Source organism: Polypterus senegalus, chromosome 3, assembly GCF_016835505.1.
Source record: "Polypterus senegalus isolate Bchr_013 chromosome 3, ASM1683550v1, whole genome shotgun sequence".
NCBI lineage: Eukaryota > Metazoa > Chordata > Cladistia > Polypteriformes > Polypteridae > Polypterus > Polypterus senegalus.
The window spans coordinates 20,259,872-20,318,360 of record NC_053156.1 but is presented as its reverse complement, the minus strand read 5'-3'; the positions used below and the strand labels follow the sequence as shown (position 1 = coordinate 20,318,360).

General features: G+C 40.2%; 1 protein-coding gene across 2 annotated transcripts; it reads left to right on the top strand.

Annotated features, from left to right (window-relative positions):
- The first annotated feature begins 22,515 nt into the window (after positions 1-22,515).
- znf740b (zinc finger protein 740b) lies at positions 22,516-57,354 on the top strand. Of its 2 annotated transcripts, XM_039746749.1 has the most exons (9): positions 22,516-22,652; positions 29,141-29,198; positions 31,570-31,720; positions 36,152-36,328; positions 38,944-39,060; positions 39,340-39,423; positions 39,816-39,939; positions 40,735-40,853; positions 55,735-57,354. In XM_039746749.1, exons 3-9 carry the CDS (start codon positions 31,676-31,678, stop codon positions 55,906-55,908), a joined length of 840 nt encoding a protein of 279 aa, XP_039602683.1. In that variant the 5' UTR covers positions 22,516-22,652; positions 29,141-29,198; positions 31,570-31,675; the 3' UTR covers positions 55,909-57,354. The 2 variants fall into 2 exon arrangements, with proteins under 2 accessions (XP_039602683.1, XP_039602684.1); XM_039746750.1 differs by lacking the exon at positions 39,340-39,423.
- Positions 57,355-58,489: the final 1,135 nt, after the last annotated feature.

Sequence of the window (58,489 nt, the reverse complement as noted above, 5' to 3'; positions counted from 1 at the left end):
TTTTCAGACATTTTACACAATCTGAGTAATAAAAAAGTTCTACATAAAATTAGCTTTTCTGAAAAAATTATACCTAGAAAGGATAATACCTACAGCAAGCTGATTTAAGATTTAGTGGCACAGTATCTTAAATTACATTTTAAGATATCTTCAAATGCATAATATGATACCTTAAAATGCATAACAGATACCTAAAATGTCTCTTCAGATATTTCAAATGCACTTCAGGTGATCATAAAAGCCATCCTGGTCCCTTTAAGATACTTGAAATGTATTTAAGCTATAATCTCAAATGCATTTTGCGATATCTTCACAAAGATTCCCGTGCATTTTGAGGTATTTCCAGAACATTCCAAAATCCATCCATTTTCCAACCCGATGAATCCGAACATAGGGTCACGGGGGTCTGCTGGAGCCAATCCTAGCCAACACAGGGCACAATCCAGGAACCAATCCTGGGCAGGATGCCAATCCACCACAGGACACACACAAATGGGCCAATGTAGAATCACCAATCCACCTAACCTGCAGGTCTTTGGGAGGAAACCCATGCAGACACGGGGAGAACATGCAAACTCCACGCAGGGAGGACCCGGAAGGCGAACCCAGGTCTAATAACTACGAGGCAACAGCGCTACCACTGCGCCACCGTGCCGCCCTTAGCCCAAAATCACACAAGAAATTCCTTCATGGGCTTTAACAGACCCTTTTCTTGACAGACCCCCATATTATTTCTTGTATAGCCCAAAAATCACACAAGGAATTCCTCAATGGGCTTTAATAGACCCTTTTCTTGACAGACCCCCATATTATTTCTTGTATAGCCCAAAATCACAAAAGGAATTACTCAATGGGCAGGGAGGACCCGGGAAGCGAACCCAGGTCTAATAACTACGAGGCAGCAGCGCTACCACTGCGCCACCGTGCTGCCCCCATTTCAAAATCTCTTAAAATAATTCAGTACATAGCTTGACATATCTGAAATGTAACTCAAGATATTTCAAAATGAACTCCTGTAAAATGTATTATGTTTTCAGTGGGATGGCCTATCATTTTAGATATCTTGAAATGAATTTGACATGTCTTGAATTGCACATGACATTTAGTGTTTTATAGAATATTACTGTCCCATATACAGGACTGTGCCACGGTGTTAGTGCTGCTACCTCACAGTAAGGTTACCAGGTATTACATCCCTGGGACCTCCCTGCATGGAGTCCACCTCTTCTCACCATGACTGCGTTGATTTCCTCTCACTGTTCAAAGACAGCCCTAATGTGTCTTTGATGTGTGTATGTGTGCCCTGCAAAGGACTGGCACCCTGGCCAGGGTTTGTTCTTGCCTTGTGACCTATATATGCCTAGCTGGGATAGGTTCCAGCTTAAACAGGTTAGAAAATGACATGACATGACTGTCCCATATACAGAGTATATTGAAATTGTTACTTGCATGTGGTAATCGGCTTATAACATGTTGCCACTCTCTGGCACCAAGATCTGTCTGTCAGTATTTCTCCTGTGACCAGACTGGGGGCACTCCAGCCACCCAAACCTGACACAAGCAGATGATAGGCACAAGTTTTGAAACACATCACACGTTTTATTTTGAGGAGAAATGCTTCCCAATTGTTCTCCGGCAGCACAATACAATAAAGCACCAAATAGCACCACAGTACTTTCTTTTCTTCTTTTTCTCTCTTCCTCTTTCCACCTCCACTCCTCCTGTGGCAAGCTTCATCTGTCTCTCTCTCCTAACTCTGGCTTCAGGAGTAATGGCAGCTGGCTCCTTTATTCTGCTCCAGGTAACTCGTTTGCCGGGTCTGGAATCACTCGCAGGTATGGTGAAAGCCCAGTGTAGTGGGACTCTACAACCTTCACAGCTCCTATGGAAAATAAAATTAGTAGATTCATGTATTAGCATAAATAACTAGAGAAAAATATATAAGCATTAACTTTATTGCAAATATTAATGCAAGCTAGGCCTGCTAATGGTTAAGTAAAGGCCCATGCCATATTTCTTTAATTGCAGCTTGGCTTTAGCTACCAATATAATCTAACGAGAGGACCCAGGAAGGGAGGAAAATGAGGTAATGGCAGCCCAAGGATGGAAGAAGGGAAAACACCTGCTGGCTCTGAGCCGACCTAAAAATGAGCAAAGCAGAAAAAAAAGGTAATTGACAGAAAATAAAAATACCGTGGTCATCATAAAAGAATTTGACAGGCCAGCTACAGGAAAGGGGAGTCACAATAAGCAGCGAATGAGCTGGTTTGAGCGAGGTCAGAATGATAAGAAATGAGATATAAACTGTGATTTTTGAACTGTTCGGGGCTCAGCCTGATTTGGCCGAATTGAGTTGAGTCCGTGTTGTTGTTTATTGCAATAAAACAATAAACTCTGTTTGCCCATCCTCTTGACTCCTGAGAGCCTTCATTCCGGGTGAAGACCTCTAGTGCGTCTTTGCGCCAACGTTTTTCTCTTCAACACTCCCTCCACGGAACCCAACAGGGCTGCAGTGAACTCCCATGAAGTCCTGCAGAAATCCATGGCACCACAGCAACCCAGGAGGACTGCCACCTAGCAACCCAGGGAAGAAAATGCCCTGACCACCAGTGGCGTAGCGTGGGTGTCAGCCGCCCGGGGCGGAGGAAAATTTTGCCGCCCCCTTATTTAGGTATTTCAATTTAAAAGACTAAAATATACAGTAATTCTAAAGAATTTTTCGGCAAGAACAATCATCATTTTTGTGTATTGTACAGGTTACAAATAAAAAAGTCATGTATATATGTTTTACTGTACTGAGTACAGACGGTGTTGCCAGTCGCTACAATGAGCAAGATGTCATTATTATAGACTAGCAAAATACCCATGCTTCGCAGCGGAGAAGTAGTGTGTTAAAGAAGCAATGAAAAGAAAAGGAAACATTTTGAAAATAACATAACCTGATTGTCAATGTAATTGTTTTGTCACTGTTGTGAGTGATGAGTGTTGTTGTCATATATATATATATATATATATATATATATATATATATATATATATATATATATATATATATATATATATATATATATATATATATTTACACACACACACATATACATACATATATATACATATACATACATATCTACATATATACACACACAGCTATTTCGTATCAGTGCAATACGCTGTTTGTTAAAACGGTTGACTCCGCTCTTACGTGCAATAACAAATCAAATCATTCAGTTGTCTTTGCTCATATGTCATTTTAGAGCTAGACGCCTGGCATCTTTTGGCCACAAGTTTGTTTCTGTTTGGTGTGAGGTTCTGTGTTGTGGAGATTCTCAGGATGGATTGCAGGTGCTCATCAGTGAGGCGACTCCTGTGTGCTGTTTTGTTAGTCTTTATCACTGAGAAGAGCTTCTCACACAGATATGTGCTACCAAACATGCACAAGGTTCGAGCCGCATGTAGACGGACTTTTTTTGTTCTTCAAAGTCACCAAAGCGCCGTGCAAACTCAGTGCGCAATAACTGTAGTAAGCGGTAAGTGTTGGCAAGGCAGCTGAAGCGCTGCATTATGGGATCTGTAGTTTATTGTGTTACCAGCGCTTCATATACCCGGCTTTAATAACAATAATACAGTATATAAAATGATCTCGGGCCTGATATAATTACACTGGCCGGATGTGGCCCGCGCCCTTGAGTTTGACACATATGGACTAAATAGAACTTGAAAAGATATATTTTTCAAATGTGATCGCAATTCAGATAGAGTTGACGCGCACTACAGCTTGCATGCCTCAATGAGTCATCCTCCCCTCGCTCTTACTTTTTACCGTTCATCTAATGAATACACTGTGTATGGCTTTACCAAAACAATCATTGATGGCGAATAAAGTATCCATTATTCGAGTATGTAGAGCGGGATATATATATATATATATATATATATATATATATATATATATTGTGAACGCTGGCCCCGGCACAGACAGACGGACAACATTGTTTCACCACACACCATTTATTTTCACCAATATTATTTACAAAATGGCTCACGTGCACCCCCAGTGCCTTCTCGCACCGAATTCCCCAAAGTCCAGGCCCACAGTCTCTTGTGCCTTCCTGGCGCCTCCAGTCCTTCCTCTTGCTCAGTCCACTTCCACCCGACTTCCACACCATGACTGGAGGGAGGCGGCCCCTTAAATAATGCCCCGGATGAGCCCCAGGTGCTTCCGCCATCTGTTCCTTGGCCACGCCCAGCGTGGCGGAAGTGTCGGCTGCCTTCCTGGCAGCTCTCCGGGCGCCACATAAAGTCTTCCCCCCGGCACTTCCTGGTGTGGCGGAAGTGTCGGGCTCCCGGGATAATTAGGCACTGGGGCGCCGCCTGGCGGTGGCCACGGGTCCCTGCAGGGCTGGGCTTCCATGCCCTGTACCCGAGGCCCCCTGAACCAGGACGGACGCCCCCACTCTGTCTGGAGGAGGCACTCGCCTCCTCACGTCCTCCAGGGTGTCCCGCCGGGGCTCCAGCTCCAGCCGCGGACCGTGCGGGATAAACCGGCATCGGAGCGCCGCCTGGCGGTGACCACGGGCCCCTACAGGGCTGGGCTTCCATGCCCTGTACCCGTGGTCCCCAACAGAACCAGGACGGACGCCTGGTGTGGAGGAGGCACAAGCCCTCCTCTCGTCCTCCAGCGTCCGGCCGGGCTCCAGCTCCGCCGGGCGACTGCATGGGATCAACCGGCATCGGGCGCCGCCTGGCGGTAACCACGGCCCCTACAGGGTAGGGCTTCCATGCCCTCAACCCGTGGCTCCCAACAAAACCAGGACGGACGCCCCCTTGCGGTGTGGAGGAGGCACAAGCCCTCCTCTCGTCCTCCTGCGCCCGCCGGGCCCCAGCCCGGCCGGGACCAGTATATATATATATATATATATATATATATATATATATATATATATATATATATATATATATATATATATATATATATATATACCCACGCATCGCAGCGAGAAGTAGTGTGTTAAAAAGGTAGAAAAGAAAAGGGAACATTTTAAAATAACGTAACATGACTGTCAATATACAGTATTTGTTTTGTGAGTGTTACTGAGTGTTGCTGTCATCAAGGATTTGATTATCATTATTTCTTTCAATCAGGTTCGTATTTGTAGGATGTGTTGTGTTCAAGTTACATTCCGTGTTTGTCAATCGTTGTAAAGATGACAGGTTTCATTCATCGATTCGTTTCTTACTGCATCAATAAACAGCTCGTCTTCTTCTTTATCTGAGACCTGACACACTGCATGCACGGGTTTTTACACTGTCTTCCTTTAGCGGGACATTGACTTTTCCACCGTGTGCTTTGTTTCCACAGTAGCTGCATTTATGAATATGCTTATCAGACGCTTCATATTTTTGCTGCCTTTTCAATTGTGTAATTCGGTTTTGTTCAGCTCTTTGGAACTGTTGCTTTTATCTGTGCACTGCGCCAGTTCACGTGAGCCACTCGGTGTACATGCATCGAAGGTTCCCAGCTGTGCTGGTGCCATCTCGTGCTATGTCCATGGCTGTATTTAATGTTACCTTAGTCCTGGCACTTAAAACTTTCTCTCGCAGTTTCGCTGAGTTTGTGTCAAACACCACCCTGACCATCTCATCTTCCTCTCCATAAGCACAGTCCTTCACCCGTGAATATTTACCCGTGGCAGTTTGCTATTGGATTGCCGCTGACGGACGGCCTTATATGGGCAGGCACTAAATTACAAACGCCAGCGACAGCCTGTCTATGAACTTAATTTAAAGTGTAGGTTTACATCGTGCTTTGTTTCCGAAGTAGCAGAACTCATGAATATGGTAGTATATGTCACTCGCTCGCTTCTTATTGTTTCGCTGCCTTCTCAATTATATAATGCATGTTTTCTTGAGCGCTTTTTTGAGGTCTTCCTGGTTTTCTATGTACTGCGTGATTACGTGGGAGGCGTGATGATGTCACACGAAACTCCGCCCCACGGCGTTAAAGCTCATCTCCATTACAGTAAATGGAGAAAAACTGCTTCCAGTTATGACCATTACGCGTACAATTTCGATATAAAACCTGCCCAACTTTTGTAAGGAAGCTGTAAGGAATGAACCTGCCAAATTTCAGCCTTCCACCCACACGGGAAGTTGGAGAATTAGTGATGAGTCAGTGAGTGAGTGAGTGAGTGAGTGAGTGAGTGAGTGAGTGAGTAAGGGCTTTGCCTTTTATTAGTATAGATTCATTTAAAGAAAGGGGATTCCCCTGTTTCGTCACAGAATAAATAATGAAAAATTCCGTGCTCATTTCAATCGGTCCGAATCGTAGGAGCGACAAAAATCTGAAATGAAAATGGTTCAAATTTTTACAAGATATTATAATTATTTATTGTGAAATGTTGCCGCCCCGTAAAAGTGCCGCCCAGAGCGGGCCGACCCTGCCGCCCCCACTACGCTACGCCACTGCTGACCACTCTCTCACTCCAGGTTCTTCCACAACATCAGCATCCTGTCCACGTAGGGACCCTGGCCATCCATGACACTGCCTTATTTAAAAACTCTTTACAACATATTTGTTATTAACAGGCCATCAGAAAAGGAAATGTATATTACACATATTGAGATGTATCTCCTTCTGAATCTGAGGCACAACAAAAGTTAACTCTAGTTGCGACATGTCAATCAATGGCTGTAAACAAAGAGAAACTTGTAAATAACTCATGAAAGAATAAAGTTACGTTAAAACCAAGCACACCATTGTTTTGCTTGTGAAATTCCCAATAAGTTTGATGTGTCACATGACCCTCTTCCTATTGAAAAAACAAAAGTTGGATCCAAAATGGCCGACTTCAAAATGGCCACCATGGTCACTACCCATCTTGAAAATTTTTCCCCCTCACATATACTAATGTGCCACAAACAGGAAGTTAATATCACCAACCATTCCCATTTTAATAAGGTGTATCCATATAAATGGCCCACCCTGTACATTGCCCTCCATAATCTTTGGAACAAAGACACATTTTTCCTTGATGGACCATTCTGCTTCACAGTTTACAATTACAAATCAAACAATTCAAACGTGATTAAAGTGCACATTGCAGACTTTAAATGAAGGGCATGTGCAGACATTTCAGTCTCACCGTGTAGAAATGAATACTCTTTTCTACATGGGCAGCCAGAATAACAGGAGGAGTTGTGTCTACCAGTCCATACATGCTGGAGTCTGCCAGTCAGGAAATCAAGATCCAGTTGCACAAGGAGACACTAAGACCCAAGGTGAAGGAGCTCGGTGATCAGTCTGGATGGAATTAACAGTCTTGAAGGCAGAGCTGGAATCCACAACTAACACTCTGCCATAAGAGCTCTTTTTATCCAGATGTTCCAAGGTGCTGTGAAATGCAAGGGCTACTGTGTCCCCTGTGGACCTGTTCTGTTTATGAGCAAACTGCAGCAGGTCTGGAATAATGAATGCTCTTAATGTGTCATAGCACCAGTCTCTCAAAGCACTTCATAATAATTGGATACATTGCTACTGGATGATTGTCATTATTGCATTCCATGTTGTTTGCCTTCAGTTGTGGAACTGATTGCTGCACTTTAAAAGCACACTTGTTGCTTTACTCAGGGAAAGGTTAAATATGCCCTAAACAAACAACATCTAACTGATCACTGCCTATTTTTAAAACTCTTCCATTGATTTGATTGGGACCAGCTGCCTTTCTAATGTTGATTTTACTGAAAGCCCTTCTCATGTTCTCTGCAATGACAGTGAAGGTACAGTTGTGTTGCTCTGTAGGAATTCAAAATTGTGGTAAGCAGCAGATTGTGTATAGTGGCCTCCGGGGAATGGGGGGGGGGTCACAACTATGCCCCAAACCCCTCAGACACCACACATCAGTTTCAGGTTAATGGCACAGTTTATTTTTCACAGATACTTGCACTCAAGTTTGTGCAGAACAACACAAATAGATCTCCTCATCTTCTACCTTCCCTTCTTTTGGGCCGTGGCACCAATGGCCACATTTGAGTACCGAGAAAAGAAACAGAATACTAACCCTCACCTATTCTGTTTCTTTTCTCGGTACCCAAATGTGGCCATTGGTGCCACGGCCCACCTGCCAAGTTGTTTGCCTGCCTGTGGTAAAGTCATCCCTGATGGAGGATCACAGGAATCATGGGAAAGAGGGGTCCTTTCATCGGAGCAACGTTTCAGCCGTGGCATGGCCAAATGGGGAGGCAGCTTGATGGAGGAGGTCTCCAGGACTCTAAAAATATCCAAACCTAATTATGTCATATCATCTACTGTTAAACCGTAATTCTAAAATTTTTATTATTATGCTGTCTTAAGGAATTGTTCTGTTCTGTGTATTGTATTGTATTGACCCCCTACTTTTGACACCCACTGCACGCCCAACCTACCTGGAAAGGGGTCTCTCTTTGAACTGCCTTTCCCGAGGTTTCTTCCATTTTCCCTACAAGGTTTTTATTGGGAGTTTTTCCTTGTCTTCTCAGAGAGTCAAGGCTGGGGGGCTGTCAAAAGGCAGGGCCTGTTAAAGCCCATTGCGGCACTTCCTGTATGATTTTGGGCTATACAAAAATAAACTGTATTGTATTGTATTGTATTTTGTTTTCCTGCTGCTTCACTTCTATTCCACTCTATTACTCCTCAGGTTCAGGCTCAGGCACATCCACCGGGTCTCACCAAACCTCTGAATAAAGTGGAGTGGCTCTTTTTACGGTAGACATGACTTATTCTGAGCTGTGCCTCCTGGTAGCACACATGGCATCTGTGGAATGGAAGTTAAAATCTATTGCTAGCTTCTGTATGAAAATCTGCATGTTCTCTGTATGGCTAGGTATTAACAGGTAAATAAGCGTGCTTACATAGAGTAGGGCTGCCAGTGTGGAATGCAGTTTTTGGCTACTTTATCGTCCAATTAAGATGCCAAACGTATGACAAGTTTTCTGATAAGCTTAATTAAAAATATAAGAAAAGACTAGAATTTCTGCTTTTCGTTGTAATCAACAAATTGTGTAAGAATGTTCTGTGACCTTTGGATGAAACTGAGCTCATTTTTTCTAACCGCTTCTTTTGAAGATCTCTGTTATAAAATGCAACTCACCCCCCCTATGAAGGGGCTTTTTTGCACTTAGTCTCTGAAAAGCAAAGACCCTCTACTCACCAAGAAAAGAAAGAATAAAAAGAATTCTGCTTGATTGAATAGGTGCCTGCCTGCTGTTGTCTCGACTTTGTCCACACATCCAGAAGGGTTGTGCTTCAGGACTACAATACCCAGGTTGCCCTACTGGTATGCACGAGCGCTTCTGCCCCAAGATACAGTCACCTGACAGCTTCAGGAAGTGTGACGTTCCGATAGCCATTCCCCCCTGTTCCTCCATTTTACTAGGGTTCATGTGCACATAACCCCCACCAATCTAGTCAGGAGGCCGGTTCCACCTGACTGTCCATTGCAGTGTGAAACAACCATTATTTTAAAGTATGTGAAAATGCATTTGACGTATCTTAAAATAGGCTGGGTGTTGTTTTAAGGTATCCCAATATCTAAACAAGATATCTTAAAATGCGTTTCATATTTCTGCATACTGATTCACATTTCAGATATGTCAAATTAACTTCCTGACATCTCAAAATAGGGTTCTGCTTCACTTAAGATTTCCTATAATGTATTTCAAGATATCTCAAATTTTATTTCATTTTCATTTTAAGATCCCTTTAAAAAGGTAACAAGTTATTTCAAACTATCCAAATGACATTTTCAGATATCTCAAATACAATCAATTATATCTCAATTGTGTCTCCATTTATCTTAAAATGCTGCAGCTTTCAGTCCATTTTCAGTTTTCTGAAATGCATTTGAAGATGTTTCAAAATGTCAATTGTAAGATATCTCAAAGGGCATTGGGAGTCCGACTGAAAGAACAGGACAGACATGATTTTCTGACAGTGGCTTTACTAAGATGTCATCCTGGGAAGGGCATTTAGATATGTAGTGACGTCAACTAAATGCCAAAATAAGTGAAAACTTTATTTATTCATATATACATTGATTTATTTTTTACTGATTTTCTCTGGGTGGGTACTAACCATCCACATCCAAGCCCCTGATTTCACTCATCTGCTCCAAAATCCTGCACGCAAAAATATTGGTGTATATAATAGATTTAGGTGTGCTGAATCCATTTCTGAAATTGGAATTTCTCTACCATAAACCATTTTTGCACGATATTGAATTCAGTGAAAAATGCTGCTTTGAACTTATTTTTTTAATAAGCTACATTTGTTTTATTTATCATGCTCAGAATATTATCTGACATATACTGAATTTTAAGTTAAAAAATGACAGTCCTTAACATTAGCTGAGGTGGAAACAACCCAGAATCAATTTGCTCTTAATGAGTATTTATTTTTTTCCTCTTCTTATTCCTTCAGAACAGCCAGAAACTAATATTTAGACGGTTAGATGCCTTTTTATCATCCAGAAGAGGGATGTTGCTGTGTAATTACTTTTTACAGACATACTCTATGTAAGGTTGAGCTGATCCGTCTCCATCTATTATCTTCACCATGTAACATGTAACCTAGCCTTTCTTTACTGTTTCCAACCTTCTCTATGCCCCTCATCCCTGGAAAATGTATGTTCGCACCCCCAGCAAAAGTAATAATAACACATTTCAAGATGAAGAAATCCAATTTAGAATTTTTGAACCACACATTGAACCACATGTAGTACTGCAGGTGAACAAATTGAACTGAAAAAATAAGTTTGCATAAAATTAAAAAAAGATCTATTTACCCTTATAAATCTCAATAATCTTGTAAATGCATCCTGCGTGAAGCTTAGATCCAGGGCTGTACCATGAAGAAACAAATGCTATGAGGAAATGACACATGGTCAACGATCAGTGACGTGCGGTGAGGTTCATGGCTGGTGAGGCACTGGCTCCTCCAGAGTCAGATTTACAAATATGTGAACGCAAAAGTGTAGCTTATTAACTGTGCAATTGGTACATTGACTACTGGTTATGTTTCATATCTCATAAGCATTCTTTACACACACACATTGGTAAGGTGCATATTGGTTGGCAAGAGAAAGTGAAGAGAGCGCATTTGCTCAGCTCCGTCCATGTGTTCTAAATTTGCCATTGCAATTCCACAATTCATACTCATTCAATTCAAATGAATGTATAGAGTGATGTACAAAAAAAAGAACAGATTTAAATTTTGACCTTAATGGAAAAATGTATTTGTTTTTAAAAGCTTTTAATTCTTATGCTTTAATCAATTTTAATACAGACTGTTCAACAAAAGGATAACAAGAAAAACAAAAGAATATTTAATTTAAGGTCAAAATGTAGTTTTTAAATATTGGATTGTTTTTGCTTAGTCTGATTCCATTTTTCATAAAATTGAAAACCGTTTATGGTCTTACCTTTATGTGTAAATGAAGTTCATGTGCCTATCTTCCCTATCCTTCTCCACAAACATCTTTCTCACTTTCTTGTAAAAGTCCTCCTTATTTTCCTTTAGTTTTAAAAGTCTTAATCTTCCATTTTGGCAGTCAGTCAGAACAAAAAAAATAAAAATAAACGAACCACTGCAGTGCACTTGACTTTCTGATATCGCTAACTTATTGGCGCCTCTGCGTAGAACAGCACAGTACTCTCTGCCTCACCTTGTGCCTTTTCACTGCGGTTTTATATATCCGATCAGTAAGACTAAATATGTCACACACATTAATTAAATATTCTGTATTAGCCAGACAGTGGAAAGTCAGGGTGTATAATAAACGTCTCTGCAAACATTAAATTGGCGACATACGAAGAGGCAGCAACAGGCACACGCCAATTGCATGCATCAACCCAGTGTGTGAGGGGCAGCTCAATCTGAGGTGAGGTGAGGCTTGTCGCTGCCACACCTCACATTTCTCCTCTGTATTTGAACAGGAACTGCTCAAATTCTGCGATTTTGACTATAAAATGATCAAAATTATTGGAATCATACAGAAAACAAATGTATAGTACAGACAAGTGGACAAATGTATTTTATGTTATCATTATTTTTTTACTTTTCATGGAGCCTCACCTACCTCCCCTGACTGCACGTACCTGGCACTAACTAATAAATGATCTACAAATGAAGGCACACTGCAAGACCCCGATTGCACCACGACAAAGTCAAACAACGCACCTAACTCAATTTTGGCGAACGATGACGCAGTTTTCCTGTTTGTCACACCCCCTGATATGCCACCTCGCACCTCCTGAGGGTGCGGCCACCCCAAGTTGGAAACCTCTGCTTTACTGTGTAAACATATGTGTGCCACAATTTTCTTGGGTATACAAAGTTAGAAAACGTATAAGGAACTTGGCAAGAATCTTTTCTCTTACTACCTTGAGCTTACATGCAAAGTGCCTTTAAATATCCATGCCCTACAATCTCCAGATTTGTTCTCTAAAAACTTGGGAGTGGTCTCTGATTGGGAGAGTTTCCAAAAGGGCATCACTAAGATGGACAGACATTAGAGCGGAAAGTGAACTAGGCTAGCAGACATCTATTGATCATTCCACTGTAAAACACCCAGATGATTATGAATGGAAAAATACTACCAAGTGACTACTTTTTTGTAAGTACTCACAGGTATACCCTGAAAAAAATGTTTTGATTATTTCATGTGATTTTTATATATTTTGGCTGTTGAACACAAAAATGAAAAACATTTTTCTCCGTAATTTATCATCCATCCATCCATTATCCACCGCTTATCCGAAGTCGGTTCGCGGGGGCAGCAGCCTAAGCAAGGAAGCCCAGACATCCCTCTCCCCGGCCACCTCCTCCAGCTCTTCTGGGAGGACCCCGAGACATTCTAAGGCCAGCCGGGACATATAATCCCTCCAGTGTGTCCTGGGTCTGTCCCATGGCCTTCCCCCAGTGGGACATGCCCGGAACACCCCCCCAGGGAGGCGTCCAGGGGGCATCCTGACCAGATACCCGAACCACCTCAACTGACTCCTCTCAAAACAGAGAATCAGCGACTCTACTCCGAGTCTCTCCTGGATAACTGAACTCCTCACCCTATCTCTAAGGGAAAGTCCAGCCACCCTGTGGAGAAAACTCATTTCGGCCGCTTGTATCCGTGATCTTGCTCTTTTGGTCACTACCCAAAGTTCGTGGCCATAGGTGAGGGTAAGAACATATGGAGGACTATTTTGGACAAAATTAAATAAATAAATAAATGCGCAAATAAATAAAAGTATTGTGAAATGTGAGCATAGATAAATAAATGTATCATGAAATGAAGCCTTAATAAATAAATTTGTCATGAAATGAGAGCATAAATAAATAAATGTGTCAAGAAATATGTTTTTTGCTGCTTATTTATTTATTTCATTTTGTCCGTAACATTCCTGCAACCCGTCATGAAATACGACTTGAAAAAAAACTGTCACTTTCACTCGTCAAAGTTGAGAGGGTGGGCTCTAACACGCCCTCTCGTTACTGATTGGTGAATCGATAGCACAAGAATTAATTAGAAAAATGCTTACTACTGCCGATGAAATGGATTCCTACATAATTAAATATGAATATTTTATTTGAATGATGTTTTGATTTAATATTTTAATATTAAAATCTATATTTAAAGTAAAACAATTATTTTATTGGATAACAAGGTAGGTCAAAATAGAGTTTAAATTGAACTCAGTGATGAGTCATAGCAGCAGGCCATTAAAGGTCTACACTCACCTAAAGGATTATTAGGAACACCTGTCCAATTTCTCATTAATGCAATTATCTAATCAACCAATCACATGGCAGTTGCTTCAATGCATTTTGGGGTGTGGTCCTGGTCAAGACAATCTCCTGAACTCCAAACTGAATGTCAGAATGGGAAAGAAAGGTGATTTAAGCAATTCTGAGCGTGGCATGGTTGTTGGTGCCAGACGGGCCGGTCTGAGTACTTCACAATCTGCTCAGTTACTGGGATTTTCACGCACAACCATTTCTAGGGTTTACAAAGAATGGTGTGAAAAGGGAAAAACGTCCAGTATGCGGCAGTCCTGTGGGCGAAAATGCCTTGTTGATGCTAGAGGTCAGAGGAGAATGGGCCGACTGATTCAAGCTGATAGAAGAGCAACTTTGACTGAAATAACCACTCGTTACAACCGAGGTATGCAGCAAAGCATTTGTGAAGCCACAACACGCACAACCTTGAGGCGGATGGGCTACAACAGCAGAAGACCCCACCGGGTACCACTCATCTCCACTACAAATAGGAAAAAGAGGCTACAATTTGCACAAGCTCACCAAAATTGGACAGTTGAAGACTGGAAAAATGTTGCCTGGTCTGATGAGTCTCGATTTCTGTTGAGACATTCAAATGGTAGAGTCAGAATTTGGCGTAAACAGAATGAGAACATGGATCCATCATGCCTTGTTACCACTGTGCAGGCTGGTGGTGGTGGTGTAATGGTGTGGGGGATGTTTTCTTGGCACACTTTTGGCCCCTTAGTGCCAATTGGGCATCGTTTAAATGCCACGGGCTACCTGAGCATTGTTTCTGACCATGTCCATCCCTTCATGACCACCATGTACCCATCCTCTGATGGCTACTTCCAGCAGGATAATGCACCATGTCACAAAGCTTGAATCATTTCAAATTGGTTTCTTGAACATGACAATGAGTTCACTGTGCTAAAATGGCCCCCACAATCACCAGATCTCAACCCAATAGAGCATCTTTGGGATGTGGTGGAATGGGAGCTTCGTGCCCTGGATGTGCATCCCACAAATCTCCATCAACTGCAAGATGCTATCCTATCAATATGGGCCAACATTTCTAAAGAATGCTTTCAGCACCTTGTTGAATCAATGCCACGTAGAATTAAGGCAGTTCTGAAGGTGAAAGGGGGTCAAACACCGTATTAGTATGGTGGTCCTAATAATCCTTTAGGTGAGTGTATCTGGACATTTGAGTGGGACAACTGAGTGAAGAACTGACATTGGACTCAGAAGGAATGGGCAGCTAGAAGAAAAAGCCACAGCTTGGTGCCATACACATCATCAGATCTAGTGTGGCGTATCCAGGTAAAGTGCTGCTACCAATGCTTCAAAATAAGCTTGGTTTAATGAAGCACTTTGTCAAAGCCCTATGAAAAGATTAATGTTGTTTTATAAGTATTTGTGCCAATGAGAAGCCAAGCAAAAGGAAACATTTTATTGACCAATTAAACAGATTACAATATTCAAGCTTTCAGGACAGCTCAAGCCCCTTCTTCAGGCAACTTGCTGTTGTACTTGTGTCAAAGTTTTCAGGGGTTTCTCTGAAACTAAAGTGAAAGAGGGCCTTTTTGCCAGACCTGATATAAGAAAATTGATATTTGATGGTGTAATAAATGTCATTTTTAAGTTTTTAGGTAACAATACATATTTTAATTGTAAGAAACAGTGAAAATGTATTAGTTAAGTATAAGGAATTGGGTTCTTACATGAGACTCAAAGCTCACTGTTTGAATTAGCATTTGGAATTTTCCCTGAGCAGCGAATGAGGAGCAGGATGAAAGATTCCATCAAGATATCAAAGACATGGAAAGAAGGTACACGAGACTTTGGGATCTCAGTATGATGGCAAACTACTGCCAGAAACTCACCAGAAAAAGGACAAATGACAGGTCAACAACTGAAGTTTTGGTTAAAAAAACTAAGAAGTAACAAAGACAAGTCAGGCTATATGTTAATCAATTAATACATATTGTTGTTTTGGCACTAATGGCTTGGAATTCTACACAATTATGGTTAACCACGAGACAGACTCAGGGTGACATATAATGATACACTTTACATTTTTAAGCCTGAATAATGCTCAGGACAGTGTTGTGCTGAAATCTAGTGGACAACACAATGCAGCAAAAAATTCAAAATATTTCTATGCATTTTGCCACTCTAAGGTAACTCATCAATTTTCATGAGTGGGACAGAGCCTCCAACCAAAAATACAAAGGCAAACGAAAAGCCGTAAGGCAGTTTTAGAATAAACTGAAACTGAACCAAATTGAGCAATAGTGATGTCAATGTGAATTGGTCATCAGACATTGACACAGAATGTGAAACTGATGCATGATATGATATTGTACAACCAAACTGCCATGATGTGCCTAGTGAATGTGGTCACATGAAGCTTCACCAGTGCGACAGTAGCTGCATGGCAAAAAGCAAAATAATTACAATCAAGTGGAAGGACAAGGAGGATGTTAGCCCCCTAAGCACTGTTCACAATGCAGCAGCTGTCAATGTTGGTGTCAGAGGAAATATGAAAGTCATTAAACTGTCGTAGCCTACGATAACAAAATGGGTGGAATCAATTGTGTAGATCTGCGCAAGCAACAGAAAAAATATTATAAGAAAAGTGTGCAAAGAAATGCGCTTGTACTGTCCTGATTGCAACATCATACTGTGCATTGGTGACTGTTTCAAAACATATCACCTGAGTCTGTATCAGTACAGCATTGGACACCAGACGGACCTTTGCTGCTGTATTTATGTTGCTATTTTAGTATTTAAATGTTTCTGTTACACAAAACTAGATTCTTTATCTTGTTGAAAAATTTGTATATTTTTGGCTTGATCTTCCTGCAGTAAATATAACACTAAAGAGGGAAAAAAAACTTGAATAAAAATGTTCAAGTTAAATTGATTTTCAATAATATTGTACACATCAATACATAGTGTAATTTGTTAGATTTTAATTAATTTTACTTTCAGTTTTGTAATTAAAGGTTGTGGAGGACTTCGTCTTGTGGTGTAACCACCTTCATCTCAACATCAGCAAGACAAAAGCCTCATGTATAAACGGTGCGTACGCACAGAAATGTTGCGTAAGAACTTTTCCACGTTCAAATCGCGATGTATAAAACCTACACTTGACGTAAATCCACGCACTTTTCCGCGGTACCTCATACCTTGTCGTACGCAAGTTCTCCGCTCGGTTTTGCAGACTGGCGGCACCCAGCGTCAAAGCACTGCTACTGTTCCTGTGTGGTTACACCTTATTTTCATGACGCGGCTTTATAAATACACTGAAACTAACCGCATATTGTTTATTAGTGTAATGCATCTGATTGTAATTAACTTGTAACAATATAATGGTTCAGGGAACAGCCATAGTATTCCAAATACCATAACTGCTTTAGCGTTGTTACTCTCACTTCTTCTTCTTCTTCTTCTTCTTCTTCTCCTTCTTCTTTTTCTCCTTTCAGCTCCTCCCATTAGGAGTTGCCACAGCGGATCATCTTTTTCCATATTACTCTCACTGCACCACTCAGAGTATTTATATCACTGTATCTGAGTGTGAATCACAGCAGCAGCTGATCGGAAAGAGAATTATCGGTATACAGCTTTAAGGACACGCTGTCTCAGCCACTGCAAAACGTTTTAAAGCCTTTCCTGTACGGACCTCGCGGTTCAGAAACAGTTTCATCCCAAGAACTTTAAATGCACTCAATCAATTGCTTCTTGTAGAACTGTCTGTACTTATAAGTACAATCACCTCACTGTAAACTTGCACTACAGTTATAATATCTCACAACCTGAGCCACTTTATAAAGCGTGTATTTACATATGATGACGATATCATTTTTAAGGTGAAATGCAGCAAAATATGTTTATTAAATTATACAGATAAAACTTTAACTTCATTTAAATAATCTATATTCTTCACTGGGAGTGTCATGAAGGATAGAATAATTAAACATGTACTACGAAGATATTTCAATGTTCTTTAAACGTTTTGAATAATCTGCGCTAAGCTTACAGATGGCTTAACTTCTATTACAGAGCTGATTGTGTGGCGATCGGTTACTTGGGAAAAGAAAAGCAAGGACTCTTGGGGCGGCCACGCCAATATATATTGAATATAAAACAGAAAGAGAAAATAACAACACAGCTAAAAACGCAGCGACAAATTTCGACAAAAGATAATGCTTGTCATGAGCACGAGGCTCATGAAACACATGTTTAATAATGTGCTTTAGCTCCTATCATCATGAAAATGACATCACGTATACATCTCAGTATTTTAGTTATTCAGAGAGCTGTAATATCACGAATGTAATGGACTCTGTGTCCAGTTGAAGGAAGAGAGCCAGTTTAAGAAGCAAGTAGTGATTCACACACATAGATCACATACGAGTAGAAGATCAAATACAAAACAAAGCATTTAACGTGCTACTTTAATTACGATGTAATTTTGAGAAACTGGTTAATTAAACGATTTTAAGATGAAGTTTATGATGTTCTACTAAATGACAAAATAAACTACGTGATTAAAGTGGAAAATTCGAGATTAAAGTTGACATTTCGTGCTTTTTCCCCACCGTGTGCCTTTTTTCTCTGTACCCTAATAAGCTTTCATATGACACTCAGACGGTGGGCTACAACTCTTCTTTTCACGGCGACTTTGATATGTGACTTCTTTTTATTTCCGGCACTGTGCGATTTTGTGAATGTGAGCTTTCAAGTTTCTCCAACACGCTATGTCACTCGATCAACTTCCTTTTGTTGATTATACCACGGCTTATTTGAACAAATAGTATGTTTTTCCTTTGCCTCCACTTGGAATTCGCTGAAATTCTTATATTTTCCCCGTGCTTTTCCCATTGTCTTTTCACAGAAGGCTGCGCTTAAGGGTGATTTATATTGATTTGCATATTCAAAGAGGCGTAATTCTGGGAGGATTTGGGGCGTTACAAAATGCGCGTGCACGAGCGTTAGTTTTCACGCTGATCGGGATTTATGTAGCGGAAGAACGTGGAAGTTGGAGTACGCACAGATTCCTGCAGCTGGATTTTTCTGTGCGTAAGCACATTTCGGCTTTTGTGCTTAGGCCATGTTATAGTGCGAGTTCTACGCACGGCGTTATACATGAGGCCCCAGGTGTCTACATGACCATCATCATCTACAGTGGGATGCAAAGGTTTGGGCAACCTTGTTAATAGTCATTATTTTCCTGTATAAATCGTTGGTTGTTACGATAAAAAATGTCAATTAAATATATCATATAGGAGACACACACAGTGATATTTGAGAAGTGAAATGAAGTTTATTGGATTTACAGAAAGTGTGCAATAATTGTTCAAACAAAATCAGGCAGGTGCATAAATTTGGGCACCACAAAAAAGAAATGAAATCAATATTTAGTAGATCCGCCTTTTGCAGAAATTAGAGCCTCTAAACGCTTCCTGTAGGTTCCAATGAGAGTCTGGATTGTGGTTGAAGGTATTTTGGACCATTCCTCTTTACAAAACATCTCGAGTTCATTCAGGTTTGATGGCTTCTGAGCATAGACAGCTCTCTTTAACTCACACCACAGATTTTCAATTCTATTCAGGTCTGAGGACTGAGATGGTCATTCCAGAACGTTGTACTTGTTCCTCTGCATGAATGCCTTAGTGGATTTTGAGCCGTGTTTCGGGTGGTTGTCTTGTTGAAAGATCCAGCCCCGGCGCAGCTTCAGCTTTGTCACTGATTCCTGGACATTGGTCTCCAGAATCTGCTGATACTGAGTGGAATCCATGCGTCCCTCAACTTTGACAAGATTCCCAGTCCCTGCACTGGCCACACAGCCCCACAGCATGATGGAACCACCACCATATTTTACAGTAGGTAGCAGGTGTTTTTCTAGGAATGCTGTGTTCTTTTTCCTCCATGCATAACGCCCCTTGTTATGCCCAAATAACTCCATTTTCGTTTCATCAGTCCACAGCACCTTATTCCAAAATGAAGCTGGCTTGTCCAAATGTGCTTGAGCAGACCTCACGCGGCTCTGTTTGTGCTTCCTCTTCATCACTCTCGCATACAGCATCTCCTTGTGTAAAGTGCGCCGAATGGTTGAACAATGCACAGTGACTCCATCTGCTGCAAGATGATGTTGTAGGTCTTTGGTGCTGCTCTGTAGGTTGACTCTGACTGTTCTTCTCACCATTCATCGCTTCTGTCTATCTGAGATCTTTCTTGGTCTGCCACTTCGAGCCTTAACTTGAACTGAGCCTGTGGTCTTCCATTTCCTCAACATGTTCCTAACTGTGGAAACAGACAGCTTCCATCTCTGGGACAGCTTTCTGTATCCTTCCCCTAAACCATGATGGTGAACAGTCTTTGTCTTCAGGTCATTTGAGAGTTGTTTTGTGACCCCCATGTTGCTACTCTTCAGAGAAAATTAAAGGAGGAGGGAAAGTTACAATTGGCCCCCTTAAATACTCGGATTCACCTGTGTATGTAGGTCAGGGGTCACTGAGCTTACCAAGCCAATTGGAGTTCCAATAATTAGTTCGAAAAGTTTGGGAATCAATAAAATGACAACGGTGCCCAAATTTCTGCACCTGCCTGATTTTGTTTGAACAATTATTGCACACTTTCTGTAAATCCAATAAACTTCATTTCACTTCTCAAATATCACTGTGTGTGTCTCCTATATGATATATTGAACTGACATTTTTTATCGTAACAACCAATGATTTATACAGGAAAATAATGACTATTAACAAGGTTGCCCAAACTTTTGCATCCTACTGTATTTCTTCCACATGAAGCCTGAAAACCATGAGGACTGACTGAGATCATTTATGTTAGGTAGAATGCCCAGTGGGGGCTGGGTGGTCTTGTGGCCTCGGAACCCCTGCTGGTTTTGTTTTTTTTTTCCTCCGGCCCTCTCCAGCTCTTTTTTTTTTCCTATCCTCCTGGCCATCGGACCTTACTTTATTCTTTTTTACCTAGTATTGGCTAATCTGATTTGTATATTTTTCTTCCTTCATCTTGTAAAGCACTTCATTTGTATGAAAACGTGCTCTAGAAATAACTGTTGCTGTAGTTGTTGTTAATAATTAATTTCAAAACTTTATTTGGTTTTTAGCTTTAAAATAGTGGGCTTTTTTTTTCAATTTTAAACCTTCACTTTGGGCAGTAAGGAGACATGGGTTTGCTTCCTGGGTCCTCCCTGCATGGAGTTTGCATGTTCTCCCCGTGTCTGCGTGGTTTTCCTCCCGCAGTCCAAAGCCATGCAGGTTAGATGCATTGGCGATCCTAAATTGTCCCGTGTGTGTGTGTGTCCTGCAGTGGGCTGGCACCCTGCCTGGGATTAGTTCCAGCCTTGCATCCTGTGCTGGCTGGGATTGGCTCTAGCAGACCCCCGTGACCCTGTGTTGGGATATAGCAGGTCGGTAAATGACTGACTGACCTTCACTTCTCAAAAACCTTGAACAATTCTGCTGCCAAATTTGGATTCATATTCAAATTTATAAAGAACGCATCAACTTTTTTTGCAAGTCAGTATTATCAGTTATCTTAAAAGGCACACCAGGCCATTTTTAAATATCTGAAAAATATATTGTTATTATTTAATTAAATATTTGTAAATGCATTTGGAATATATAAAAATACATTGCAGGTATCTTAAAATGTATATTTATTTTGAGACATCGAAAATTGGGTTTCACAAATCTGAAAAGGTAAATTCATTCTGAGATATCTCTAAATGTGATTTTTTTAACCATAAATAAAAGATACCTAAAATACATTTCAAGATATCTGATGTACTTTGCCCATTTTTACATCACTCCTTAAGATACATTTTAATTCATTATAATTATTAGCGCTGTGCTTGTCTACTTTATTGTCTATCCATCCATCATCCAACCCGCTATATCCGAACTACAGGGTCACGGGGGTCTGCTGGAGCCAATCCCAGCCAACACAGGGCACAAGGCTGGAAACAAACCCTGGACAGGGCGCCAGCCCACTGCAGAGCACACACACACACTAAGGACAATTTAGAATCGCCAATGCACCAAACCTGCATGCCTTTGGACTGTGGGAGGAAACCGGAGTACCAGAAGGAAACCCACGCAGACACGGGGTGAACATGCAAACTCCACTTAGGGACCTAAACCGTGCCGCCCCTAATTTATTGTCCTATTGCTTATTGTTTTTTGCGCTGTATTATTTTTTGGGTGTACAGCACTTTGGTCATCTGCTGTTGTTTTTACATGTGCTATATAAATACATCTGATATTGATTTGAAGATGTCAATACAATCATCTTTTTCATGTAGATTGCTGCACCCTGCACCCACCGTACAATACCCTCTCACTTTACAGATCAGGTTCCTCCTTCTTTACCAGATAGCCGCGCCCCTCGCCTCATCTTCCCCCGCCCGCAGGTAGCCGTCTACGCCATCTTTGTGTGCCGCTACCAAATACCTTACAAACATGGCCGACCCAGGAGTCTCCTTGTTCGACTACATCGTCGTTACTGTAAAATACACACGAATCGTTAAGATTTGGCATTTGTCTTATTAGCACTTATTTAATCTTATTTCACCGATGGCGTATTTGCCTTTCCTTTACTGCTATAGCCGGAGAAACCGAAGAGGGCCCGCTAATCATCCTTTGCCAAAATGGCCGACGTTTGGCGAGGTTGGCGCACGCTCGCCAGTCACGTGTTCGTGTAGTCCGCGGGAATACTTCCAGGGTCGTTTCCTGTGTTTGTAAACTGAGAGACCGAGCGAAAAACAAAACAAGAGGAAAAAGAAAACCAAAGGCGCAGAGAAACACAAGGGAATTCTGCACCAAGGGATTCCTAGGTAAAACAGACGAACGCCGGAGACGCGGTGCTTCCTTATTCGGGGTCTGTAGTTTGGTATTGAGCAACTGGGGGAGGCCGTGATTCCCGTTGTACCGCCTGCTTCTGAGGTTTTTTACCGACATTACGTAAATTTATTTTTGTAGAAGGGGAGGAGCCGGTCCATCAATAAACAAATCGCGAACGATTATACCGCTTCTGTACTCGGTCACATCTTCTCTTCTTCAAGCCCCAACTGATCTTAACAGTAATTAATCAAACTGAAGCAAATACTGCACTCATAGAGAGTATGTGTTGTGCATAAGCTGTGACGAAAACCTTTTAAATATGCGGTCATAAGAGGTCTTCCGTGTAACGGGAAAATCATGCCTGTCAGAAAGGACTGTTTTCGGGTTACCAAAGGGACCTGAGACAGACAGCCGTGAAAAGGTAAAAGTTTAAATGTGGCGCTTGTATCTTTATAATGACGAACGATCTTCGGCTCGACTGATCCGAAGCGATCAGAGCAAGTACAGTAAAGGCAGCTCAGGTAGCTGATTGGCTGGAGAAAAATAGTTCGTGCAAAACTGGGCGTGCTCTCGCGACTCCTGGTGTATTGACGTATTATTGCGCTGGCATGGATTCTTTTTCTCCAGCCACCCAACAATTCGGTGGCCGAGCCATAAGGTCAAAAATTCGTTGAGTCTCTTTGGACTTGCTTACTTAGCAATGTCGGTTTTCGGGGGTGGGGGGTAAGATTTGCCCCTGTTTTGCTCATTACATGGCTGTTTTAGGTGGCTGGTATCTTTAAAAGGACAGCTCACCTTTGCCACACTAGATGGAATTCTGTAGCACTGAAGGCTTGCTGTTGTAATAGCCGCCCCTGTCACTAGTGATGGAATGCCAGCTCATAGTGTGGGTGATGCATCTCTGGTTGTTGCGTAGCTTTCCCCTTCAACCATATCTAACATTTTGAAATGGTGGAGTTGTCTTTATTTCTGTTTTGGCCATGAGGCCAAAGATAAAATCACATCATCAGGGGTCTTGAGTGCTTTGCTGTTAGGTGACACAGCAAAGGCTCACCATGCGTCAGTGGCAACTCTGTCTGCAACACTTTTTTCCATCTTCGTGAGGCCTAAGCTTTGCCGGCACCATACACCCGTGCCAATGGACTTTAGCAGATGAAGCCTTAGAGGCAACAGTCTCTAAACTGTTTCACTGCCTATACTGCTTCTGCAGACGGCAGAATTCCATCCTTAAGACTCTACAGCAACTCCTCAGAAGAGCCAAACAAGTCAATTTTAGGTCTTTGCAGCACTAGGTGCTTTGTCAAGTCAGGCTGTAGATCTTCTTGACCCGTTCCTGACAACAATGTAGCACAGAGTGCCAGGAAACTTCCTATTTTGTTTTTGTCTTTAGTTGTGGGGGTGGGCTCTGTCTGCATTAGGTCGATGATTGATTTAATTCAGTATTTAATGACTTGGATGTTTTCTTGTTTCCATCCCTTGACTTGTGTTTTACAATCAGCCTTTTGTGGAGTTGCTTGGAGTGTTATTTTGTCTTTATTGTAGGTATACAGTAGGTCAGTCCACCATACTGATTCACCACAAGTTGGACCTTCCACATACCAATCAATCAATCAACATTTATTTATATAGCACATATTCATGCAAAAAAAATGTAGCTCAAAGTGCTTTACAAAATGAAAAGAAAAATAGAAGACACAATAAAAAAATAAACATAAGTCAACATTAATTAACATAGAATAAGTGAGGTCCGATGGCCAGGGTGGACAGAAAAAACAAAAAAAAAACTCCAAAAGCTGGAGAAAAAAATAAAATCTGTAGGGGTTCCAGACCAAGAGACCGCCCAGTCCCCTCTGGGCAATCTACCTAACATAAGTCAAACAGTCCTCTTTGTATTTAGGGTTTTCATGGAAGGACCTGATGATGATGATGGTCACATAGACTTCTGGCTTTCAGTCCATCAATGTTGGTGCATCAGGATGCTTTGAGTAGGTGGTGGTGGCGCAGGCCGCCACCACAAAGAAACCGGAAAAAGAAACAGAAGAGAGAGTTGGGGTCAGTACGGATTTTAGAGCCACTATGAATAGTTATTGTGATGAATTGAACATCCAGAGTATCAGGATTAAGTTAAAGTGAAGTTAGGAGAAGGTCATGTTAAAGTAATGTGTTTTCAGCAGTGTTTTAAAGTGCTCCACTGTATTTGCCTGGCGAATTCCTATTGGCAGGCTATTCCAGATTTTAGGTGCATAACAGCAGAAGGTCACCTCACCACTTCTTTTAAGTTTAGCTTTTGGAATTCTAAGGAGACACTCATTTGAAGATCTAAGGTTACGATTTGGAATATAAGGTGTCAGACATTCTGATATATAAGATGGAGCGAGATTATTTAAGGCTTTACAAACCATAAGCAGAATTTTAAAGTCAATCCTGAATGACACAGGCAACCAGTGTAGTGACATCAAAACTGGAGAAATGTGTTCGGATTTTCTTTTCCCAGTTAGGATTCTAGCAGCTGCATTCTGCACTCATTGCATTTGTACTAGCATCAATTGAAATCCCAGATTGGTGATCTACATTGAACTAATGATGGGACTTTTAAACCCTAGTGGCAGTACCCCTAAGGATTTAGGTGTGCCATATTAAAGGGTGTAATGTTTATGTGATCAATTATTTTGTTTTTCATATTTGCGGTTAATTGAGACCACTAAAAAGATCTGTTTTCACCTTGACATTACAGCAATATAGCCACAACATTAAAACCACCAGTGTAATATTTTGTAGGTCCCTCTCATGCTGCTAAAACAGCTCCGACCCTTTAAGGCATAGACTCCACAAGACCTCTGAAGGTGTCCCGTGGTATTTGGCACCAAGACACTAGCAATAGATCCTTCAAGTCCTTGGTTTTTCCAGCAAATCCCACAGTTGCTCGATCGTTTGAGATCTGGGGAATTTGAAGGTCGAGCCAGCACCTTGAATTCTTTTTCATGTTACACAAACTACTCCTGAACAATTTTTGCTGTGTGGCAGGGCACATTATCTTGCTGAAAGAAGCCAGTGCCATTTGGGAATTCCATTGCTGTAAAATGTGTACGTTGTCTGTAACAATCTTTAGTTAGGTGGTACATGTCAAAGTGACATCCACAGGAATTCCAGGACCCGAGGTTTCCCAACAGAACATTGCCTAGAGCATTACACTACTTCTGATAGCTTGCCGCCTTACAATAGTGCATCCTCCTTCCATCTCTCCTCCAGGTATACGACAGACATGCACCTGACCATCCCTCATGATCTAAAAGAAAACTAAACATAATTCATCAGGCCAGGCCACCTTCTTCCATTGCCCCATGGTCCAGTTTTAACGCTCAAGTGCCCATTCAAAACCTTGTTGAACTGACTGCTCGCTTACAGCCTAGTATATCCCACCCCTGGACAGGTGCCATGGGAACGAGACAATCAATTGTGTTGACTTCACCTGTCAGTTGTTTTAAAGTTGTGGCTGATCAGTGTACTGTAGATTCTGTTTCTGCTGATCAGTGACAAAAAAAAAACAACAAATGAAATCCACAGTGGTTCAGTGGTGTACATTGTAACCTATACAATGTCCAAGGGGTTGAATACTTTTTGTAGGCCTGTATATATTTAAATTAGCCCTTATAGTTGCTTGTGCGCATTTTGCATTGGAATGCTGAGTCAACATAAACCATTTTTCTTTTTTTGTATTTGAGGCCCACATACCAAATGTATGAACCAGATAGTTAAACTGGTTTGCAGGTTTGTATCTAGTTAGGCCTTGTTCACACGGGTGTTAAGTTTTTGGATAAACGAACTTGCTCTGAACGTCCTAGACGTTTATGTTGCATTTTGTGGTGGCGATCGATTGACTTCTACACCGGCGTTTGTTTGTCTCTGTCTAACGCCAGCCTGCAGCCCAAATTGTAGTTTGTGTGTTAACCTGTGGAGGCAGTGTCGGGAACTGGATATGAAAGCCCTTGTCGTTTTATTTGAGGTGCCTCCTTTCAATATGGACCATTTTGCTATGTTAGATATTAATCTTCTTGTTTTAAAATACTCGTAATACGCTGCATGTAGGGAGAGAAAAATCGCCGCTACTGGGTTCATCCTCTGACTGCACAACGTTGGGTTAAAGGAAGTTTTTTTGTGCTTTATGAAGAAATGCGAAAATTTCCGCGCAAGTTTTTTAATTACTGTCGGATGTTGGTTTCCACTGTTCCACTGAACAAGGCCTAATTGATACCAAATACAGAAAATACCAAGCATTTGAAAAGCAGGCAAAATTCCTAAATGAAATGGACAATCTCTAGAAAATGGCCAGTCAAAAGGAGTATTTAGGCCTTGTTCACACGGGCGTTAAAATCGAAGCGCTTTTTGCGTCAGAAGGCGTCCGTGAGCGATCAAGCGCGAGTGTTTTCTACAAGGAGTCAATGAGAGTGTTCACACGGGCTTTGGTGACGCGCGCTGTCCGCAGCGCTTATACGGCATCAAAAACGCTGCATGCAGCTTTTCTTGGCGCTCAAAACCCAACGAACGCAAGGAAACCGCTTCTAGTTCGCTTTCTCGCTTTATTTTACGCCGGAGGACCGGATATTTTATGTTTTCATATACAACATATATATTTTCATATTGCTTATTTTATTTTATTGTCTCGTGTAATTTGTAAACCATGAACCTATTCATTTATGTTCTAATATAATATTTGATAACGATTATGTAGGGGGGGGGCATTTCAGTGCATAACACCGGTGTAAGCGCACACTCGACTACTGTTTTCTTACCTCAAAGTGACAAGTAGTCTCTCTTCGGGGCTAACACCAAGTCGCATATTGGTTGATCGGCGTGCAATGTGGCATTGCACCAGCTGCAGCAGACAATCAAAAGTGGAAACCAACATCCGACAGTAATTAAAAAACTTGCGCGGAAATTTTCGTGATTTCTTCATAAAGCACAAAAAAACTTCCTTTAACCCGACGTTGTGCAGTCAGAGGATGAACCCAGTAGTGGCAGCGATTTTTTTCTCTCCCTACGTCACCGTATTACGAGTATTTTTAAAACAAGAAGATTAATATCTAACATAGCAAAATGGTCCATATTGAAAGGAGGCACCTCAAATAAAACGACAAGGACTTTCATATCCAGTTCCTGACACTGCCTCCACAGGTTAACACACAAACTACAATTTGGGCTGCAGGCTGGCGTTAGACAGAGACAAACGAACGCCGGTGTAGAAGTCAATCGATCGCCACCACAAAATGCAACATAAACGTCTAGGACGTTCAGAGCAAGTTCGTTTATCCAAAAACTTAACGCCCGTGTGAACAAGGCCTTAGTAATAAACATTTAGCAAGGTTTTCAGGTAACCGAATCTTTGTTTTTTGACCAAGAATAAGTAAAGATCAACATAACAAGGAATTTAGTAGAAATTGGGTGCACCCAGTGAAAACCTAATGTAGTGTCAGTAAACGCTACACGGTCCAAGATTCACATCTAGAGCCCTAGAACAATGAGGCACCAACACTAACCACTGTGTAACCATGCCTCGTATTTTAAATTTCAGTGATTGTAATTATTGGATCAGTAAGTATTGAGTTGCACCATAAAGTTGGAGGGGTGGTGTTTCCTTAAAGCCAGGATTCAGCAGTAAATTTGGGAAGTAAATTTAAAGAAAAGAATACAACAAAGTTTTTGTAATAGGCTTATTTAAAAAATGGAGTTCTGAAGTTGCAGGCTGTTGCTACATACCTAGGGTTGCCAAATTAGAAATACGGGAGACTCTTAAAATCCCTCTCTGTATTACTATATATATAAATTTATACATGCCCCCTACACACCCAGGCCAATATATTATATAAAAGTAGAGACATAAGTTATAAACATAAAGCAAGGATTTTAATTGGTTATGATTTTATTGGTTAATACAAGCTAAAACAAATCTGTAAAAGTGAAATCATTTGAAAATATTTATTTAATACAGACAACAGAGAAATATTATTATAATTTAATATAGGCAGTTAGAAAAAAATTGGGCCGTGGCAAGTAGTAACAACCCACTTTGTTGACCCTGTATGTTGCAATGCTGATCCAGAACTGCACAGCAGCTCGACTGGAGAGCAAAACGGTAACAGTGTTGCTGTCCTCAGCCAACCATAGCAACTGAACAAGTTGCAAACAGGCAGTAAACACTCGTTTCCTCGTTACATTTGGGTTATTTTCATCAAGAGAATTTGAGAAAAGAAAGTATAATTAATTATAAAGTTACAACTAAGTACCGTAAGAAGGTAGTAGAAATATATTTTTATTACGAAATTTGAAAATAAACTAAATACGGGACATTTGGGTGCCCCTGAAAGGTCAGTACAGAACAGGGGAAAAAATGATCATATATGGGACATGTCCCGTATGTAAGGGACGTCTGGCAACCCTACATATACCTGTTGTTGGAGCTAATTTTGTCTCTCTTTCCCTACAGGCATTTGAGTGGATTTCAGCCAGTACCCAGGATAGAGACAGAGTAATAGCGTGTTGAGGTATGTGATAATGCAACCTGTTCCCTCAGCTAGTGAAATATTTAAATTGCTCTTTGAAACAACTTGGTTCATAAATTATCTTACAGGCCCTAACCACTGATAACTTGCTCATCAACAGCAGGGCCGTTTGAAGGAATTTGGGGGCCCCAAGCAAAATGGACATGGAGGTCCCCCGCACGCACGCACGCAAAAGGAACCACAGCATAGCCATACTGTACATATTTCTGCTAGCCTACCTGCTGCAAAATTGCACCATTTGTACAAGACAAGTAGAGCTATTTTATGTGTGTAATTTATCACTTACCACTGTCTTGTTTTTTCTTATCCTCCTCTTCCTTTCTCTTCTTTCTTTTTTGGCTTCCTGAAGTATAATTCCGCTTCATGACTGCCGAGGAAGTTTTGTATTTTGCCGGCAGCAGAGATCGCGTGGTTGGCTGGCTGCTGTCAGCGTGGGGGGCCCCCTTGAGGGGGATCCCGATAACCGTGTCGTTGCACTTTACTGCATTCACTATCAATGGGGCGCTCACACAGTTTGTCGCTGCATTTTATTCTTAACCAGTCGTTGTCTTAGTCGCAGGCCAGCTCGGGGCCCCAAGCAATTGCTTGGTTTGCCTGCCTTGTCGCGACGGGCCTGATCAACAGGTATGTCTCCCTGACTTATAACAGGGAGCAGTTCTACATAGCAAAGCTCTCAGTATACAAAGTGTGCAGCAAGCATCAGTTTTACACGAGGAAAGGAGAATACATGAGTTGGCACATTGTGGATGGAGGGATCTTCATGTGAATGCTGATCACTTGCAATGTTTTCACAGCCTTGGAAGACTTGACAATGTATGTACATATGCAAGTGACATGTGGTGTCATGGAAATCACATACTAAAATAATGACTTTTGATGACGGCACCAATGTAAGAATAAATAATGGTAGAAAAATAAATAAAACACGAAACCAACGTTAAAAAATTATGCAAACCTGACACAATACACTATTTTAACATACTATAGACAGAAGACTAATCAAAAGGTACAAATCCATTGCATTTGGAAGTTTCTATTCAACATTAGATTTTGGCAGAATTGGTGAAAATGGTGACATACAGTACTGTCTATGCATACTGTCAATAGCTTCTCTGTATGGGTGAGATCCTTTTTCCTGGTTCTTTGCTATTGCCGAACACATTCGCACACAGATATACATTTACTCTCACCAGGCCAGTTTGAAGAGGTCTGTCATCTCAACCTACAGGAAATGTAAGCAATTTAAAAAATAAAGGTAATGTTTAGGATGTGCAAATCAGCCTGTGACTACTTACTATGGGAAAACCCATACAGGTGGTACCTAAAGTGGGGTTTAAATTCACCTCTCAGGAGACACAAAACAGCTTGCACTTGAAAAGAGTGAATATGTGCTGTGGCTGACTTGTTTGTCACAGGTTATGTATGCACTGTGATGACATTACAGCTGTGCTTTGAAAGACCTGAACAATAAGGTAATGAAGTAAATGAGAAAAAGTTCATCCCGCTGTGAGCAGCCTTGTGGATGGATCTTTGTAACTTCTGTTAGAATTTATAGAAATGTTTCGTTAAAGAATGTGACACATTATATGAAGCAGCAAGTCTTTGTGAACGATTTTTTTTTAATGAAGTTTGTTAGTTACGTGTCATTTAATTTGCTTCTGTACAATACTAAATACAAGCACATTTAAAAGTGAAAGTATTCTGGATGCATATATGTGTGTACTCTCAGAAATTTAAGGTACTTTTTTTCAGACACAAGTGAGTTGGAAGAAGACACTTTCCTTATAAAACTACAGAGCTGTGTCATAATATTTTGTGCATTTCTCTATACATATTATGAGGTGACTTTTGTGTGATGCAAGTAATTTTGTCTCTTATATAAATTATTTTACGTATCTACAATACCCTGGGCTTTAAGTTATACTGTATAAAAATTTAATTGAACTTACAGAATCGTTCATGGCTTAAATTTTGAAATTGGATTCAGAATGGCTAATTTCCCATTAAAAATACTAGTGATCAGAACTGGCATTAAAAGTCTCGATCTCTAATTTAAATATCCTTCCTTCTTTCTAGTTACATGAAACCACTTAATCCAGTTTTTTGTTGTTGAAAGACAGAACCTATTCTAGCAACACTGAGTGTAAGGCAGTAACCAGCTGGTCAGAGTGCTAAACCATCACAAGGCACATACATGCAGTCAACCACAAAGTTAATCTTGTTCAGCAAAACCTCCCTGCAGCAGTGAAAGATGTTAAAAACAAAGAAAAGATGTTATAGCTTGTCTTTCCCATTTGTTTCTCTCACGAAGGTGTTTAATTTCTGCTTTCTTTCATCTTGCATTTTCTTACAGGGTTATCTGCCAGATGATCGGGGCGGTTGAGAGTCTAACCTTCACAGACCAGCCTGAGAGGGGGGCCAATCTGGAATTCAGAAGACCTTAACAGCAGTGGGCTTGGATGGCGCATTTACCAGGCAGCGCAGTGAGGGATCACATGAAATGGGTGAGGTTCAATTTAATATTACTGTATGTGATATACTACTAAAATGTAAGTTATTGGAAATGGTCTTATTCTGCATTTCATAAAAGTCAATTAAAGGAGGCTTGAAGCAGGAAGAGCATCCTACCATAAAAAAAACAATATATGCCATCTCTATATGGTAAACAGTATATTGAGAAATCAAGTTGCACCACAGTTGGGACAAACTTTATTTATGGCATCCGGGATAAGGCAATTTGGTAGAAAGAGAAAGGAGAAGAATTGCTACTTGTAATGATAGGCGTATGACAGAAAGTTACGTGATTTTGGTACCGAGCAGAAGGGCAATAAATGCATTCTGTGTGGACATAAGAACAGTTTTAACAAAAGCAAGATATTCAGGCCAGCACAGTTTGTCAGTTGCCATTATATGCCTTTTGTGAAATGTTATCAAGGTGAAATTTGAATACCTCACAAGTACTACTATCTTTTGCAGTATTTAGTAGCCTTTTTTTTTACAGTATGAATGGTTCTCTGATTGAAGAAATTGTATAAGCCATTGTTATAAATTAACTCCCAACATGGAACATCCTTTAGTCACATCTACACATAGAAGAGTCCCTACGTGTTTGTTCAAAGCATCATAGCAGACAGAACAACTCTAACAGAAAAGCTTCCTATAATCAATTAGGTTTCTTCACATAAAACTGTACATTTGAATATATTTTAATTTTCAGCAGTCAGCTTTGAATTAAGTATTATGTAAAGTCCCAAACTAGTCAAACACATTAAAAGTTCCATGTATAAGAAATTAAACTGTCATGTGTAAACTGTTATTGGAGAACAAAACACAAAGATATATGTATGATCTCCTTTTCTACTGTAAAATGAGCAGATACAGATAAAGTCTGGATATCCTAGTTTAACAGGCAGACAGTTTCAAGCTCTTTTTTTTCTTTTCTCATATACTAGTCTCATGGGTCCAGACATTTGATTCTCAAAGTGTTTAGTGAATAGCAGCAAAATCCCACACTGCGAAGGCTGCACCCACAGGGCGTCTTCCTAAAGCACTCACCCCCAATTTCTCCAGTCCATGCATTTTAAACCACCACCAGGGTTTCAGGGAAAGAACAAAAGATAGCCAACAAAAGAATTGAAGCTAAGGGAAAATAGAAACTAAAATTGTTGTCTGTTAGTGAGCTCAGTAGCACAAGGTATAACTTAATTTGCACATTGTAATGAGTACTGCAACAGTGGAGACACACATGCATACAGACACACACACACACACGTAGACCACCATATCTGATGAGCCTCGTACAAGTGCATCTGTCTGCTACTGCAATATCTTTCTGCCATTTTAACTATTGCATCACTACTGTATATGACATAACAGCAAATAGAGTTTAGATGAGCATTGTGGACTATAGAATACAACATGTTAAAACACTGAGGCTGTTTTTTCATGGCATGTTTGCATTATCAATTTAGACAGTAATATTAAATTTCTTTAGTTATTTAATTAAGTGTGCAGTTAGAAGGTGGATGTTGTGCAGCCTCATCTGTGCATCTACTGGTGTTGTTAGGCAGATTTGTTGATTTAGGTGTTTAAAGTACTGAAATCTGCATCTCCTGTGGCTCTTCATTATCAGCTCTCTTACTGACAGTCCTTTTCGACAAAATGTAACACACTGTTTACTTTAAATGCATATTTTGCAGTTCATATACTCAGCAAAAAAAGAAACGTCCTCTGACTTTCAACTGTTTTTTCTTTCAGTATACTTAATGTGTAAATATTTGTATGAACACTAAAAGAGTCAACACCATAAGACATAAACTAAAAATGTTTCACAATGTGTCCCTGAATGAAGGGAGGCTCAAAATCCAAAGTACCATTCAGTATCTGGCGTGGCCACCAGCTGCTTGAAGTACTGCAGTGCATCTCCTCCTCATGGACTGGACTAGATTTGTCAGTTCTTGCTGTGAGATGTTACCCCACTCTTCCACCAAGGCACCTGCAAGTTCCTGGACATTTCTGGGGGGAATGGCCCTAGCCCTCACCCTGCGATCCAACAGGTCCCAGACGTGCTCAATTCCTTCGACGATAAACACGAATCCGTCCATCACCCCTGGTGAGACAAAACCGTGACTCATCAGTGAAGAGCACTTTTTGCCACTCCTGTCTGGTCCAGCGAAGGTGGGTTTGTGCCCATAGGCGGCGTTGTTGCTGGTGATGTCTGGTAAGGACCTGCCTTACAACAGGCCTACAAGCCCTCAGTCCAGCCTCTCTCAGCCTATTGCGGACAGTCTGAGCACTGATGGAGGGATTGTGTGTTCCTGGTGTGACTCGGGCAGTTGTTGTGGCCATCCTGTACCTGTCACGCAGGTGTGATATTCGGATGTACCGATCCTGTGCAGGTGTTGTTACACGTGGTCTTCCACTGCGAGGATGATCAGCTGTCCTTCCTGTCTCCCTGTAACGCTGTCTTAGGCGTCTCACAGTGCGGACATGGCAATTTATTGCCCTAGCCACATCAGCAGTCCTCATGCCTCCCTGCAGCATGCCTAATGCACGTTCACACAGATGAGCAGGGACCCTGGGCATCTTTCTTTGGGCATCTTTCACAGTCGGTAGACAAGTCTCTTTAGTGTCCTGCGTTTTTAGAACTGTGACCTTAAATGCCTACTTTCTGTAAGCTGTTAAGGTCTTAACGACCATTCCACAGGTGCATGTTAATTAATTGATTAGGGTTAATTGAACATGCATAGAAAACATTGTTTAAACCCTTTACAATGAAGATCTGGAAAGTTATTTGGATTTTTAAAACATTATTGTTGAAATACACAGTCCTGGAAAAGGGACGTTTCTTTTTTTGCTGAGTATATATTCATGAATATAGCTTCCAGTTTTTTCAAGCTTATATCGACTACTACATGATCATCGTAACACGGAACAACAGAATCGCACATAGTACCTGCGACAGCATTATTATTGACTTTTACCATTCATCCATTGATGCCTTTGAAATCCAATGTATAATCTGATGCTACCAAAAGGTTTTTCTCTTGCATCAGGTTATGTCTATTTTTAAAATGTGTGGTGTGCACTTTGCACATGCAACACACATCTAATAGTTTTTTTTAGGAGACTTTGACTGTAGACAGTTCATTGTAAACAGAAGCTTGCTCTCTGTAGGACCAGGTTAATGAGAGCATCTCTGATCTTCACCACTCCCTACTTTAAGTGCCACCTTCATGAGGCATTGGATTGGTTTAGAAATGTGACACTCAGTGAACTGTCAAATTGTTCCCACCCAGTTTTAAGCAAAATTCACTTGTGGTTGGCACTCTGAATTGGGTTGAATATGTATAAAAAGTTTTAGTTTCTACACGGTGTAGCCGAAATGTATGTAGATCCCCTTAAATGAAAGTCTTCAATGTGTACTTTAGTCATATCTGTGTAACTGGGGGGAAAAAGCAAACTAACAAAACAATTAATGTTTGTTTAGTAGTGATGTCTTTTCAGATGAAAATCTAGTAATAGACTGCCTGTAGATGGCAGTGGAGCCGGTTAAGAAATCAGTGGAAAGGAAGAGGCGTGTTTAGGCAACTGGAAACTGTGGTCGAAATTTAACATCTTATTAAAGAAAGAAACGTCCTGCAACAGGACAATTCAGTAATCAGGCAGGAGAAAAGCGGTTCATTGTATCTTGTACTTCTCAGCAAAATGCCTTGGAGGGACCATTCTTCAAAAGCAGTCGGTTACAGCCTGGTCAGAGAAACAAAGAATAGAGGTTCATTTTATAAACTGTTGAATTTACATACAGTGTCAATCAATGCATACAATTTACTCTAGTTGGTTCATTGGTTTACACCCAAATGATTTATTTAAAATAAAAGTATATCATATTATATTATAGTTCTTCTTATACCTTTTGAGATGAGCTACCACCCTTGAACTTTCCGTGTATATAACAACTGTCCATTCTTGTTGTTTATAGGACATCTGCTGATTTTTTTAGTCCTTGCTTAGTCATCCTTCAATGCATTTTGTATAATACATCAACCTTTCTTCTGGAATATTATTTACTTGACCATCTCAGTATTTTTCCTAAACCAATTCTTATATTTCAGCGTACATTTTGTTGTTCATTTGACCTTTATCTCGTTTCCTGGTGTGACTGAACAGGTCTCTGACATTTATTAAGCCTTTATGCTATTTCTTTAACATGAATGCTGTGTTACCGTAAAATTATTCTTCCACAAAACTGGAAGTGGTGTCATGTCACTGTCAATGAACAGAACAGCAACAGCACCAACCCTCAGTCAGAGACGGAATTACAGTAAAATGAGCCCTTGGTTTGTTTGCCAGTTGCATGCTGCATTTTGCAAAGGAAGTAATAAATTAGTAAATTAAGCTTTAATTTGCCCCAATTGAGTTCTCGTATGTTGCAGGCTGGTTTGCTGGGATGTGAGGCAGTCCTATCCAGTATGGCCCTGATGCAGGCCAGCTCCATTGCCAGCCAAAAGAGAACATCCCAAGGAAGTGAGTCCACAGGGGGCCAAAAAGACTCTAATGAGCGAAATCAAAACCAAATGGTCCTATCAACTGGGCTGACATGCCCTCCACTGGTGAGTATGAAAATAAGTTGAGTGTGCATTTGGTTGCTTAAGTTTTTGTGTTACATTCAACATATACAGTTAGCCCCAGAAGTAATTTTCATAATCTGCTTAGAACTGTGTTTCTCAGTTACTGGATTGCAACCCACTGGCAGCAGTCCGCAAATCAAGTGTTACTGTTGTTTATAATGTTCTTTGGACTGTGGGAGCCACCAGGAGGACGCCAAGGTGAACACAGGGAGAACATGCAAACTCCATGCAAGGAGCTCCTGGGAAGTGATCCCTGGTCTCTTTATTGCAGGGCAGCAGCACTACTATTGTGCTACTGTTCAGTTATCATATATCTAAAATAATAACTGAAATAGATGTCCAGTTCCCTAGACTGTTTTCAGTGCATGAGTATTCCCTGCTGTTGAACACATATTTTGTGGTGACACATATTTTGAACCACTATATGACAGTGCACAGGTGTGTATTGTCAGGCTGCCTCTTCTCTTAGAATTACTCCTAGACTGCGTATTATGGAAGGCTGTGTTGTCCTTGGTTTAGAATAACCTAACACGTATGGCTAAATTCAAAATGGAGATCACAACGCTTCTAGTTAATTCAAGACAAAATGTTTTTGAAAATATACAGACAAGTTTTAAATATATAATGATTAAACTCCCTGCTAGTTTGTAAAACCAGAGAAAAAGAAACAGTTTTAAAATGTGGACTATATTCTATTAAATACTTTATAATCTGCTTAAAATTCTTTCTGTATCTCATTTCATCCGTCATCTTTGCCTCTGCTATTGAAAACTTCTAAAAAAAAATAAATAAATTCCATTTTGATAACAGTTTCAAAAAATGGGCAACGAACACCACAGTTAGTGCTGGGAGGTATACCGGTTCATACCAAAAAACGTTTTTCTATTTTTGTTTATGATATGGATTTTTCTTATACCGGAACACCGGTTTAAATAGCTTAAACTATGTTCGGAACATGGTGCAGCAGGAAACTGTTTAAGGGGGGACCTTTTCACTGCTGCACCATTGTTGTACTTGTTTTATTTTTTTTTTTTTCAATACTCTGTAATGTACCTGGTTACTGTGTAATAGTGTGACGATGCCGGTCCCCTGCAGACTCCCTCTTCCTACATGGGAGTCTGTTGAACCAACACCGTCAATAGTTATGACCAAGATGAGGTGAGAAATCTCATTGAAGGATGGTGGAAAGGGCTCAAGTGCTTTTGTTCAAAACAGTCAAAAGTAAAACCAACATTGTCCATTGTGCAGTGTTCAGAAAAATACAGTTCCCAAATAAATAGCAAATCCATAAAACCGGTGAAACGTGGGGGGTAAAATCCATAATAAATAAATCCGTTAAAATAGAGGTTAAAATGCAGTCTCTCTCCTCGCCCGATCGCAGCACACCACCTTCTGTCTCCACGGCTCACCCTTTACGGGCGTTGCTGGCGGAGCCTTTGCAGCACGGACTGCTTTCTGCCAACTCCTGTCTTGGCTGTCGCCACATCGTGCAGCCAGACCGTCCGAGGTCGGCACACCTCCCACGTCTTCCTTCGTGCTCACTCAGTTGCTCCTCCGATCCATTGGGAGGTCTTGCATTTCGCTTGCCCCACTCTACACACTTAGTCAGTGGGATGAACCAGCCCCTAGATCTCCTCAGCCTTCGCTCCCTCACGGATCCCCAGCTTGTGCTGCCTTCACTTTCCTGGTGTCTGTATCGTCTCCCATGAGCGCCTTTTCTCTTCTTTAACCTCCTTGTGTTTTATCTTTTCTTTTTTGCTTCCCCCTATCCTGCCGGCCCATATACATCTCCGTGGGCACAGCGCCTTATTCAGAAGCCAATGAAGCAATAGAGAACTATTGGGTGCAACTTGCCCTAATCACCTCATCAACTCCCCGCGGTCGTGCAATCGCGTTTTGAAGTAATAGTATTATTCCTGGAAGTTTCACTTTTATTTATTTTATTGTAATTATTTATTAGTTTAAATATTATGCAGTTTAATGATGGTAAAGTTGTTTAAAAAGTCACTGTAACGTCTCAGTGGACAGAGATTGTTAACATTAACACAAAGTATGGTTAGTTTACAAAAAATATTTACTATTTATTCCTTTTCTAAGACATGTTCAGTGCAACACAACTTTTGACAAGCACCTCTGGATATTTTAGTAAGTCTAAATGCCTAAATGATGGTTGACAATATGTTGTCAAAATTTTAGTTTTAAGTTGTTTGCAAAATTTGTTTAATAAAAAGGTCCTATATTTTAACTGCAACTGTCATGCAATGTGATACCTTCTCTTCATTAGTGCCTCATTAGTGCCCCCCTCCTTGAAAACTATCACTTTATGGGGCCTGTATTAATACTTGTGTGCACATTAAAATGTTTTTTTGTACAATGTACAATTCTCACGACCGTGGAATAGGTTGTTCTTAGCCAGTCTACTGCAGTAATTGCAGTGGAAAATGTGGTTAACTCATGCATGGGGAAAAAAATACCATTGAATACCGTGAAATACCATGATATAGAATTTTGGTCCTACCGCCCAGCACTGACCACAGTTAGTGTTGTTTGTGGTTTCTGGAGATGTATTTCGTGTTAACAAGCAGTTTAATTTGTAGGTTATCCGGAAGGAGGGCGAATTTCATACATCACGCTTGTTAGATGAGAAGCTACCCCGAGATCACGAAGACCAACAAACTAAAAAGAAAAACAGAAAATCTGGGACACCTCTAAAAGTAAGAGAATAGTTACTTTTACATTTTCCATATTTTTTTTCAGTGGTTGTTCATATTGTTCTTTTAAATTATGAAATTCTAACTTTATGGAATTCAGTTGACTTCAGAAAGGTTCCTTTAACACATTGATATTTTTTAAGGGAGGAATGGTGGTGAGGAAAGCAAAAGCATTCCATTTGACCTTTTGAACTATTGTTTGCAAATAAGGTTAGGGTTCCATTTTGAGATGTACTAAATATAAATATATCCTTTTTCTTAACAAACATTTTTCCATTACAGGGTCGCAGGAATCCAGAGCCTGTACCTGCCGCATCAGGCACAAGGCGGGAGCCGACCTTGGACGAAACACCAGTCCATCATGGGGTACATTCATGCGTACACCAATGCTCGTGCTTATTTATATGAGGTCAATTTAGAGCCGCCAATTAGCCTAACACATATATTTTTGTAATGTGGGAGAAAACAAAGAGTCCACAGAGAAAACCCAGGCAAACTCTACATAGACAGTAATGTGAACTCTGTGCTTTCAAGCTGAGAGGCAGGTGTGCTGAGTGGTGTGCCACTATACAGCGCCTCACAGTTTCAAAGGTTAAAGGAATTCTAAAAATATTTTTTTAAAAAGTGTATAAAGTAGTAATAAGTTTAGCAATGGCACTCATATTTTAGTACAGTGTTCACATTTTCATAAGAAGACATAAGAGAATACATATTAAAATCACTGAAAAACAATTCTTATACTTTGCATTTTTTTTCAGGTGGCTATGGTTGATGAAAACAATGACTGCCCACTGAAAGTGCAGAAGAACTTCATCTGTGATCATTGCTATGGGGCATTCCGGAGCAGCTATCACCTCAAGAGGCACATCCTTACTCACACAGGTGAGTATAAAAAAACTTTCCTGTAAATCAAATGATGATGTGTAGCCATTTCAAAGTGGTGTGGGATTGTTCTGAATTACTACATCCATCCATCCATTATACAACCCGCTATATCCTAACTACAGGGTCACAGGGGTCTGCTGGAACCAATCCCAGCCAACACAGGGCGCAAGTCAGGAAACAAACCCTGGGCAGGGCACCAGCCCACCACAGGGCACGCACACACACACACACACCCTGCCACCCCAGAAAACCCCCAACACACACACTAGGGACAATTTAGAATCGCCAGTGCACCTAACCTGTATGTCTTTGGACTGTGGGAGGAAACCGGCATCCCGGAGGAAACCCACGCAGACATGGGGAGAACATGCAAACTCCATGCAGGGAGGACCAGGAAGTGAATTGAATTACTTTCTTGGTTTTTATATTGTACAAAGTAAGTATAGCCCTCATCTAACTTCTCTTCTTGACTTAATGTTTGCAAGCTTTTTCTTCTTTCTTTTGTCTTTATGGAGGCAATGTGTTGTTGTGGTTAAGGCTTTGGACTTCAAACCCTGAGGTTGGGGGTTCAAATCCCGCTACTGACACTGTGTAACCAATGAGCAAGTCACTTGACCTGCCTTTACTCCAATTGGAAAACCAAAACAAATGTAACCAATTGTATCATAAATGCTGTAAGTTGCCTTGGATAAAGGTGTCGGACAAATAATTAAAATGTAAAGTAAATGTAAATGTCTTCTGGTTGTGGACTGCTGGAACAATCTCTGTTGTTTTATCTTTTTGCCTCTGCAGGTGAAAAACCATTTGCTTGCGATGTCTGTGAGATGCGTTTTATCCAGCGCTATCATCTGGAACGCCACAAACGGGTCCACAGTGGAGAGAAGCCTTACCAGTGTGATCGATGCCAGCAGGTAAGAAACTAAAGCACTGTGCAAAAAGGAATTACCAGATGTATCGTCTTAGGAACTGAACTCCCAAGTTTACAATGGGTTAGCATTTTGCAGTCATGAAAACTTAATACTGTTGATGTAGTCTGAGTGGGCTCTTTGCCTAATTGTCTATGTCAGAACTGTGGGGATTCACATTGGAAGAAATAACTAAGGGGAAAGTTGACTGTACATAACAGAGAATTGGTTTATAAAGAATAATTGTTATGCTTGATTACCATCAGAAGAGTAGACTTGTCTTAAGAAACTGACCAAACCATAAAATATTAAATGTGTTCCTAGAAATTACAAAGAAACATGAGATCTTGACTTTAAAATTCATACAGTGTCGCACAGAACTTCTTTGTTAGGAGAGTTTGAAATTTTCTATTACATTTTCAATACTCGGGCGGCACGGTGGTGCAGTGGGTAGCACTGCTGCCTCGCAGTTAGGAGACCCAGGTTCACTTCTTGGGTCCTCCCTGCGTGGAGTTGGCATGTTCTCTCTGTGTCTGCATGGGTTTCCTCCCACAGTCCAAAGACATGTGGGTTAGGTGCATTGGTGATTCAAAATTGTCCCTGGTGTGTGTGCGTGCTCTGCGGTGGGCTGGCGCCCTGCCCAGGGCTTATTTCCTGCCTTGCGCCCTGTGTTGGCTGGGATTGGCACCAGCAGACACCCGTGACCTTGTAATTTGGATATAGCGGGTTGGATGATGGATGGATGGATTTTCAATACTCAAACTGTAAGGTACATCTGAATATGCATAAAACTTGAATACAGATGTGCTAGACTTTGTTAGTTATACCGTATTTACGTGTGTACCACGCGCACAATTTTTCCGGAAATTTACCATTAGAAAATCAGGTGCGCGTCATACATGAGGAAATGTAATTTTGTAATGTTTACTTCTTCTGCTTGGGCTCGCTCGCTTGCTTGCCCTCTCTCTCTCTCACTCATGCTCTCTCTCTCACTCGCACTCCCTCTCTCTCTAAACGCTTCCTATACAATCACAACGTGCGTTGTACACGGGGGGGAAAAACGATTTTCGCAATTTTCTTTGTAAAAATTAGGGTGCGCGTCTTACACGACGGCACATGGTACACAAGTAAAAACGGTATAATCATGCTTTCAAGTTGCCTGTTTCGTAACAAGCTCTTTTATACCTCGCACACTGTGAAAAACAAGCTGAAACTGAATGGATAGAATATTTTGTAAAGGAATCTCTGTAAACATGCGAACATTAGTTACATTTAAAATATACAGTGATCTCTTGCTATATTGCGCTTCGACTTTCGTGGCATCACTCCATTGCGGATTTTATATGTAAGCAAATCTAAATATATATCACAGATTTTTCGCTGGTTTGCGGATTTCTGCGGACAATGTGTCTTTTAAATTATGCTACATGCTTCCTCAGTTGGTTTGCCCAGGTGATTACATACAAGGGACTCTATTGGTGGATGGCTGAGAAGCTACCCAATCAGAACACATATTACGTATTCAATAAAACTCGTCAATGATATACAATACGCATCCCGTGCGGTGCTTCGCATACTTAAAACATGGAATGGAATGGGGGGGCAGGGAGTTTAGGACAGGCCAGATTTAGATCTATACATGGAAGAACAAACAATGGTGTAGAAATAAAAATGCATAGTAATGTAAATTTTAAGCAAACACGTAAAGATAGAAGGATTAACACATTAAAAATAGCTTGCCTTAATGCTAGAAGTATCAAAAATAAGGTAAGTGAGTTGGAGTTGTATGTAGCAGAGCACAATTATGATATTATAGCAATAACGGAAACCTGGCTAAATAACAAAGATGGGGATGAGTGTAACATAGAGGGATACACATTTTTTAGGAAGGATAGACAGAACAGAAAAGGAGGTGGGGTTGCTGTTTATGCCAAACAGGGATTAAATGTAAGTCATCTTCAGTTGGATGATGAGCCCCATCTTAGTGAGGACATGTGGCTTCGCCTGGAAAATATTAGGGAAAAAGGTCTCATTTTAGGAGTGTGTTATAGACCACCCAATTCAGACAGTAATTTCAACACACATCTTTTAGTAATTTCAAAAGGCAAGTTTACAGGGGGATATTATAGTCATGGGGGACTTTAATTATCCAAATATTAACTGGGATAACCTTACAGATGGAGGAGCACAAGAGCAGGAGTTTTAGAAGTAATCGGCACTGTTTTTTAACACAGCATGTTAAAGCACCAACAAGGGGTGAAGCCTATCTGGATTTAGTATTCTGTAATAATCAGGATAGAATTGAGGGTGTAGAGGTGATTGAACCACTAGGGTCAAGTGACCATAATGTAATACAATTCTCAGTATTTTGTAAGAGTACAGATGCAAAGACTAAAATTGTTAAGTTGAACTTTAGTAGGGCTAATTTTGAGCAGATGCGACAAAGTCTAAGTAGGATAGACTGGGATAAGCTTTTAAATGTGGAGACAGTCGAGGAGCAGTGGAACAGGTTTAAAAATGTTTTACATGTAATGCAGGACAGATACATACCTAAATTTGGAAGTAATAGGAAACTAAAAAATCTCCACGATGGATTAATAAAGATTTAAAAAGAAGTTGCAAAGGAAAAACTGCTGTATAAGGCATATAAGACTAATGACTGCAAAGAGAACCGTAGCGTATGAGAACATGAGGGCAACCATTAAGAAGGATATCAGAGAGGCTAAAAGACAGTTGGAGAGGAATATAGCAGATAAGGCAAAGAAGACCCCAAGAGATTCTTTCAGTATTTTAGTAGTAAAAGAACAGTTAAGGAGGAGGTCAAGTTCATCAGGAATAGTAAAGGGAATTAAAAGATACAGACAATGAAATAGCAGATGCCCTAAACTTACATTTTTCTGAGGTGTTTACAAGTGAGCAAGTGGATAACCTGCCAGAGGTAAACACAACTACTAAGGAGGTACTGAGGGATTTGGAAATTGTAGAGGGAGAAGTGCTGCTCAGATTAAATAAGATGAAATCAAACAAATCACCAGGCCCAGATAATATTTATCCTCGTGTTCTTAAGGAGGCTAGTGAGTACATATATAAACCCTTGACACATATTTTTAGGAAGTCACTGTGCACTGGAGAGATTCCAAAGGACTGGAAAATGGCAAATATCATCCCATTATATAAAAAGGGTGACAGGGCAGATCCAAGCAACTATAGGCCAGTAAGCTTAACAAGCATCACAGGAAAATTAATGGAAGGAATTATTAAGGATAAGATTGAGCAACACATGACAAGGACAGGAGTTATTCTGAACAGTCAGCATGGGTTCAGAAGGGGAGGTCGTGTTTTACTAACATGTTGGAATTCTATGAGGAGGCAACAAAAGGATACGATCAAAGTGGAGCTTATGATATTATTTATCTGGACTTTCAGAAAGCATTTGATAAGGTGCCACATGAGAGGTTGGGCATCAAGTTAAAAGAAGTGGGAATTCAGGGTGATGTTTTTAGATGGGTGCAGAATTGGCTCAGACACAGGAAGCAGAGGGTGATGGTGCGAGGAACCTCATCAGAACTGGCTGATGTTAAGAGTGGTGTTCCACAGGGGTCAGTGCTAGGGCCGCTGCTATTTTTAATATATATAAATGATTTAGATAGGAATATAAGTAACAAGCTGGTTAAGTTTGCAGATGATACCAAGATAGGTGGATTAGCAGATAATTTGGAATCCGTTATATCATTACAGAAGGACTTGGATAGCATACAGGCTTGGGCAGATTTGTGGCAGATGAAATTTAATGTCAGTAAATGTAAAGTATTACACATAGGAAGTAAAAATATTAGGTTTGAATACACAATGGGCGGTCGAAAAATCGAGAGTACACCTTATGAGAAGGATTTAGGAGTCATAGTGGACTCCAAGCTATCAACTTCCAAACAGTGTTCAGAAGCCATTAAGAAGGCTAACAGAATGTTAGGTTATATAGCACGATCTGTGGAGTACAAGTCCAAGGAGGTTATGCTCAACCTTTATAATGCACTGGTGAGGCCTCATCTTGAGTACTGTGTGCAGTTTTGGTCTCCAGGCTACAAAAAGGACATAGCAGCACTAGAAAAGGTCCAGAGAAGAGCGACTAGGCTGATTCCAGGTCTACAGGGGTTGAATTATGAGGAAAGATTAAAAGAGCTGGGCCTTTACAGTTTAAGCAAAAGAAGATTAAGAGGTGACATGATTGAAGTGTTTAAAATTATGAAGGGAATTAGTACAGTGGATCGAGACTTGTATTTTAAAATGAGCTCATCAAGAACACGGGGACACAGTTGGAAACTTGTTAAGGGTAAATTTCGCACAAACATTAGGAAGTTTTTCTTTACACAAAGAACGATAGACACTTGGAATAAGTTACCAAGTAGTGTGGTAGACAGTAAGACGTTAGGGACTTTCAAAACTCGACTTGATGTTTTCTTGGAGGAAGCAAGTGAATAGGACTGGCGAGCTTTGTTGGGCTGAATGGCCTGTTCTCGTCTAGATTGTTCTAATTGTTCTAATTGTTCTAAAAAAAAGCCCGAACAGCCCCTATTGATTTTTGATTGTTTGCTTTTCTCTCTCTCTCTGACATTCTCTGCTCCTGACGCGCACTCCTTTGAAGAGGAAGATATGTTTGCATTCTTTTAATTGTGAGATAGAACTGTCATCTCTGTCTTGTCATGGAGGACAGTTTAAACTTTTAAAAAAAGAGACAAATGTTTGTTTGCAGAGTTTTAAAGTCCCTGTCTCTACAACCTCCTGTGTTTCTGTGCAAATATGTGATCCAAGCGTGACAATGTAAAAATAACAATATAAACAAATGGTTTTTACTTTGCGGATTTTCACCTTTCGCAGGGGGCTCTGGAACGCAACCCCCGCGATCGAGGAGAGATCACTGTAAATCATTTGCAGACAATTTCCATTCTCATAAGAATAAAGTATTCAGTGCAACATCTAGGCAATTTTGCAAGCAATTCATTTTATTATGCATTGTCCACGTAGCAAAATGGATTAATGCATAACCTCAAAAAAGTAAAGAAAAACGTGCTCACTTTTGTGTGAAATTTACCCTTAACAATACAATACAATACAATACAATACAATACAGTTTATTTTTGTATAGCCCAAAATCACACAGGAAGTGCCGCAATGGGCTTTAACAGACCCTGCCTCTTCACAGCCCCCCATCCTTGACTCTCTGAGAAGACAAGGAAAAACTCCCAGTAAAAACCTTGTAGGGAAAAATGGAAGAAACCTCGGGAAAGGCAGTTCAAAGAGAGACCCCTTTCCAGGTAGGTTGGGCGTGCAGTGGGTGTCAAAAGTAGGGGGTCAATACAATACAATATACACAACAGAACAATTCCTTAAGACAGCATAATAATAAAAATTTTAGAAGTACGGTTTAACAGTAGGTGATATGACATAATTAGGTTTGGATATTTTTAGAGTCCTGGAGACCTCATCCATCAGCTGCCTCCCCATTTGGCCATGCCACGGCTGAAACGCTGTTCATGAAAGGACCCCTCTTTCCCATGATTCCTGTGATCCTCCATCAGGGATGACTTTACCACAGGCAGGCAAACAACTTGGCAGGTGGGCCATGGCACCAATGGCCACATTTGGGTACCGAGAAAAGAAACAGAATAGGTGAGGGGACAAGTGTGTCCCTGTGTTGTTGTTGAGCAAATTTGAAAGTGACACCGGGATTCATTGTACTAATGTCTTTCTTAATTTAAAAAACTTCAATCATGTCTTAATCTCTATTTGTTTAAACTGAAATGGTTCTGCTCCCATAATCTTTTCTCATAACTCAGACCTCTCATTAGTCACTCTTCTCTGGACTTTTTCTAGCACTTCCTTGTCATTTTTTGTGCACCAGAGACCAAAACAGCACACATTACTGCAGATGAAGTCTCACTAGTGTGTTGACTTATATATACTCTACGTATACATTGTGCTGTATAAACTAACATTCTATAGGGTGGTCCAGATCTAATCATGCAGTTTTCATTAAGCTATAACTTATTAAGTTTATTACATAGAAAGTCCCCCAAAAAATCGCAGACCATAGAGAAGTGTGCGAACTGACGACATGACGAATCGTCTTCACGTCAAACTGGAATCATCTCCGCATAATTCAAAGTCATCCAGATGATCTCGATCTGCATAATTAGATCTGGACCACCCTGTATTAACCTTCTTATAAGGAGTACTTTAAAGTTTCAAACTGTTTATTCAGTTTTTAACATTTGTATTTCCTGGATGTAGTAATACTTATATTAAATGTAATAATTAAATTAAATTTTATGTCATCTGCCATAAATCTGCCCAAGCATGTGTGCTCTCTATTTCTACCTAGTTTTGTGTCATCTGCAAACTTAACCATCTTGTTAGACGTTTACATATACACTTAGGATGAATTCTTTAAAACTCACTTTATAAACCCACACACATAATTTATTCTAACAAACTATACATTTGCCATATTGTTTAAGAAACCTACTTTGTGCCAGGCAATAGTCATTTTTTCCAACAATGTTCACAGACACATTATTTCCCTTTTTACTGACTATATCACAATTCTAGTGGGTCACAAGTTTACATACACTTTATTAACTGTGCCTTAAAACAGTTTGGAAAATTCCAGAAAATGGTGTCAAAACTTTTTGGCAATTAGTTTCTCATAGACAATTAGCCAGTTTATAGTCAACATGTGGATGTATGTTAAGGCCAGCTGTCAAACTCGCTGCCACTTTGCTTAACATAAAGGGAAAATCAAAGGAAATCAACCTCAGAAAAAAAAAAAACTCCTGAACAATTTCGAAACTCCTGAAGGTTCTACGTTCTTCTGTACATACAATAATATGCAAGTATAAGCACCACAGGATCACACAGCCCACATACCGCTCAAGAAGGTGACGTATTCTGCCTCCTATAGAAGAATGTACTCCAGCACAAAAAGAGCCAATCAATCCCAGAACAGCAGCAAAGGACCTTGTGAAGATGCCTGAGGAAACAGGTAGACAAGTATCTATATACACAGTAAAACAAGTCCTATATCGATATAACCTGAAAGGCTGTTCGGCAAGGAAGAAGCCACTGCTCTAAAGCTGCCATGAATACACCAGACTGCAGTTTGCAGTGGTACATGGGGACAAACACATTACTTTCTGGAGAAATGCCCTGTGGTCTGATGAATCCAAGATCGAACTATTTGGCCATAATGACCATCTCTGTTTGGGGGTAAAAGGGTGAGGCTTGCAAGCCAAAGAACACCATCCCAACCATCAAGCATGGGGGTAGCAGTATCATGTAGTGATGGTGCTTAGCTGCAGGAACATACTGCAGCAACATCTCAAGAACTCAGGAAGGAAGTTGAAGCTCAGTCGTAAATGGGTCTTCCAAATGGACAAGGACAATACAATACAATACAGTTTATTTTTGTATAGCCCAAAATCACACAGGAAGTGCCGCAATGGGCTTTAACAGGCCCTGCCTTTTGACAGCCCCCCAGCCTTGACTCTCTGAGAAGACAAGGAAAAACTCCCAGTAAAAACCTTGTCGGGAAAAATGGCAGTTCAACGAGAGACCCCTTTCCAGGTAGGTTGGGCGTGCAGTGGGTGTCAAAAGTAGGGGGTCAATACAATACAATACACAGAACAGAACAATTCCTTAATACAGCATAATAATACAAATTTTAGAAGTACGGTTTAACAGTAGATGATATGACATAATTAGGTTTGGATATTTTTAGAGTCCTGGAGACCTCATCCATCTAGCTGCCTCCCCATTTGGCCATGTCACGACTGAAACGTTGCTCCAATGAAAGGACCCCTCTTTCCCATAAAGGACCCCTCTTTCCCATTCCAAAGTTGTGGCAAAATGGCATAAGGACAACAAGGTCAAGGTATAAAGTGGACATCACAAAGCCCTGACCTCAATCCAATTGAAAATTGTGGGCAGAACTGAAAAAGCATGCGCAAGCAAGGAGCCTAAGAGCCTGTCCCAGTTATACCAGCTCTGTGTGGAGGAATGGTCCAGAATTCCAGCAACTTATTGTAAGAAGCATGTAGGAGGGAACCCAAAACGTTTTGCTCAATTTAATCAATGTAAAGGCAATGCTACCAAATATGAACAAAGTGTATGTGAACTTGTGACCCACTGGGATTGTGTTAAAAAAGTGAAATAATCTGTGAACATTATTGGAAAGAATTATTTTTGCTCTGCAAGAAGTGGATGCTTTAAATGATATGCCAAATTTGTAGTTTGTTAGTATAAAATCTGTGGAGGTGTTATAAAGTGAGTTTTAAGGAATTCACCCTAAGTGTATGTAAACTTCTGACTTCAAAGGTAGATCATTTACGTATATTGTATGTTAAAAATATCAGCTGCCCCAAGGACACCACTTTTAACATCGCCTAATTCCAGAAACAGAAAAAGTACTAAAACATGTTACTCAGACAGAAGTATTGTTTACCTAGGCAAAAATGTACAGAAGTAAAAGTTAAAATGTCAGACACGTAAACTACTCTAGTAAAAGTAAAAAAAAAGGAACTCGCATAAAAGTACAATTTAGTTAACAGTTGAAGAAATAAAAAAACAAAGCTGAATTAGTAAATATCTTCAATTATATATGCTAAGCAGAATATACATAGTAATGGAATATATTTTATTTATCAAAAGACATATAAATGACATACACACATGCACACACATTCAAAGAGAAATGGTGTACTGTATATGGCAGTTTATTTTCGAACTGTAATTATGTATACTCCTAGTAAATACATGTTAAGCATGTAATTAGAACCATCCTTAAAATCAGTTAACAGTAGAGTCTATAGTTACTATTTATAAACCTCATCTGACACAGCAAAGATTTTAATGGAGAGAAAAGAAAATCTCACAATTTTGCAAATAAAAATTTTGCATTAGGGGACACAATAATGAAAGTGATATTTACATTCAAACATCAAAACGCTTCTTAATCTTATTGATATTAATCAAGTAGATTCAGCACAGCACCACAATATAGAAACAAATTTTAAACACTCAGATTTGTGTGGTTGTGCGGCATTTCTTCGAATACATGAAAACACGGACATAAGAAAAACAAATACACTGTGCATTTGGGACAGAAATCTTCTCAAACAGAAAAAGGTTGTTGATTGTTGCGATCTCAAGTACAGTACTTAGTGCATACAGGTTTTATATATTTTGACACTTATTATTTGAAATACGTACTTACTGTGTGTTGACTCCAGGTTATGTGTGGCATCAAAATAAAGTGATTTGCAAGAAAACACAGGTGTTGTATGTGTTGAGTGCACCTCACTTATGTATTATGCACTGAAGGGGGGAGCATCTTTTGTAAAATGGTTTCTTCTGTTACCATAGCTTATCCTTTCAGAGAACTGGGCATTAATTCAATTGCAAGAATACTTGGCTACAGTGGCAGATTTATACTGTATGTCATGGTTACCAATGAACAGGCCTTGTTGGAGCCCTTTTCATTTATCAAAATATTAGAACTGATCTTAACAGAGTCAATAAGGGCACTGTATCCTAACAATGTTAGGTTACATTTCAGATAAAATGTGCTGTTTTACTATAGTAAAAAAAAAAAAAGAAGTACCACCATAATTTACCAGGTAACTTACTGGAAGAACAGCTGCCAGTCATTCAGCCTTCAAATAAAGGTCAACAGCACAGACATTTTATATCAGTAAAATTAATGCAGTAAACAATTAAAATACTATTGTCATTATCACTAGCGGTCATTATGTCAGTTAGTGACGAGTATATTGGCTCAGCAGACATTAAATTTAACTAAATATAAAACATCAATAAGCATTTTATAATATTCATTTATTTATATGCCCATTCTTTAAAATATAGAAAAGTCTTTAATGGTTGAGTTTTGTGTTTTAGAATTTTTTTGAATTTTTGAAACAACTAATTGATAGTGGCAGATAAAAATACAATGATTTTTATCATTTATACTGCACTAGCAAAATACCCGCGCTTCGCAGTGGAGAAGTAGTGTTAAAGAAGTTATCAAAGAGAAAAGGAAACATTTTAAAAATAACGTAACATGATTGTCAATGTAATTGTTTTGTGACTGTTATGAGTGTTGCTGTCATCAAGGATTTGATTATCATTATTACTATCCCTGACCATCTCGTCTTCGTTGTCGACCATTGTAAAGATAACAGGTTTCATTCATCGAAGTGATCACTACTCAAATCGGTACTCGTGAATCTAAGACGTTTAACAGGCATTCCCGGTATTAAGTTGTGGATTTGCCTGCGAATATTTAGCGGCAGTGTGTCTATGAACATAATTTAAACTTAAGCTTTACACCTTGCTTTCCTATTGACATGTCTACAAAGGCTTGTTCAGCGTCAGAGGGTTGTTCTTGTCCTACTGCATCAATAAGCAGCTCGTCTTCCTCTTTATCTGAGACATCACACACTGCATGCACGGATTTACCTTTCCCAGTCCTGCAAAGTCACTTCATGCATCGAAGGTTCTCAGCTGTGCTTGTGTCTCTCATGCGATCTTGCGATGTCCACGGCTTTATTTAATGTTAGCTCAGACCCGGCACTTAAAAGTTTCTCGCACTTTCGCTGAGTTTGTGCCAAACACTAGTCTATCCCTGACCATCTCATCTTCGTATGCATAAGCACAGTCCTTCACCCGCGAATATTTAGCGGCAGCGTGTCTATTGGATTGCTGCTGACGGACGGCCTTATATGGGCAGGCACTCAATTTACACGGGAGGTGTGATGATGGGGGACGCAACTCCGCCTCTCACGGCAACCGAGCATGTAAATGGTAAAAATGGTAAATGGCCTGTATTTGATATAGCGCCTACTAGAGTTCAAGAACCCCCCTAGGCGCTTCACAACACAACAGTCATTCACCCATTCACACACACATTCACACGCTGGTGATGATAAGCTACTTTGTAGCCACAGCTGCCCTGGGGCACACTGACGGAGGCGAGGCTGCCGAACACTGGCGCCACCAATCCTTCCGACCACCACCAGCAGGCAAGGTAGGTTAAGTGTCTTGCCCAAGGACACAACAGCTGCATTCTCATGCCGGGAGCCAGGATCGAACCTGCGACCCTCCGATTGCTGGACAACCCGCTCTACGGACCGAGCTATATAAGTAGGTTCCAGTTATGACCATTACGCGTAGAATTTCGAAACGATACCTGCTTAACTTTTGTAATTAACCTGTAAGGAATGAGCCTGCCACATTTCAGCCTTTTACCTACACGGGAAGTTGGAGAATTAGTGATGAGTGAGTGAGTGAGTCAGTTTCTCTGTCTGTCTGTCTGTGCCTTTTATTAGTAGAGAGAATTCTAAACACCCAACTAGTTTAAAAAAAATCAACTTCAATTAGTTGTAATAATGTGGGGAAAGAGTTCTTATACAGTATATCATTCCAGAGTTTTCAGAAACTGAGCTTACATTGCAAAATGAAGCTGCTTTGTTTTATGTTCTTGAGAGTAACACCTCTGCTGAGATTGGCCAGGGATGTCCAGTCTATACTTGACAAAGAGGGCTGCTGCCATACCAGGAGCTTTGTCAGTTATCGCGCAGATAATCTATGTGAACAGAATATATGAAGTTGTGGCACATGAGATTTAAGGAGTGGTCTTCAACAGTTGTTAGCCGGTTTACTGGGTCATTATAATGAGATGCCCCCACTGAAATGCCCAGAGAAAACTGCACATCCTTTACATCATGTACTAAAACAATTTGCACATCCATATCAGAAGGACCTATAACCCCAGAAATATTTGTGTGCAGTTATATTTTAATTGTTCATTGCAAACTTGGCATTTTTAACATAGGCAATCAATTATACCTAGTAATGATGATAATGAAAAAAGTAGAATCGTTACTAAATAAATACACTTTTTAAAGAGTAAAAGTATCTGCATTTAAAAATATTTTAAAAAGTACAATTCCCTATCTAATCTACTTGAGTACAGTGAGCAAAAGAAATGTAATTGATTAATTTCCACCACTGTCTAATTCTGATTAAGTTCCTTTCACCATAACCCTTTTCTTCCTTTGTTTTAGCCAATTGTTAACACATCATTTGCATTACATTTACTTATTTGGCTGATGCCTTTATCCAAAGTAACTTACAACATTTATGATACAATTGGTCACGTTTCTTTTGGTTTTCCAATTGGAACACAGACAGGTCAAGTGACATGCTCAGAATCACACAGCGTCAGTACAAGGATTTTGAACCTCTCTACACCACCCTGCCTGCCAACACACTATGGTTTGAATTCACATTCCTTCAGTTTCTTTCATTTTCTCGTGAGGTACCTTGTCAAATGCTTTCTAAAACTCAAGATGAATAATACTGTATGCCTCTTTCTTATTGTCTGTTTTTGTTGTTTCGTCAAAGAATTCCATCCAATCAAAAAGGGTGACATCCCCTATCTAAACTCCTGTTGACTGTTTACTAAAACTCCTGTTCTTGACATGTGATGCTCAGTCTTTGCCATTTTTAGATAATAGGATATTTGGAATTTCCCAGATCTTAGGAATTTTCCCCAGTACACAGTGCCTTTCTAAAAATATGTGCCAAGGATGTAAAGTATATATGCAATCACTAACCTCTTTAAGCTCTCAAGGATGGATGTCATGTGGCCCTGGGGTTTTTTATTTTTTATTTTTTTATTTCATTAAAGCAGCACTTCTTCTACAATTTCCAGTCCCTAAGTACCTGATTAGTAGCCTCTGTTATTAGTGGGAGGTTATCAACTTCTTCACATGTGAAAACCTCCAAAAAGCCAGGTTTAGAGCATTTGCTTTTTCACTGGATTTTTCAATTCCAATTTACTACCTCTGATGCACTTCCCCTTCCCCTTGACTATTTGTTTTTACTACAAAATTGTAGCGGATGCCACATGTGCTATTATTCTGTGGGCGGTTGCTGCCTCTTTGGGTGCATTACAGGGAAAAAGGATGCTGTAAATACACCTTTAAGGGGGAGGTCATAACTCGGACAGGGCGGTTGGTGTTGAAAACTTAAAAGCCGGAAAAGAAGGGGGAAAGGGAGACATCTTGTGGCGGAGCAAAGAGAAGGACAAGGTAGCGCCAAGAAATGGATCTGCTGGAACAAGTTCTTTTTCTTTTTGGGAGACTCAGCGACACAAGGGGGAGACGCGTCTCTGAAGACGGACTCTTCTTTCTTTGATTTCGCTGACGAATATCTTGGACCGTTAGGACTAAACTTTATTGTTATCGGCTCGACAGCCGGTGTATTCCGTTAGGGTTTCTCTTTGCCCTGAACAATAAGGACAGTAAACCCATTTGGACAGTCTGGGTTTTCTTATTTACGAACATCACGTGTTTAAACCAGAGAGGAGGGTTTTGATTGTTAGGTATTTATTTATTTGTTTGTTTTTCTTTATATATGTAAAATAATAAATTTGTTCTTTAGCTTCTTCTTTATTTGGTGTCATGGCTTGTGGTTAATGCTAGGCTGGGACAGGTGGTGGGGGTCAATAAAAGGATGAGCGTTGGTCACGTTGCCCGATAGATATTGAACTGCTTTACACTAGCAGTTTTCTAATCGTGCCTTAACTCGGGGTTTCGTTGTTTGCCCCGGGGATAGCGGTACAAAATAATGAATGTCCTTGGCTCATCTTTTGACTTTTCTGAAATATTTCTCCCTGTCTTTTAGTTTCCCTTGTATCCCTATTAATGGTTGCTCTCATACACTTTACAGTTAGTGCGGAATCCATTCGTTTTATGCAACTAATACAACTGTTTATTGTTTGCAGCTTTTTATCTCCATATTTAACCAATGTGGAGTTTACTGAAGTCATTTCTTACTGATTCCATTTTTTCCGGATGAACTAGTCCTGTGTTATATTTAAAACATTTTTAAACAGGTTCCAATGTTTGTTAACTGTTTCTGTTCTTAAAAACTTTTCCCATTTTATCCATTTTAGACTCAGAATTTGCCTTACTAAAGTTAAACCTAACTGTTTTAGTTTTTGCATCTGTGCTCTGTCAAAACACTGTTCATTTTATGATGTTATTTTCATTTGACTCTAGTGGTTTAATCACATCTACACCACGAATTCTGTCCTAGTTAACATCTATCTATCATGAATCTAGACGGGCCTCCCTCCTATTTACTCATGTAAATTTTGTAGGGCCCAAATCATGTATTGAGGGCTGCTGTGAGATCTACTGCATCTTTTCAAGTCCCATTCCTGCCTGAAGGGATCCTACTCCGTTGGGCCTTTAACCTGAAAATTACACCAAGGAAGCAGTACAATGGCTGACTCTGCTCTCTGATCTTCAAAAGTTCATGCAAAAAGACAATTTCCCCTTGGGGATCAATAAAGTATATCAAATCAAAGCCTGAAGAAGGGGCCAGAGTTGCCTCGAAAGCTTGCATATTGTAATCTTTTTAGTTAGCCAATAAAAGGGGGCATTTTGCTTGGCTTTTCTCTAGCTTAAATCAAGAGATAAAAATTATGATACTAGACTGCATGTTTGTGGTGCAACTTATTTTTGTTTTTTTTTTTGTTTTGGGATATTCTTATTAAATTTCCATTCCTGCTTGTTATCTTCCTTTTATTCTGTGCTGTGCCATTTTCTTATGTTCCTTAGTTTGACATTTTTAATACTGAATTTCCAAAGCTTAGCTGAATATGGTTACGTGCAGGATAGGTACGGGTGCTTCAGACATTGTTGGTTTATTCCTAAAGTTAAGTGTACAAACTAAAGAAAAACATATGGCACAGCTGTAGTCACACTTGTTCTCATAAGACAAGAACTTTGTAATGAAATCGTACGTCTGACTCTCTTTTCAGAACTTCTCTCGAACTGACCGACTCTTAAGACATCGACGGATGTGCCAAGGTGGTGCCATGAAAACAGAGGCACAGTCCTGCTGCGACGGCCGAAGTTATTCTCAGGATCCTCCCACTCCCAATTCAGCGTGGAGCCCCATGTCCTCCACTGCCTCAAGCAGACTAGCTGTGTGAGCTACATGATGGACTTTGCCAGCACAACTGGCCTCTGGGTGGTGTGCTTTTGTAGGAACTTAAGTTGATGTTGAGTTTTCAAACACAGAAACATTCTAAGGCTTACAAGACCATGTATTATTGGGCATGTGACATAACATGACCGCCAGTATGGGTTGGACTTTTGTAAACCATGCCTACACTGAGGTTTTCTTTAATGTTTTCCCATTTTATACATATATATGTATTTTTTTATGTGAGAATGTTAAGAGAGAGAAGAGATTAAGGTCAAGATAGAGATGCTAGGGCTGTAGAGACCGATCATGCTCATTTGAAAAAGGCTGCCCTGTTCCACATACCATTAGCTGTTTACTGATCTGGCCTGTAGAGACTTTTTAGGATCATGAAATTTTGTGTGTTGTGTGGGTTGGGGAGAGCAGAAGGACTGGCTTTAGACAGAATTTGATGAATAGATGAGAAAAGTATTATGCATGAACATGCACTCTTAAGCAAAACGTTATGAGCTTCCTTGGTCCGTAGGCGAGAGACCTCCCTAATGACATACTGTATACACAGGACAAATGGAACTGGTGCTCTTTCCTAATAATATAATGTTTCACATGTACTTTTTAAGAACGCCACACTGTTACCAGTGTTCGACAGGCTGCTTATGATTTACACTTCATAGACAGCATCTATAGTATTTGTTAATACTTCACACTTTAGCCATCTTTGTGGTACTTGGGCCTTGGCATCCTTGTGCAGGATTCAAGGTAAGAAGAGATGTACCTCAGAAATTAATTGTAGTTTTGTTCTTAATTGCTCTAAATTTTGATAGAGAGAATAGCAGTTACTTAGGGAGATTTAGTTTATCTATCAGTTAGCTACTTACTTCTCATGCATGTACAGAAGGGCCCTTTAGGGATCTTTGTACATATTTCTTGCCTAGATATGTTTTTTTGTATTAAATTAAAAATAAATAAACAGACACACAATACCATCTTTCAACAGCCTTATCGTTATCTGTTTGGTTTCTCTTCCTATAATTCAGAATGAGGTTCATAGATTATCAAATACATTTGGGTTATTTATTAGTGTAACAAAGGTCTGCCACTCAACAATCCATGCATAGAAGTTTTATTTTAGTAGGAGTTGTGGAATATTTTGTCCCATTGGCTACTTCCCAAATTGCATTGCAAGATTATTGTACATGTGGGGGATTTGTAGTCATTTATTAAGCATTTTAAAGAGACTTTACATATCAGGCATTTCAGGCTACACATATTTCCTCCCAGACTCAAAAAGCCGTTGTGTGTGGTGGTAGAACAGCAAACAGTTTTTGCCTTCCACAAGCAAGAAAATAAAAGACTTGTTTCTACCACTGACGTTGACAAAGATTACTCTTTTATGTTACAATGAAAATGAAGAAGTCATGGTGTAAGAATAAATCTGAGAATTATGAAATGGATAAAGCAATGTGCTTCCTCTTTGTGACAAAATCTAAATTGTTTACTAGTGTTAGAGAATGTGCAGGCGAGGTAGAGATGCACACACTCTGCCCACTTTACTAACCAGTAAGCCCCACTTGGTGTGAGTGTGCGAGTGTGTGTGAGTGTGTGAGTGTGTGTGAGTGTGTGTGTGTGTGTGTGCAGAAGCAGCTGGTAATTTCATGTGCTCTGGGGAGAGGTAATGGCAGGAGACAGAGGAGTGATTGGGACTGCCCAAACCCTAGGTTTACCCTAACTCGCTGCTATATCATTAGTTTATTAGTTTGAATATGCGTAATTAAATGTAAATTAAAACATATACATTAAATTTTACATTGTCAGAACATTAAATTAACAATAATGGATTACTGTGTCCAGTGAACAGTGATTAGCTCCAAAAATGGATCATTTTCACTGGTTGGGAAATGTGGTTACACTTGTAGTGTGTCACAATGGCAACAAAGTAACAACAAAAAACAGTTATAACACAAATAGTCATTTTATACTTAATTAGAGTAATTCACCATACCTTCCACATCAGGCTTGCTTGAGAAAACCCCACTGGAGTTTGTCGTGATGAATATAGCTGCTGCGGTTAGGACAATCTCTCCCTCTACCTCCTTTTTACCCCACCCCAAAGCTCTGACAGCTGCAGTGGTCCCGATGATCTGGCTAAAGGCGCTTTTCCTCTGCATAGTACGGCACAGCACGGTTCAGTACAGCTCACCTTGGTTCGGCTCAGTTCGGCTCGGTTTGCGTTTCGACTGCAGTTTAGTACCGCTTTAGAGTGGCCGGGATTATTCACGTGTCGTTAGAGTTGCGCCGCCTCTACTGCCGTGACACCGTGGAACTTTTACAACAACACGCAGACAACGACAACACTTTAGCTCGACGACACGCAAGGGTAAGCATCTAAAAAAAGCACATCACTAGCTAACTTTTATCACTGTTGCAAAGCATAAAATGAACTTAACTGCCAGTGTAACATTAAAATGCTGATTCTGTATATTACAGATCTTCCACATTTTGCAAAAAAGTCGCCGCAACAGACCATCTGTTTGGACATTTAACCGTGCTTCAGAGTGGTGGGATGTGATTGTTCCCGGTTTTACAAA

Coding starts and splice junctions, on each gene's coding strand:
- znf740b (XM_039746749.1), top strand. CDS start 31,676: ATGGCGCATTTACCAGGCAGCGCAGTGAGGGATCACATGAAATGG. Junction 39,061..39,339: donor AATCTGGGACACCTCTAAAA/GTAAGAGAATAG, acceptor TTTCCATTACAG/GGTCGCAGGAATCCAGAGCC. Junction 39,940..40,734: donor GCACATCCTTACTCACACAG/GTGAGTATAAAA, acceptor TTGCCTCTGCAG/GTGAAAAACCATTTGCTTGC.